This window comes from Psammomys obesus, unplaced genomic scaffold (genome assembly GCF_907164565.1).
Source record: "Psammomys obesus unplaced genomic scaffold, mPsaObe1.curated_primary_1811, whole genome shotgun sequence".
Taxonomy (NCBI): domain Eukaryota; kingdom Metazoa; phylum Chordata; class Mammalia; order Rodentia; family Muridae; genus Psammomys; species Psammomys obesus.
This window is the reverse complement of record NW_026585894.1, coordinates 11,219,660-11,291,748: the sequence shown is the minus strand read 5'-3', so window position 1 is coordinate 11,291,748 and position 72,089 is coordinate 11,219,660. Positions and strand designations below refer to the sequence as shown.

Genomic DNA, 72,089 nt, shown 5'->3' with positions numbered 1-72,089 from the left:
TTTCTTGAAGGCATAAATGAAAAAAAAAACCAACAACAAATGAATCCCCTTTAACAGAGATGAGAATCTGAAACTAATCAATAAATGTATTGTTCCAAGCAATAAGAAATGTATGATCAAGGAGAAAGTTGAGTCTAGGATCTAGATGTGTTAAATTTTGTCTCTCATGATCTTTCCTTTACTTCTTTCCAGTTTTTGCATTTTATTTGTTTGTTGTTATTTTGATTTTGGTTTGTTGCTTTGGGTTTTTGGTGTTTTGTTTGTTTATTTGTTTTGTTTGTGTGTGTCTGTGTTAAGAATCAAGCCCAAGCCAGGTGCAGTGGTGCAGGCCTGTAATCCCAGCACTGTGGGAGGCAGAAGATGGTGGATCTATGTGAGTTGGAGGCCAGTCTGGTATACAAAGTGAGTCCAGAGCAGCTAGAGCTACACAGAGAAGCCCTGTCTCAAAAAACCAAAACCAACCAAAGAATCAAGCCCAGGACTCCTACACAGATGTAGCAGATGGGCAGCTCAGGTTTCATATGAGTATCCTAGTAAGGGGAGTAGGAGCTATCTCTGACATGGACTCTGTTGCCTGCTTTTTGATCACTTCCCCTTAGTGCCTCCCCAAGACACAGAGGGAGAGGATGAGCTCAGTCCTGATTCATCTGGGGTGAGTAGAGGGCTCCCTTTATCTGAAGAATAGTGGAGGGGGGATTGGGGAAGAGGGAGAAAGGGTAGGACTGGGAGGAGAAAAAGGAGGGGGCTATCATTGGGATGTAAAGTGAATTAATTATTTAAAAATTAAAAGAATAAAGCACAGAGCCTTGTACTTGCTAAGCAAGCAATGTAACACTGATGCATATTACTGGCTTCAACTTCTATGATTATTAATTTTGCAGTTACATGTGATTACAGACTTCCTGAAAAAGTATAGACATAAGCATTCTATAAATTGAGCCCAGTGTCACATTCATGCAAATCCTGCTTCCTAGGAGACGGAAAGCAGGAAAATCTTTTGAATCCTGGAGCTTAAGAATAACCTGAGCAACATAGCAGGATTCCATCTGCCTTAGGGTTTCTGTTGTTGTGATAAAACACCATGACTAAAAGAAACTGTGGGAGGAAAGGGTTTATTTCATCTTAGAGCTTGTAGTCCAACATCCAGGGGAACCAAAGCTGTAATTCATGGCAGGAACCTGAAATCAGGAACTAATGTAGAAACCATGTAGGAACATTGCTTACTGGCTTGCTCCCCATGACTTATTGAGTCTGCTTTCTTATAATGCCCATAACTAGAACCACCAGCCTATGGGTGATACCACCCACAGTGAGATGGACCCTACTACATCAATCATCAGTCAAATAACCCACTGTCAGGAAATGCCACTAGCAAAAAACACTAAGAGGAATCAGCTGAGGTCAGTCTGCATCCAGGCCTTAGGAAGCAGATGGCACAGAACATTCATTATTCAGCCTGCAGGTGCTCCCCTCCTGAAGTGCAAATATTTAACCAAGTACAATCTACAACTGACTAAGGAAAAAGAGAAAGAGTGGAAAAGAAAACAATGCCTAAGAATCAAGCCAAAATCACCTTGACATCTGTACTGAGATAGTAAAAGATACCTACTTTGCCCCAATTTTCCCTGATCCTTTCTGCCAATCGACATGTTCCCAGATAGCCACAATTCTGAGTTTTTCGGAGCATATGTCAATAACTTTTAAGGTATGGTTGTGGTCAATCTGAGAAACTAGTACATGTCTTGACCTGTGTGAATAACTTAATTATACACCCATTCATTCTTCACCTAGTCCTTTAAGAGCAAAGTAGGACAGCCACATTACCATCTAACCCATAGTAAACAGGAAGCTGAATGACTGGACCCAATACTAGCTAAATTAGAATTTAGATATTCAGATAAGGTATCCAAAATTCTAGAAGTTTGTTATACCCATGTCCTATCATTTATGTTAACCCATGTTCTAGCCATCTGTATTTGGTAAAAGGGTTGCCTCTTATCAAAATCCAGAGTGCGGAAATGTAGTCGATACTAGTTCTGTATTGAAAAATTTACTATAACTAAAGGAGGGGATAGGGAGAAAGAGGGAAGGAGGGAGGTTTTGGGAGGAGACTAGGGAGGGGGCTACAATCAAAATATAATGTGAATAAATTATATATAACAAAAATGACTATAAAACTATGAAGGTGGAGAGATGGTTCAGTGGTTAATAATATGTACTGTTCTTCCATTACTGTCTAGAGGTCTTTGATGACTATTTAAAGCATAGAATCTCAGATAAGGAATATTGTCAAGAACTTGAGAATGTATAAGTACTTTGGATTATCCTCAGATGCAGCTGAGTTTGGAAACTAGTCATTTAGATGTCATTCAGGGCAGTGGTGATTGCTTATGTCAGTAAGCAATGATGAAGAAGCAGAGGCTAGACTGGGCTACACCTTTTGGGGTTGAGGATTTAGCTCCAAAAATAAAGAAATAAGAATCTAGGCAACTAGATGGCATTCAGAAAAACCCTAAGACATTCTGTGGAGTGAGGCAAGTCTAACTGTCACCAGGAAAGTAAGCATGCATGACACTATCTCAATTTTATTCTCAGTTTTCCATCCACAAAGCCATTAATCCAACCAGTCATGTAAGTAGAAACTGATTTTTAGAGTATGCTAGGATGAGGAGGAGTTCTGTTTTAGGGGAATGAGGAAAGAAATTGATCTTCAAGAGGAATGTGATATTATTAGGTTTGTTTAATTACCTTCATGTCTTCAACTGCCCCAAACTTTAGCTTCTTCTTCTTCTTTTTTTTTTTTTTTTGAGTATTCTCAAGATGGTAATGCTGTTCCTCTTTATTCATTAAGTATGTGTATATACATCTATCCATCTGGAATGCATTAATTGAGCACTTATTATATGTCAGACATTTTGCTATTCCTGGTTCTTTCTCCATTCTTTGCTGGCTATTCTGTGTGACCTATTATTCCTATGCAAGCCTGAGATAGGACTCAATGTCCACAGCAGAATTTCAGAAGTAGAAGTTAGCTCTGGTTTCTACAATATTGAAGTTGGGGTTAAAAAAAAGATAGAGGCAAGAGTAGAAAGCAGCCTCTTCTCACACATGTGGTGAAAGCATTTTTAAGTTGGTATGGTTTGTCTGATAGAGATTCATAGTTGTTACCCAGCATTTCCTTACTATGTCTATAACATAAAACTGAGAAGAGTACATGAGCACCCAAATAGCCATATTTCTGGCCACCATTACAAAGTCAGGCTTGATCCTAAAATTAACTTTATTCTAGTGCAATGTTAGCAGATGTGTGTAGTATCTATGTGGTATGTGAATTGTTGGCGTAAATAACAAAGATACTTCTTCTACCTTTTTTTTCAACTCCTTACTGCACGCCATTGTGATTCATCTTTGATTATATAGCCATGATAATATCTGAGGTATGACATCATGAATGAAAGAAGAAATCTAGGTTTTTAGATTATTTACTGCATAGTGTTTCTATACTAGCTTTAGACTATTTCAAAAAGAAATAATTCAACTTGTATCTTGTTTAAGCAACCCTTATCTGATATTTCTGTTGTAGCCACAGAACCCATGTGCAAGCTAATACTGTATGTAGTAAGAAAAGCCCTTAGTGACCTGGTGATAAGAAGAAGGGTGTGAGCATAAAAATATGACAGTGAGTTGAATAAAGAAGTAAGGAAGTAGAGATAGTTGTGATTTTCCTACTCTGAAGAAACAGAACATTTAGAGAACTCTTTTAGAAAGGACATCTGTGAGAGGAGAGATAGAGTGATAAGTTGAGTAAATATTGAGTCAGGAGCAGGATTTGTTTGTAATAAAGTGGTAAGAGAAATCTGATCATGTTTCCAAGATGCAGTGAATGTTACAATGAGGATTTTGAAATTGAAGTACAGAAATGTTGAAGGGTCTGGGATGAGTCATTCTCCTTGTTGTCAGAAAGCCAACATTCACTTTACAAAAAGGATTTTTTTTTTGAGAGAGAGATGACAAGGAAAAGATGAGTGTAGAAACAAGGGAGCAGAAGCTACCCAACTATCTAGAGGGTTTTTCTGCAAGCCAGGATACATAGTCATCTGCTAAGCATAGGGCCTGGTGGTTCATCAGGAGATTTTGTATTGGAATGGTGATTTGGGTGAGATGAAAGATTGACTAAAGAGAATGGGATGCCAGGTTGTGATTGCAGACCCAGGAGAATTTACAATTTCAATTTAAATAGTTGAATAAAATATATAAACAATGAAAAAGTTGATGGATTTGGGAAGATAGCTCAGTCAGTACGGTGCATGCCAAACAAGCATGAGGGCCTGAGAACCTGAGTTTTTTTTTTTTCTCCAGAACCCATGTGCAAAACCAGATTTAGCAGCATTTGTGCATAATTCCAGTTCTGGAGGCAGGACAGAGACAGGGGGATAAACTCTACCTCACTGACCTGCCAACTTGTTGGAACTGGTGGGCCTCAAGTTCAGTGAAGGACATTATCCACAAAAATACAAAAGTGAAGAGTGATCAAGGAAAAGAACTCAATGTTAGTCTCTGACATCCATATACATGCACAGTGGACATGTACACACACCCACAGTAACAAGTACATCTATCACAAACATGCATCACCTGCAAAATACACTACCATATGCATGCACATGTATATATCTATACACACATACACAAATGTGGGAGGGTACAATCAAAAGTTCAAGGTCTTTTGCATACTGTTTCAACTACTATGAACTCATACATGCAACTGCTCTGCTGTTTCCAAAAAAAACCCCCATTGTTTTCTTGTAGACATTCACAGCCTAGAACTTTTACATTCTTTCCACCTCTATTTTTGCAAAGATCCTTGAGCCTTGGAAGTAGAGATATGATATAGATATTTCTTTTAGGGCTAAGCATTCTGAAATCTCCTATCCTTTGAACCTTGACCAGATGTGGGCCTCCATATAAATCACCATCTACTACAAAAAGAAGCTTTTCTGATGGATACTGTGAGATACACCAATCTATGGGTACAAGGATAAGTCATCAGGTGTTAGTTTAACACTGTGTCCTTTTAGCCCTCTCACCTAGGGCCTAGGGCCTGTCTAGCCATCTGTTCTTGGCATAGATAACAGGGCAAGGTATGTATCTTGTGAAGTGAGCCTTGAATTCAATAAGAATGTAATTGAAAACTTCTATGACATTCAGGCTACTATTGTTCCAGTAGGTATGACTTTCTAGGCTGGTCATGGATGTAACTCTCATGGTTCACAGCAGGGTAAGACTGGTGATTTGTTTTTTCCCCTGGTACTCCCCTGGAACAGTACCTTCCAGCACTATGTAAGCTTTGAAAAGCCTTTGGTTGAGTACCAGCTTGATTTCTCCATGTTCAAGTCAAGTGTACACTATCTTCAGCAACAGGTTCTTACCATCATGTTCTGGAAGGTAACCAAGAGCGTTGGCAATATATTGCCTGTAATAATTGACGACCTCACATGCAAACAATTCCAAAAGAAGTAATCCATTTCTGGCACTGGGCTTTCTATTTGTTATCCTCTAGTATCTAATAGAGACATTGTTTTCCCATTGTAGGGTAACTCCATTTAAACTATTATTCATATACATGTGTGTACATATTTTAGGAAACTTCTATAATAGTAGGTTTCCATATGACCTTTTTGAAATGTCCGTATTTAGTGTATTTAGTGTTCCTGTATTTCTCATCTATTTTGCCCTTCTATCTCCCTTCCAATTAAGACCTTCCTGTACCTTTATTCCCCTTTAATTCTTTATCCAACTTTACCTCTCTTCCCTTGATATCCATCCCTTCCTCTTACTAATTTCCTGACCTCTATGGAATTTCAAATGCAACACACATAGCTGAAAGTTCAGAGCTGCATCCACAAATAAGAGAAACAATTGTATTTATTTTTCTGGGTCTAGGTTACCTCACTCAGAATTGTTTCCAGCTCTGTCCATTTACCTGCAGATTTGATATTTTCATTTTTCTTAACAGTTCAATTATATTTCATTGTATAAATATACCACATTTTAAATTACACAGTCATCAGCTGATGATCATCTAGGCCTTTTTCATTTACTGGCTGTTGTGAATAAAAAAGTAATGAAAATAGATGAGCAGCTATCTCTATAGTAGAATACAGTGTCCTTTGGAAATATGACCAAGAATGATGTCATGTGGTATATCTATCTCATAGTTATTATAATCTTGATCTCACCCTTCACAATAGCCACTAATAACATAAAGTACCTTGGAGTGACTCTAACCAAGCAAGTGAAAGACCTGTATGAGAAAAACTTCAAGTCTTTGAAGAAAGAATTGAAGAAGATATCAGAAGATGGAAAGATCTCCCGTGCTCATGGATTGGTAGGACTAACATAGTGAAAATGGCTATTCTGCCAAAAGGAATCTACAGAGTCAATGCAATTCCCATCAAAACACCACCACAATTGTTCATAGATCTTGAGAGAAAAATTATCAACTTCATATGGAGAAAAAAAACCCAGAATTTCCAAAAGACCCTGTACAACAACAGATCATCTGAAGGCATCTCCATCCCTGATCTCAAGCTGTACTACAGAGCAATAGTATTAAAAATGGCATGGTATTAGCATAGAAATAGAATAGTGGATCAAGGGAACCGAATAGAAAACCCAAAATTAAACCCATATACCTATGGATATTTGATTTTTTAAAATTTTTTATTAATTACATTTTATTCATTTTGTATCCTCCCATAAGCCCCTCCCTCCTCCCCTCCTGATCCCACCCTCCCTCCCCTTTCTGCATGCATGCCACTCCCCAAGTCCACTGATAGGGGAGGTTCTTCTCTCCTTTCTGATCTTAGTCTATCAGTTCTCATCAAAAGTGGCTGCATTGATGAAGAGGCCAAAACCATTCAGTGGAAAAAAGACAGCATCTTCAACAAATGATGCTGTTCCAACTGGATGTCTACGTGCAGAAAAATGCAAATAAATCCATATTTATCACCCTGCACAAAACTAAAATCCAAGTGGATCAAAGATATCAACATAAAACCAGATACACTAAATCGGTTAAAAGAAAAAGTGGGTAAGACATTGGAACTCATTGGCACAGGAGACAACTTCTGAACAGAACTCCAACAGCACAGGATATAAGAGCAACAATCAATAAATGAGACCTCATGAAATTAAAAAGCTTCTGTAAAGCAAAAGACACTGTCATCAAAACAAAACTTCAGCCTACAGACTGGGAAAGGATCTTCACCAACCCTATATTTGACAGAGGGCTGATATCCAGAATATATAAAGAACTAAAGAAGTTAAACAGCAGCAAATCAAGCAATCCTATTAAAAATGGGGTACAGAGCTAAACAGAGACCTCTCAGTAGAGGAATACAGAATGGCAGAGAAACACTTAAAGAAATGCTCAATATCCTTAGCCATCAGAGAGATGCAAATCAAAATGACCCTGAGATTTCACCTGACACCCACCAGAATGGCTAAGATAAAAAACTCAAGTGACAACACATGCTGAAGAGGTTGTGGAGAAAGGGGAACCCTCTTCTATTGCTGGTGGGAATGCAAACTTGTACAACCACTTTGGAAATCAATCTGGCACTTTCTCAGACAATTAGGAATAGTGCTTCCTCAAGATCCAGCTATACTACTCCTAGGCATATATCCAAAAGAGGCTCAAGTACACAACAAGGACATTTGCTCAACCATGTTTGTAGCAGCTTTATTCGTAATAGCCAGAACCTGGAAACAACCCAGATGTCCCTCAGTTGAGGAATGGATACAGAAATTGTGGTACTTTTACACAATGGAATACTACTCAGCAATCAAAAAAGAGGAAATCATGAAATTTGCAGGCAAATGGTGGGACCTAGAAATGATCATCCTGAGTTAGGCATCTCAGAAGCAGAAAGACACACATGGTATATACTCACTTATATAGACCTATAACATAGGATAAATATACTGAAATCTATACACCTAAAGAAGATAAACAAGAAAGAGGACCCAGGGTATGATGATCAATCCTCACTCAGAAAGACAAATGGGATGGACATTGGATGTAGGAGCAAACAAGTAACAGGACAGGAACCTACTACAGAGGGCCTCTGAAAGACTCTACCTAGCAGTGTATCAAAGCAGATATTAAGACTCATAACCAAACCTCTGGCAGAATGCAGAGAATCAAAAACGGGGGGGGGGAGTTAATACGACCTGGAGAGGACAGAAGTTCCACAAGGACCAAATATATCTGGGCATAGGGGTCTTTTATGAGACTGTTGCTCCAAACAAGGACCATGTATGGATGCAACCTAGAGCCCCTGCTCATATGTAGCTCTTGGTAGCTCAGTATCCAAGTGGGTACCCTAATAAGGGGAACAGGGACTATTTCTGACATGAACTCGATGACGGGTTCTTTGACCTCCGCCCTTACCTCTCCCAGGGAGGAGCAGCCTTGCTAGGCCACAGAGGAAGATTTTGCAGCTAGTCCTGAAGACACCTGATATACCAGTACCAGATGTAAGGGGAGGAGGTTCTCCCTTATTAGTGGACTTGGAAAGGTGCAGGGAGGAGATGAGGGTGGGAGGGTGGGATTGGGAGGGAAAGAGGGAGTGGGATACAGCACAGATACAAAGTTAACAAACTGTAACTAATATTAAAAAAATAAAAATTAAAAAAAGTATAGGCTAATAATCCATGAACTTGAATGAATAAAAACTTTTGGAACAAATTTTTAATCAATGGAATAAAATGATATATTTAGGAGTAATATACCAGGACTCCTTGAAAAATTAGTTTAGTTTAAATTTCAATAATCAATTAACATGTTATACTATATAAATAAATACAATATATATAAGACATATTCACATATACAAAGCTATATGATATATGACTATTTCAATGGAAATACAAAACATATTTAACAAAAACTACTATCCATTCCTCTTAGTTGTAAAAGCCATTGGCAAACTGAGAAAAGAAATTCCTCATTCTGAGAAAAAACAGGTATGAAGAACTTACAATTGGAGGCTGGAACACTTGTTGCCCTTACAAAGGACCTGGATTCAGTAAAGCATCCACATGGTGACTCATAACCACTGGGAGCTCCAGTTTAGGGCATCTGATGCCCTTGTTTAACCTCTGCAGGTATCAGACATGTATGTGGTACACATACATACATTTAAAGAAAATATTTATTTTGTGCACATAAAAATGAATAAATCTGAAAAAGAAAAAGAAACCTTATAGCTAACATGATAATGGTGTACGACTGAATGTTTCTCCTTAAATCAGATAGGGATGGAGTTTCCAATCAATCATATCAGGTAAGAAGAGACAGCACAAAAAAAGGATGACTTACACTCTCTTCCACCCCAAATAGCACAAGGGAGTAGAGCCTGTATCTCTAATCAGTCTCAATGAGGTAGACTGCAGCAGTATACAGTGAGGTTGTGAGACAACTCAATCTCTCCCTCTCCACCTGGCTAGCAAGATCTTGAATTTCCATCCCCTTCCCCCAGTATCAGTAAGGTGAAGGGAGAGCACCCTGAGCTGCATTGCAGGGCTAGTTAGCTCTTAGCTTGAAGTCTTTCCTCCCCTGCAGAGAGCTGGGTTCCAATGCAGGAATGAGGTGCTGTCCCCTGAGCACTGCTCTCTCCCTGAATGTGTTAATTAATGGAGTCAAGAGAGGAAAGAAATTTACATCTGCAGCACTTTACTCTCTGCCTTGTTCAAATCAAGATGTTCTCCCTTGTGTGGCTGTGTCTCCATGTCCTTCTGTACTTTCAAAGACACTAGAGTCACTTATGTGATATGAAACACTTCACTGTGCTGGTTAACCGTTTTGCTATCTCTGTGCATATGCTAGTATCATATTATCAAACTTCATATATACACAGCAAAATGTATTTTTCATAAAAAAAGACACTAACCGTGAGCTGAGGCTGTAGCTTAGTCAGCAAAGTACTTGCGCAAAGTCCTGAGTTCCATTTTAGTCATAGCATAAGCCAGACCTAGCATTTCAGAGGTTGAAGAAGGAAGGTAAGACTATGTAGGAAGGACCAGTTCAGTTTCAAACCATCCAACCAACCAACAAACCACAATAAAAAGACACAAGCTATATTGAATTAGGTAAAGGCCCACCCAACTGTAGTGTTGTTGTACCCAGTTCACGAGACCCCAAAAGACCACTGACCACACCAGGAGTCAGAAATCGTCTGCAAAAACAAAGAACTTTTTTTAAGGGCTTAAGCTCAGACTCCCAGCATGAAATGACACAACAGTCAGAGACCAGGAGCCCCTAGCCTAGAAAGAAGCTAATTTTTATAGGGTTTTTAGCAAGGGGAAGGGGCGTCCAAACTTGGTGGTTACATGATTGGATGATATTTAGAAAGAGCAGGCTTGTTACATAGTGATTTGGCTAAAGGCAAGTTGGAATAACTATTTTGGCAATCACAAGGAAAACATAATTGTTTTAGCAACCACAAGAAAGATATATAATTGTTTCAGCAACCACAAGGAAAACTGTCATTTTGACCTGTTTTCTTGATTGACTGGTATCAGGGTGGGCACATTGTCTCTTCTGGAATGTTATGGTGTCCTGAAAGTACAAACACATTTTTCAGGTTCTGGTGTGAGAACTAGGTCAATTACAAGATGGAGGCTAGTACCAAAATGGCATCTGTTGTGCTCAGATTTGTCAGTATGACTTTGTCTTCACTTGTAATCTGCAACAATTTTATTTTCAAACAAGGTCATTTTCAGAGGTAATAAGAGATAGGACTTCAACATACCCTTTTTTTTAAAATGAATTTCATTCCTTTAGAAATATGATTAATGTTTGAAACAATTATAATGCCGTCATCCAAGGTAGTGTTCAAAGTAGGCAAAGAAAATAATTATGACATACTTTCAAAGCTGAAGTGTTAGAGTCTTAAATGGAAATATAGTTCCAAGAATTACTTGAAATTACTGCTTGTGGTTTACTTGAAACTTTTCAAGGATTCAGTCTTGGCTTTTTGTTTTGTTTTCTAACAAACCTCTTCATTTGTTTTTATTTTTTACATATCTATATAGTTTTCCCATAGTTCATGTTGGCATTACCATGTAAATGCATAAAATCAGAATCTAGTTGTTTTGATAGTTTCCTTTCTCTCCCAAAAACAACTTGAGGAAAGGGTTTATTTGGGTTACAGGTTCCAACCACTGCCAATTACTGAGATGGCTCAGTGGGGTTGTGTTACATGAGCATGAGGACTTGAGTTCAAGTTAGAGCTTTCTGTCCTACAACCTAGCTTCAACTTCAGTCTCAAAAGAATAAGGCAGAGAAAACTAGATAAGAACAATTAAACTCTTCCTCTGGCCTCTCTATGATATGTATATGTATCTGTCCATACCCATGTGAGTACAACACACACATACACATGTTTGCACACACATGTGAATACAAACACACATGCACACAGAGACAGAGAAAGGGAGAGAGGGAGAGATGAAAGGAAATAGGTGAGGCAAAGACAAAGGGGAAGTAGGGGATCCTTTCAGAGATTCTTCTCTGAAAAGTACTTCCATGAGTGTTTCACAAATCTAGAAAGAGAAACCAACCCAGCCCCTCTCAGACACATGATACAGTCCTGTGCAGCCTACACTATCCATTCATTTCTCTTTAGAGCTCATATAATTCCTCTAAATTTTAATCTAAGTTGAAAATCTGGGTATTAGCTCAATGTGTCTAGGACTCCAACATTATGGTGGTAAGTTAAGTTCAATGTGAAAAGAGTGTTCAGTATAGCTGTGAGAAGAATAAAGACCCGATGACAGGGAAAAATCAGATGAGTATACGTCTGGAAGTAATTTCTATAAGTACACAGGATGGGAAAATGAATCTCAGTGGTAGTCAGTGTCTCCTTCACTACCATTGTCCATATGAAGGACATACAAGACATAATGTACATACTCAGTGACTTGAATTAGTATTTTATTTTAATTTTAATGTTCTAAGTGACATTATATATTCCATAATTAGGCTAAATAACCTATGAGTATAATAGTGATTTATAATCTGTGCTACATCCCCCCCCCACACACACAAGATTTGTCCAAGCTATTTCTGTAGAAGCAACCAGATAGCAACGCTAGATGGCAGAAGGAAGACCTGTCAATGGAGTTGTATTCAACTAAACAACATGAAATTTAATGTGAGTCAACATTGTAATGTACCAGCACATGGAGTTCCATGGTGGTAAAATTTGCTCCCCAATGTGAAGCAGTGAATCCTGCCCTGTTCAGTGTTAGCCAAGTCCTTCACCAGGTGACAAGTGTTTCCTTTCTTGATGGTATATGGAGCTGAGGGATGGAGACATGTTGCAAAATTTTCTTAGGGAAGACATAGAAGGCACAACCAGTACTAGGAACTATCCAAATGAGGGACATGACTGGACCGGGGTAGTGCAAGCCTTTAATCTCAACACTTTGGAGGCAGAGTCAGATGGATCTCTGAGTTTGAAGCCAGCCTGTTCTACAAAGTTAGTACCAGGACAGCTAGGGTTACAAAGGAAAACTCTGTTTCAAAAATAAACCAACAACACAAAACAGAAAGGAAGGAAAAAGAAAAAAAAAAGAGTGAAGAATATGTTGAAGGTGGTGAAAATGACTGGGCTAGAAATGGGCAACCATAGAACATAGAGTTCTTCTGGGACAAAAACAGAATAATGTTACTTTCAACAAGGAAGAATTGGTAGAAGGTACTGTGAAGAATAATATGAGATTTCCAAATAAGAGATAGATTTCCCCAGTTAGTAGTGATCTGTCTATCCTTGTAGGCATCGATGCTGACCATCTACTTGGCTAGAACACTAAAATGGACATTCAGATTTTGCATGGCTGAGATCTGTAGTCGTGATCTGACTTCTCAATGTGTGAAAATACTGAAATATAGATTGCTCTTGATTCAGTAGAAGGTGAGTACTTCCTATTATATACATATTTTACCAGAAAAGATACAGCGACATACAATGACTCCTAGAGCAAAATAATGCAAGTAGAAAGCTGTGTGGTCCTTATTAAGATTAGACACTTTCTTTCTTTTTTTCTTTCTTTCTTAAGCAGGCACCCTCTTGGGAGTGACTTATCTCCCACTCTGTCATTCTCTTTCATACTTTAGGCCCTTTCCATCCTCCCCAAATTAACTGAGATTGAAGTGCATTGAAGTGCTGACAAGCTTGAAGAAAGTGATCAAAAGTATATTGAAACTTGGTGTTGACAAGAATGTTCATATGCGTGGCTGAGAGTTTAGACATCAAGAATTTCTTTGTGTATACAAGTTACAATCCCTTGGGACACTGTTTTTGTCCATAATTGTCATTGAGAAATGCCCATCAAAGACTTGTGTACTTCTGTGTCTTGCCCCATAAGCCAATACCTTCCAGACATATCTTGCCCACCAGTAAAAGCATTCCTTAAATGTAAGTAATGTTCTCTGCAGGTAATGTATGAACTCTTAATTTCTTAGGGCTTTTTTTGTAAGATTTTATTTTAAATTATATGATTTGTGTGTGTATGGATATGTGCATTTATGTGCAGGTACCCACAGAGCCCAGAGGTGTTCAAACCACTGGATCTAGAGTTACAGGCAGTTCTGAGATACCTGGTGTCAGTGCTGGGAACATAATTCAGGCCCTCTGCAATAGCAGTGCATGCTTTAACTGCTGAGTCACCGCTCTAACCTCTCTGTAAGGAGATTCTTTAAACAATTATTTTCCTGACTATATTATGTTTCTTGCCCTTCTCTTACTGTTTTATTTTTAAACCCAGAAGAATGTTTTGAAGTGGACAAGTCTATATGATAAAAACAGAGGAAAGTAGAAAAACAGAAAAATTGAGAGTCTTCCAGACTGGGAGATTCATGTCCGACTGTGGGCAAGTTATATGAACAACAGCTGGTCTATTGGAATTTGGTCTAGAGCTCGTCTTTTCCATTGTCGTTTCTCCATTCGTTTTACTCTGTTGCTTTAAAGCTCACTTTAAGAGACAGGTGACATGGGATGTAACTATATCTGGCACATGGCAGAAAAAGGGGCTGAAAAAGAAAGCCAGTGTTCCTCTATTCTTCAGCAATACCATTAATTAGCCAACCACTGTGGCTTTCTCACACTGTTGGAACTGCAGGGAGTCTCACAAAACATTTCCCCATCATCACCATCTTACACTGGAGGCCCACAGGAGAACTAAGCTAAGTTCAGCAAGGCTAATGAAGGGCAGACCTCAGGTTGCTCAGTGGCCCATTAACTCTTCTCTTTCCATTACATCTTAAATCCCAGTGATACAAGGAAACCACGGATTTGCAACAGAGCAGATGACTGTCTCTATCAAGACATGGTTTAAATAATAAGTTACTGTTTATTATTAAGTACTTTATGAATGTTTGCTCACTTACTGGGTCTAAGCAGGTAAAACGTAGTCTGCTTCTAGTTCTAACTTGTTGTATGATAGTATATTTTAGGGTTCCATGCTCTCCTTTCTTGTTTTCTACATTTGGCCAAGCTAATGAGAATAATTCAGGATTTCCTTCTCTTCTGCAATTCGGATTTGAAACACACAACCTCTAGAACACATCTGAGAGCTAGCATCTTGGTTCTTCCAAATCAAAATGAAACCCCTATATCCTCTTCTTTTGTTCTCTCACAGCTGTTTTTGATCAATTTGAGAAGACAGATTTTCCTTTTTTCAGAAAAGGCCTACTATTTAATAATAATAACAGCAACAATAATAATACCATTTGTGTGTGTGTCACTATTAGTCATGACATTAAAACTATTTTAAAATTAGATTTAATTTTATTTGTGTGAGCATTTTGCCTGCATGTATGTATGTGCATTATGTGTGTGCCTTGTGCCTGAAGCTGTCAGAAGAGGGCATTGGATCTCCTGAAACTGGAGTTAACAGTTTTGTAAATGACTCTGTGGATGCTCGGAATCAAACCCAGGTCCTCTGGAAGAGAAACTGATGGTCTTAATTACTGAGCTAATTTTCTAACTTCCTAAAAACATTTTTAAGTAGATGGTCAAAATCCATGTTAGTCTGGTATGTGCTGTTTTAATATCAGCATGTTACATGTGAGGAAACAGGGAGAGAGAGGTCAGAGTACTTCCAGGGACTTTACAGAGCATATAAAGTTATAGAAACCACTTAAGAAAATAAAGAATGCTAAGTGTGATACATTATGTGGCTGCTGAGTGCTACTGAAATCTAAACAAAGGATCTTAGGTAAATCTCTACTCAAAGTTGAAATCCTTGCCCCAGATTACATAGCTAATCATACAACAATGAGGCTGAGACTGACACTATGGAATGGGAGCTCTGAAGTGGTACTCTGAACATTTCACAATGAGATCTGACTGCAAGGCTTGTGCCATTTCTTTTACAGAAGAAAGTAAACTTGGATTATATGGGTCTGTACTAAGGCTATTATAGAATAACAATACTGTATGCCAGCCTTTATTTAATCATTACTACAATTCTGCAAAGTTGATACCATTATTCTTCTCATTTTGAAGTAAGGAAATTGAACATGCACAAAAGGTTAAGAAGTATGACCAAGGTCATACAGTTAGTATTCAAAGAAACTAAAATGAGAAGCTCCACGGCTTGATCTGTTAAAGATAAAAAGTTTAATGTTCACTTGGAATGTGCTTATTTTGGATTCTCCTAAACCTATATAACCAGTTTTTGCTTTGTTTCTCAAGGCTAAACTTAGACTTCACTATGTAGCTGAAGATAGGCTTAAACATATGATCCTCCTGCCTTAATCTCTGGAGAGCTGGGATTGCAGGCCTACTCTACCACACCAGACTCCATAAAGATAATATTTGTTCTGTGTTGAATGTTAAGTCATTTACACATATTATCCTATTTAAACTCAGAGCAGTACTCTGAAGGCAGTTCCATGATTGTTCCAGTTTATAGAAGAGAAACTTGAGTCTCAGAGACATTAACAAAACACGATCAAGGAAAGCCATCTTGTGTGTAGTCTCTGAGAAGATCTGGAGTTTGAAGACTGTTTGATTTGAACAGCCTTTGAATGCCCGACTATGGAAAGCATGTAGTTTGAGCCCTAATCCTTCCCTCTCCCCACTGAAAGTGCACAGCTTGTGGCAAAGGTCTGGCCATATCTTTAGGGTTTAGAGCACAGGCAGCTGCCCTGTCACAGCCCACCCCCACCCTACCCCCACCCCCATTGGCAGCACCTCTTGAGCTGCTACAGCAGAATCCTCCTCAGCACCTCCTGTCAGATTCCTCTTTCTCAATGATCTCAGAGACTGGACTGTCACTGCAGTTGCCATTGCTGCTGTAGCTACTCAGGCAGCACATGCTGCAAGCCCTTCTTATCTCCAGGACAGCTCTTTTTGGTATGTTAAGGATTTATTCTCTAGAAAAGGAAGAGACAGAAAAGGAGAACCTCCTGCTGCTCTTGTATGCCTCTCTGTGAGACTGCTGGGGATCAAAGCCCTGAAAATGGAAATCCACATGCATGGTCAGAAAGGAAAAGTACTCAGTGAACATACAGAAAACAGCATAAAGTTGTACAGGCAGAGGCTTATGAGTGGTATCTGGGATCATCAGCTTCTTCAAACAAATTCAGCCTACCACAAAAACTGAAAACTGGATGCACCTCCTTCAGGTTCTTTTACTCAAAACTAGAAAGTGGAATTGTAGAGATAGCTCAATTGGTGAAGTGTTTGCAACACAATGTGACGGCCTTAGTTCAGTCCCCCAAACCCTTGTAAAAAGAAAAAAAAAGCTGGGAGCTTGGGGTGCATTCTTTTCTTTCCAGCACTGGGGAGTAGGAAAAAGCCAATCCCTGGAGCCCCCTGTCCAGCCAGCCTATCTTACTAGGCAAGTTCTAGGCCAGTGAAAAAACTTGTCTCAAGAATGCAAAGTGAATGGATCTTGGGGACCAATATCCATAGTTGTTCTGTAGCCTCCACAAACAGATGCTCACACATGGATAGAAAATTGCGCTTGCACAAGTATGTGCACCCATATACAAAAATATACACGCTTGTGAGCACACACACACACACACACACACACACACACACACACACACACACGAGGAAGAGAAACAGAGAGACAGAGACAGATACAAATAAACCCAGAGATTGCAATTCTCTTTCATCTCATATAGGAAATTCAGTCATACCAGCTGAAGATTATACAGGGCTTCAGATGGAGATAAACAGGAAGAGGCAAACATGATCTGAAGGCTTCTCTTCGAATTTCAGAGATTCTTAGAATTCAAAGGGTAGCAGGATGTCCATCATGACAGCACATGGGTAATAACCAAAAGAGCCATTTGAGTCTATGCAAGAAGGCCTGCTAAGGCTAGGAAGTTATTTTCTGCTCTGCCACGGAATAGCAAGCTTAGACACATGTTCTCCTTTCTATACTAAGACCATTGAGGGTCTGCTTCATTTAAACTTCAGTGATTTGTAATTTTCTTTATTTTGATTTGAATTAATAAAATGGCTAACTGAGTCTGGCAAGATGGCATATACCGGCAATGCCAGTACTCAAGAGACTGGGGCAGGAGGACTCCAGGCTGTCCTTAGCTACAGAGTGAGACCCTAGAAACCCTGTGCCCCAAAGGAAAAAAAGAGCAAGAAATAAAAATAAAAAGAAAGAACATGGTAAAGCTCCACCAAGTATCTCATAGATGGTGTACCCCAGGTACAAATTTCTCTAAGTCATATTTTGGATGACTTAGCACTGGCTTTTGATAATCATTTTCCTTTCATCAAACAAAGATTTTTCATCAAACATGCAACTTTATTTCCTAAATGCCCAGGCTTCAGCTGATACCCTCTGCACAAGTATTATTTGTAGATGCTGCAAAAGATGGGGAGGATGCCCTGGTTTCTGGAGACACTGCACAAACTTTTACTCACTCAGCTGCTCCTGTATAGCAGATGTAATTACAAATGATTAGCATCACTGTAAAGTTACCTTCAATCTCTCAAATTCTATTCTGATTCACAATACACAGTGCTGGCAGAGCAGCTTCTGGAAACAACATGGATCCCTTCATCAGGCACCTCTATTCTTGGTCTACTACAATTAATTCAACAGGGATTGTGAGAATGACAGAATCCAGTTTATTTTGACCATATTGGGTCACATTCTAATCTTCCAGGACCTTTATTTGACGGTAAATACAAAGGCAGATTTCCTTTTAACACTGTCTCTATCCCTAGGAACTAACAAGGAAGCACAAGAATCTTATGTCTTTTCTGGTTAATGGTGGCTCATGACTGTAATCAAGCACTCAAGGAGGCAGAGGCAGGTGAATCTCTGTAAGTTTGACTCCAGCCTGGTTTACAGAGTGAGTTCCAGAGGCACCCTGTCTCAAAAAAAAATAATCTCATGTGTTCAAATAGAACTATGTCTTAAATGCTCAGGGAGTATGGAGGCAGAATGAGAGCAAGCATTTCAGAAGCACTGTCAAGAAGCTGTACATGAAAGAAGAAGATCCAAATGGAACACACAAAGTTCACTTCCTTTGAACATATGGAAGGGCCTACAACTTGTCTTATTTCAAGGGGTCTGAATATCATGGAGGAGCCTGTTATACTGTACGAGATGAGTGCATGGTGATAGAAAAGAGGCTAGAGATCAAACAAAACAAAAACACATAGGACTAGATTACAGAGCACTTTGAATGAAACATCAAGAAATTTGTGGAGGAAGGGAGGGATTGGGATGGGAGGAGGGAGGGAACCATGGGGAGGGGGGATACAAAGTGAGCAAAGTGTAATTAATAAAGAAAAAAATGAAAAAAAAAAAGAAATTTGGACTTTGTATTTATAGGCAATACTAATTGCCAACAAACTTCTTTTAACAATGGAGCCTCTCAATCATGTTATTTTTGTAGGGCCATTGTTGAGACCTTAATGCAATGACCTTTAAAGAGAAGCCTCTGGAAACTTAGAGACCAGGTAAGATGGATACACCCTGTTTCAATAAAAGTCAAGGTTCCTCCCAGTAGATAGACTCTAGGGTAACCTCCAGCCATCTCTTAGTCCTGATATTCATACATTAGTTTGTACCTCTCCCCTTAAGTGTGGGCTAGACCAGTTGCCTCACTTTGAAGAACAGAGCACAGTAAAGGAGAAAGGTTGACGCATCTGAAGTTACAGACAACTAGCTTCAAAAAAAATGTTGTGAGCAGCTGTATGAAGAGGTTCAGATAGTAAGTAATGATGCTTCTGGACAAAAGCTAGCTTAGAACCAGACACGCAACTACCAGCCACTTGAATCTGAGAGGAATTGCATCTTCTGAGGCAGACCAACAGCCACATCAGTGTGGAAGGAGAAGCCTTCTAAGGGAAGCCTTGAGATAACTGTACACCCAATTCACACGTTGACTGCAGCCTTCTGTGAGACCGTGAGCCAGTGAAGCCTAGTTTCCTAACCCATAAAAATTAGGGGTATTTATAAAACCTGCTGTATTATACTGCTAAAATTTCTGATAATTTTTGCACAATAGTTAATACAAGTAATAGATTGGGAATGAAGAACTAAAGGAATTGGGAAATGTCAAGAAATTGGGTTGAGATAAGAAAAGAAAGGAAAAGGCTAGGTAAGACATTGATCTATTTAATTGAGGCGGCAAATAGAATAAGAGTAGTTATTTGAGAAATACGGTGGTCAAATTTTAAAGGCTGGAGGAAAATTCAACCAAATATACTCAGACGGCAGTTGGATTAAAAATTCTGAGGCACAGGAGAAATATATGGAGAAGACATTTGATAATACCCAAACTAGAGGTTGCTCAGAAAATTAGAGGGGAGAGAGGGACACAAGGCAGAAACTCTGGAGATCGTCAACAGTTAAGATGATCTCTTCATCATGTGTGTGTGTGCGCGTGTATGTGTGTTACTAATATATATTGTACATAAGTATACATTCTTAAGCCACTATCTACTATTATAAATACTTTTTCTTCGGATTTGAGTCTATAATTAGGTTATAGACTCAAATATATACCTTACTGAAGACTTCAACCATTACTAAATCCTCAGAGTCTGCAGTAGATTTAGCTAGGCTCTCTCCAAATGGGATACATTTTCATTGATAGAATCCTGAGTAAATTCATCACCCTGCTTGTAATTACTAGCAACATCACTAGAGCTCATATTGTTTACACACTCAACCTAATTTAGCCCTTGCATTGAAATCATATTACATGACATAGCAAGAGAACTTGTTAGCCGAAGAAATGCAGGACATGAGAGTCCAGAGATGTTAGTGACCTGGAGCTATTTTTCGGGGTTTGTCAGTGGTGAGTGTGTGCCTAGCTAACCTGCAGAATGTAAAACAGAGCCTGCAGACAGACTGAAAGACAGCTCTATCAATTCTGCTGGAGGTGTTGACACTATTATCCTACTCAGGGTGTGAGCACAGATGCTTGTTACTATTCCAATTTGGCTGAGCTGCTTGGAGCTTTTGACATTACAGATATCCTGTTTCTACACATAGCGACTCAAAGAGGAATCTTAAATTTAGGGCCTTTTTAGAATGGAGTAAACAGTCAATGTTCCAAACTATGTATTTGCAAATAAATGACATTTTAATTAAGTAATTAAAAAACAAGCAGAATCTGTTTTGATTGAGACTACAGTGGATGGATTTAGTTTGCAGGAACTTATCAAGTCACATTAAGTTTGAAGGAGCAACAACCCCTATTTAGAAGTATACCAAGATAAAGTCATATATCCAAATTCACTCCTTTCACTTTAAAAGCTTAAGCAGTTAGATTTCTTTTTTTTTTTTTGTCTTATCTCCTTGAATGCCACCTCCATCCCTCCATCCCTGTACCCCCTCCCCTTATCCCTTTTACCTTTTCCAGACTCTCCACCCCTGACCAAGGAAAGGCAAAGACTCACAACTCTTGGTGTTTCCACTTCCCTATTCTTACTGCTACTGTCCTCAGTCGAGCCTTTCTATCCTGCCTAGTCCCAAATCAAACAGCCTCTTGTCTAATCTTCCCGTCTCCAGTCTCTTGCCGCTCCAATTTGTCTTTCACACTACAGTCAGCTTGATCTTTACAAAGCACTGACCAAAATCATTTCATACTTCCTACTGAGGACAGGATCGAACCGCAACTCCTTAGCATGGTGCTTGTGGGTCTTCCCACTCTATTGAGCTTCATTTCCCATAATAGCTTCTCTTCTTCTCTTTCACCTTAAGAAGTTCCTAAGCTTCAAGATATGTAACTATCTTTCAAGTAATTATCTGCCTGCTTAGGGTGTCTTCAACTTATTCTTCGATATAAGAGATCTGCCCAGAGTACAAGGCTCAGTCTAAATGGCCTCTTATTTAAGATGAACCTTGTTTACCCCACCAAGAATGGAGTATTATGAAATGATTTGTGATTTATTCTGTCTTAAGACCAAGTCACCTGTTGACTTTGTCTAAACCCACATTCGGTGTCCCACAGCTTCCTATTGTTCTTGGGTCCTTGCACATTTCTTGCTACAGAGGATATATTAGTAAGCTTTATGGGGCTTTTTTCTCTCAGCTCACTAGTCCACTACTCCTCTCAGGAGTGCTTTCCCTTTCTTAATAAACTATCTCTATTTCTAATTCCAAAACAAATAAAGAATAAAAACATTATGGAATAAATAAGTCACATACTTAAGATTACCCTTTAAACATACTTCCAAAGTCCGGAGCCTATGGCTCAGAGGGAAGCACTTGCCTTGCATGTATGAAGTCCAAGTTTATACTTGCAGGATCGTAAAAATATTGATAATTTCATACCTGAATAAATATTAAAATTCATCAAATGTTTTGAATACTGATTAGTAAGCATTATACATATTTATTTTTGCTCATTAGGATTTATAAGGTCCACATATAAAAAAAAGTATATTGCGAGCATGCTACTACTGAGCTACATCCTCATCATTACTTTCCCTCCAACAGCATCTTGATTTTTCAGATGAGAATTTTCTTTAATGCAAGTGCACTCACTTTTAAAATGCATTTCAAGCAGCGTTGCCATCACAAGAATCAAATTGGATAGAATTCTAGGCTTTTAGTAATACTCTGGAAACAGCCTTCTCTTTTCCATCTATTTTCCAACTGAGAAGTTGCTCATGGTGAAAGTGGTAGAGTGTGAAAGTTCTAGGTCATTTGCTCTGGCATTAACAAGCTATGCCACTTTGGTTTCCTTGTTTGATCCTGGTCTTCAGATGCCTTCTATGCCAATTAAAGATGCAAGACTCGATTTCTTCTAGCTCTAGACTAGCAGTAATTCATTCTGTCTCTAAAGATTATGCTAATTCTAGACTGTCCTCTAAATGAAGTCATACAAAACTAAGTGTAATGGCTCATGCCTTTGGTCCTAGCACTTGGAAATCTGAGGAAAGAAGGTTTTCATGGTCTGGAGGCTTCCTGGGGCAATATAGTGACTTCCAGCCCCGCCTAGGCTACTGAGTGAGATCTTGTCAAAATATACATACATATGGCATATATCATTTTGTGGCTCTTTCACTTAGCATAGTGCTCGTTATATATATATATATATATATATATATATATATATATATATATATATATATATATATATATATATATATATATCTCAGAGATTTCATTTCTGTTCTATTTAAAAAATTTACTTTGCTTCTTAGAACAGTTTTGGATTTATTTGAAAACTGGGGAGATTGGGTGAAGAGTTGTCATATTTGAACATTTCCTTATAATCATCATCTTTGTTAGCATATTACATTTTTCATCTATCTATCTATCTATCTATCTATCTATCTATCTATCTATCTATCTATCTTTTTCTTTCTTTGGGACATGATCTCATGTATTATAAGATAGTTTGAAACTCACTCTATGTGGTTGAAAATGACCTTGAACTTTTGTGATCCTCCTATCTAAGCTCTGGAGTGCTGGGTTTACAGGTCCATTCCACCATGCCTTGTTTTTCAGTACTGGGACAGAACTCAGGAATTTGTTCCAGCTAAGAAAGCACCCTAGCAACTGACCTATATCCCCATCCCTCATTTGTTATAATTAATGAACCAATGTTAACATATCATTACTTACAATATTGATACTTTATACATTTAGTAGTAGTCTTATTTCCTTAAGTAGGTCTTTTATTTATTTATTTATCTATTTATCTATTTATCTATCTATCTATCTATCTATCTATCTATCTATCTATCTATCTATTTTTTATTGTAAGTGGTGCTGGACCAAGACTTCTAGAGTCTGGACCAGATCATTTTACTTTAACCATATTTAAGCACAGTACAATTTTGGAAAAAAAATATTCAGATAACAATCAGCTCGGTCCCAAGTGCACAACAATTCAAGGAGTGCTCACACTAAGATTCTTATAAAGTACATCTGGGTTCTTTCACAAGAATGGGTACTGTTGACTCAGAGATAGTGCCTAACCAAGACTTAGGGTCTAGGGAGATTGTCTGAGGGTGTCAGGATTGTCCTGGGCTAAGATAACATAGACGTCATCTAGGTCATTGTAAAGCTCAAGTGACATCACTCATAAGGATGCATTTATGGTCTAAAAGCAATACTCAAGGTTTTAAGGGGGAAATGTCTGCAATAAATAAAAACCAAAATTCTGGACAATATGGGCAAAGCTTGTCTCATAAGACAATGTAGTATCACCAGGCTGTAAAACTACATCATTCCTGGCATTCCAGGAAGAGCAGCCAAGCACCACATTCCATGGAAGAGGTAAACTGCAGGGTTAACTTTCCTGGCTTCTTCAGTGGTTATATGTGTGTACAAGGCCTTTTGGCCGTTTACATCTTCCCATTTTTAAGTTTTTAATGACAAAGTAGCAGGAATAATAAATACCATGGTTGCATGGATTCATTGCTTCTCTGGTTAGTCTAATTAATATAGGCAAGCACAGAGAATTAAAAGAAAAGATAACAGGCCCAAGGAAAGGGGAAAATGATCTTAGCCATGAGAGCTATTCCAAGGTCACTTGAGAAATTCTCTCTCTTTGTAGAAATCATTAATTTGACCATCAACAGAATGAGAAAAATCTGTCATATTAAAGAAACACATTCCAGGAAATTGTTGACAACCAAGATTATGACAACAAATAATCTATAGTAGCTCTATTCTGTAAAACCGTGTTCCTCCACCCAAATCTTGGTTGATTTCTGTTAATATTTCTGCTGTCATATTAGTAGTTTTCCTAACCATACAGACCGTTTTTGAGACTTCTCTTTGTATTCCAGTTACTATTCCTGAAATAGGCACCAAAAGCATAAAAAAACAAAAACAAAAAAACCTTAGCACCGCAAAACAATGTCATACTGTCTCCAGTCACAGGTGTATCTTCTGTCCTCCCCTTGACAAATGGCATTTGGATTCTGCATCAACACACTGAGAGTTAATGTGCAATACAGCCAGTAAATGTAACAGCATAATTTTTTTTGGTCAGTCATATAGTGTCTTTGTTTCTCCAAAGTCAGCTCAATGAGGTAGAGTCTTGATGTTTCCCTAGATCATCAGTTTGCTCTTTCTCTTGGGAGTTCTTCTTTCCAAGGATTTATTGTCTGCCTCTAGGTGCTTCATTGGTCCAGTAATCTCTAGATGTCCTGGTTGGATGCTTCAGGTCAGAAGGCATCTGAGACTTTCTTTCTTTCTTTCTTTCTTTCTTTCTTTCTTTCTTTCTTTCTTTCTTTCTTTCTTTCTTTCTTTCTTTCTTTCTTTCTTTCTTTATGTGTTCTTTATCAGACCTTTTCACTCTATTATTGGAGTCCTTTCTCCAGGCCTAAATGATTCCTTCTCCATATTAACCCACTGTGGAGTCCTCTTTCTTTCTCTCTTCCTGTCTGTCTGTCCTCTGTGATTCTTGTGATTCTCCCCTTTAAGTAAATCTTAAATGTAATGGTTCATTTACCTATTTTTTATTATTTTGACAGATTAAAAGAATATTGACCAAGCACTTTATACAATAGCCTCTAATTAAGATCTGATGTTTTAGCTGGGCATAGTGGGGTATGCCTTTAATCTCAGCAGTTTGGAGGCAGAGTATCTCTGTGAGTTCAAGGCCAACTTGGCTTACATAGTGAGCTTCTGGACAGCTAGAGTTATCTAGTGAGACCCTGTTTCAGAAAGAAAACAACAACAAAAGATTGAAGTTTTACCCAGGATTAGCCTGAAGAAGACAGCAGAAGTACAGCTCTGAATTCTCAGTGTATTGCATGAAGAACATATATTATCTGTCAATAACTGATATCGACTTTGATAATATGGTGGTTAGTTTGTTAGAATTTTTTTTACTACTGTGTTACACATCTTCCTTTCCCTTACTCTGTTCTTTGAAAAGCAGTCAGATCATGATACCGAATTTAAGAGGTAAGGAGTAATGCTTCACCTCCCTGAAGCCAGACTAGGGATATATATTATTTGGAATTCTTCTGCACTGACTATTCTCTTCTCCTTGCCTGTTTATTGACGTATTTTAATTTCTATCAGTATGGGCACATGGAAATGTTTATAATTTGGGTTATAGTTCAGTATTATTTTAATCATTTATTGCTGAAACGGTTCCATATTTGATCATTGGATCTGCTTTAATTGATTTCTGTGTTCCTGACTCTGACACTCCATTTGTTGTTTTCCATTCTCTCCCCTCTCTCCTTTCCTCCCTTTGTCCCTCCCTCTCACCTTCTTTTCTCTTTCTCAATAACAATACTGGATTAATCTTCTAATCCGCAAAGAAATATGTAGGTTGCTTACCCCATTGGTGTAATATGAACAATACTGATAGAATACTGTTATATACATTTTATATGGACGTATGTGTTCCTTTTTCCTCACTTTTCCTAGGTGTGGAATTGCTGACTGCTATGTAAGGTTTAGTTTAGCCCCTGGAACTGCCAGACTGTTTACACAGTTTTATTTTCTACTTTCAGCAGTACTATATAAGGATTATAACTTCTCCACATCCTCAGCAAGACTTGTATTGTCTATTCTTAAACTATTTTTATAACCATTGTAGTGCATGTGAAGTGGTATCTCATCATTTTGCATTTTCTTACTTATGGTGCTGAACATCTTTCCCAGTATTAGTGTCCATTTGTATACTCTCTTTTGGGGAAAAAAAGCATATTCAAGTTCCTTTGTCTGTTTAAAAGTAGTTGTCTCATTATTGTTGAAGTTTAGGAGTCTTTACATGCATCACTTGCACATACTTTCTTCCATTCTGTGGGTTGTCTTTCTTTGCACTACTTGATAGTTTCTTTTGAAACAATGCTAATCAGTCAAAACAAACAAAACACCTATTTTTATTTTGATAAAGTCTAATTTATCTTCTATAAAAATATTTATTTATAGCCAGGCACAATGGTACATGCCTGTAATCCCAGAGTTCGAAGAGGCAGAAGCTGGTGGATTGCTTTGAGTTTGAGACCAGCCTGGTCTACAGAGTGAGTTTCAGGACAGTCAGAGCTACAAGTAGTAACCCTGTCTCAAAAAATTATGTATTTTGTGTACATGTGTGTGGTGGAGTGCCTGCATGCCCTCATGCATGTGCAGAGGTCAGAGGACAAATTTTGGAGTCAGTTCTCTTCTCGTACAATATGAGTCAGGTTTTAATTCAGGTTACTAGGCTTGGAGGTAAGCACCTTTACCCACTGAGCCATCTTGCCAGCCCTAATTTATAATTTCTTTAATCTTATGTTTAACATGTTTTTTGTGCCATGTATGAATTTGCTCCCCCTTTCCATTTAGTGTGAAGTTTTATTTTTTATCTTCTCATGTCAATCACAGGCCTCAGCAACAAGAAGCTTCACTACTAACTTTTCAAAGTATGGGATCTGGCCTGGCATTGGTGGTGAACGCTATTAATCCCAGGTCTCAGGAGGCACCGGCAGGAGGAAATCTCTGAGTTTGAGGCCAGGCTGGTCTACAGAGCAAGTTCCAGGACAGCCAAAGCTACACAGAGAAACCCTGTCTTAAAGCAAAAACAAAACAAACAAAACAAGCAAGGACTGTAATCCTAGAACTCAGGGAGCCAGAGGTAGGCAGATCTCTGTAAATTTGAGGCCTGCCTGCTCTACAAAGTGAGTCCAGGACATCCAAGGCTACACAGAGAAACACTGTCTCTAAAAAACAAACAAATAAACAAGTATGGGATTTGACTGCTGGCACACGCCTTTAATCCCTATATTCAGAAAGAAAAGGCAATTGAGTCTCTTTGACTTTGGGGCCAGTCTGGTCTTCATAGCACATCCCAAGACAGCCAGAGCTACATAATAGAGGGACCTTGTCTTAAACAAACAAACAAACAAACAATATATGTATTATATATCTATTATAACAATGTACAAATATTTATTTATATATTGTATATATATTTTAACAATAATAAATATACATAGTGATCTGACCAGCTCCTTTCAGAAATGTCAGCAGACATTACTGAGAAATTCAGTAACAGCTAACATACAAAGCACAGTGTCTGTGTGCCTTGTACTGTTCAGTCCTGAAAGCTTTGATCCATTGAACCTTCACAAGCCAGAAATGTTATTTCCACTTGACACCTGTAGAAATTGAATATTAGAAGAAGTGATGTCCTTAAAAGCTCACTTTCTCTCCTTCCATCCTCCCCTATTTTTTCTCTTTCCTTTTTTTCTTTTTTATTTATTTATAGATTTGATTTTTTTTTTCAGACAGGGTTTCTCTTTGTCCTGGAACTCACTCTGTAGACCCATAGAACTGCTATTTCTTAAATATACAGTAAACACTTCATATACATTCTTGAAAGCCTATGATAGGAAAGGCATCATGCTGTGTATTGATTGCTGTGCAAACTAAACTGTTTTTGCCCTCATGGAACTTACACATTTGGATGGAGACAGTGGACAGAATCACACAAATAAATGTACAATGACAACACACACATTTGTGCTTTGGAGGGGCACTAAGATCTGTGAGAGCTTATAAGAAGGAGCTGGGGCATATTTAAGATGAAGGTATCATGCAAAGCTTACAGAACAGGTGATACTTGAACGGAGACCTCTTTTCTAAAGAATGCTAGACAGTCTGCGGGAGAGCTTGAGAAAGAATTTTCCAAGCAAGCTTAAAAGCCCTGGGGTAAAGGGAATATATATGTTTGGTAGTAGGCTTTAATAACTATAAAGAAATCTGTGCTTCATGTGACACGGGAAGGACATCAGACCAAGGCGAAATGTAATGTACATAAAACAGAGTAAAATAGAAGGACTTAAGCTCAGAAAGATGGAGAGAAACTAGATCTTGCAAAAGTTTGGAGGAGTTAGAATTTTTTTCCCTTAAGAGCTCTCCAATGAGAGAAAAAGAACTTTCCACTGGAAACCGACAGAAAGTTGTTTGTGAAAGGAAATACTATAATGGGATTTATGTGCACATTTTAAGGATCTAGTCTGTGGCAGAGGGAGCAGAACAGAGAACCAGAGAACAGGTAGGACGCTCTGCAGTGATGGTGATGGGATGGATGAAGATGGTGACTACAAGAAGAAAAGACACAGCATATTCCGTTCAGTTGCTACCTGCTGCTTACCTAGTCTCTTCTCCCCCTAACCAGTATCCCATTCTCCGACTTGCTCTCTGCCCCTCCCAAAAAAGCAGCAAGAGCTGCAGGAGCAGCAGTGATCATGGATCTTGGGGTATCTTGGTGGCCCCTGCTCCTTGCACTTCAAGGCTGTTAGCACGACTCCAAAGGAGGTCTTTTTATCCAGTGAGTGAGTCTGAAGAATCATCAGCCAATCACTAATCTGCTCCTGCTTTCTGAGGAGGGGACATAGCAGGGGGTTGCTCTAGTGTGCTCCTCTGGCCTCTGTTAACTGCAGCCTCCACCAGGAGAAAAGCTAGGGGATTACTGCTCCTGGGTTCCCGGCAGGCATCCTAACCCCCCCCCCCCCAAAAAAAAAAAAAAAAAAAAAAAAAACAGCTGAAGGAAAGGCTTGAACTTTCTTTCACAAAGAGACCCATTTCAGTAGTCAGGATGGGGGAAGTCATAGATTTTAAATCCTCCTTTTCTGCTGATAATAGTGACACAACCATATAAGAGAAATTAGAAAGTATAAAGAAGGCTTGCCAGTATTCATACTATTACCGTGCACTTTTTGCATGTTTCCCTGTGATATATACTTATTTTTAAGTAGATAAGGTCATACATGTTAAATAAAAGTTCTGGCATATTGGTCTCTTCACTTGGTATTAAGATGGTTTCCTTGAATTATTTAAGTCACTTCGTAAATGATTTTGATAGCTACACAGCAGCCATTTTTTAAAAATCGTATTTATTCTTTCCTGTTTCCTGGACACTTGATGTGGTTATAACATATGAGCAGCATAAGAGCAGCTAAGATAGACAAGGTTGCTTATCAGTCTATGTCTGCTCTTTGGGGACTTCTAGGAGGGGAAATACTAAGAAAAATTATATAGTCAGGACAGGAAAGCAAATCTCTAACGGGAAAATTTCCACCAAAAGTAGCTGTGATCTTGGCAGGGAAACTAAAAGACATTGGACTCCTGTCTTTTCTGTTTGTAAGGACCTGTGTTTCCCTACTATTTGTCACTGCACAAGCAATGCCTACTAAGTGTTTCCATGTTAGGAGTTATCTCTTTTCTCCAGAGGTCTGCTGGATTTTGGCTGTAGAGGCAGCTGGGACTGAGTTCCTTTGCTTCTATCTAGTGTGCAGGCAGAGCAAAGAGAACCCTTCCCAGGGTCTGAGAATCTGGTTCTACTGAACTGTATTTAGAACCAGCTAAGCAACCGTGAGCACTGTCATTTCCCCTTTTGGTGACAAAACCAGCCAGAGAAGGCAGGAAGGATTGGAGTCTGAGCAAATTTAGATTTTGTTACTGTTTTAACAGCAGAGTCCTCACTTTGAATTAAGCCTTATCAGAACCTCCACTCTATAAAAACAGATGAAGCACCGGTCGACCAGTGTAGAGGACAGGCTCTTGTGCGAAAATTCTGAGTTAGAGAATGAAAGCTTCATTCCAGTTCAGTCTAGTTCTTGTCCCTATTGCTGAAGTTTAAAAACACTATCGTTCATCTGTATTTAAATCCTCCAAATGTGCTGATTGCTGAAATCTTTTCTCTTCTTGAAGGCAATTTGGAAATCAGACAAAGTGGAGCATAAAAGCCATGGATATTTAAAGAGTGTGCAGTATGTGCAACACGCTGAAAGGGTGCCTTCTAAGAAGGCAGCAGCGCAATGAGTTCTTCCCAAAGAAGCCCTGTCAGAGTTTATTCCCTCTCGGCCACCGCCCCCTCAGTGGGGAGTATTGCTTGTTTGTACCCCACCCTTTACTGGAGTCATTTCAGAGCAAAATGTAGAGTAACTTCAGGCAAATGGTTTATTTCAGGCCAAAGACTGAAAGATTGGACTATGGTGGTAAGTGTGACAAGTTTCCTAGTGGGACTGTGGAGGTGGAAGGAGGCTCAACCACCATGCAGCCCGGGGCTTTGCCCCAATCACTGCAGGAAAGGGTGGAAACTCCCACCGGTCAAGAGGGACTTGAGGTCTATAGCTTTAGGGTGAGGAAAGGAGGTAAGAGGCCCAGCAGGTCCAGGAAGAGCCCTGCGAAGAGGGCAATGGGACTGCATCTGTAAATCAACCCTGGTCTTTTCCCTCCCCATGCTGGACAGTGGGGGATGGGATGCAAGGGGTGGGGGTAGCTGTGCAAATGTCTTCCCAGGGAGACCCGACCTTTCTTGGAGAGGCGGGGTGGCTTTAGTCTCCAGGATCTGCAGTGATGTGTAAAAAAGCGGGCACGACCCCCGAAGCCTCAGAAACCCCCGCCCCTCCCCCTGGGGCCCTACCAAACCCGCAGGTGAATGGCTGGTCCACACAAAGGAAGCCGGCTGGAAACGTGGAATTCGGACCAATTTACGGAGGACTCAGTCGCCTAGGGTCCCAACAGACCTCAAGCAAAGAAACTTGTGGTCAGGAGTGGATGAGGATAAAAACAGTGCACCAGGCCAGGCTTATTGGAAAAGCCGAGTTTAGTTATTCTGGGATAGCGAGGTAACAGGATTAAAGGGATTAAGGAAATCACCTCAAACAGCTGAGGAGGGGGTAAAAAAACACGGGTTCTATTTGTTTTCTTCCTAGGCCCCAAACATACGCAGGGGCTCCAAGCGAAACTCAGGACCCTTGGGGGAGTACAATGGAATGGTCAGTGTTTACCAGCTGAAGGGAAGTAGTGGGAAGGGGAATAAAAACAAGCTCTAGGCTCAAGATGAGAGGAAGCCTCTTTTTAGAAAACAAATAAGTAAACTGCTTTGACAAGATAAAAGCAAGCCTTGGGAGGAGCTCTACAACTCTCGCACTTCTATGGTGTAACTTTTAAAACAAAAATCTTCCAGTGATGAACACTCACTGTTCTGCTCCAGCTACCATGGTAGAAATATTTATTTCCCGATGGGGACGCTTGTAACCGTGTATTTAAAATACGATCGCTGAAATATCTGAACGGCTTTCGTTTTGTAATTATTTCAACTCAGCTCAAGTAACTTGCTGCCCCAGTGAAGAGAGGTAAGAGTGCCCCGCTTTTGCTAAGTTTTCACGACCTCAGGTGTCTGCCTTCCGCCCCGCATGGCCACGGAAGCAGACCCTCAATCGCGGACATTCACCACCGCAATCACCAGTGGACGGCTGAGTGGCTCAGGTGCGTGGGCAGCCTTCGGGTAGGCGCTCCCAGAAAACAAACCGTTTTCTCCATTTGAGACCAGTTCTCATTTGAGTGTACTGGGAGCTGTAGCTTGGATCTCCAGTAGTTTAAAAGAAATAATTTTAGGTAATGCTTGCCCACGTAAAGCAATACTTAGTCCAAGGTCTGCAAACTCAGCTATAAAACTAGGAGTTGGTCCCCTTCCCAACCCGCACTTAAAATTTCGCAAAATTATCAGGACTTCAGAATGTTGGCTATAAAATTTATTGATCTCTCATTACGAATTAAGAGTAAAATCTTGAAAAAAACCTGAAACAAAACCCTTCCCCACCTCCCAAACGAAATTCGAACACATTAGCATGACGAAATAGCAAACCGATCACTGTAGATATCACAAATTCAACAGCCTAAAGGCGCACTGGACAGAAGCTGTCCGGAGGCCAGGGGCGGCGAGGCGGGAAACACACGCACACCTGGCTATAAATTAACACTGGTTTAGCTGTCGCTCCACTTGGTGCGGACAGCCCCCCAAACCCCAAAAGAGGAAAACAGAAGCAATACGAACAGGGGTGGAGGCATTGCAGTTCTTAAGTCAATCTCACTTCCTCCTCAATTAATAGCAAACTAACAAGACAACATTTTCAAATGCAACAGAAGAACCTAGGAACCCGGGAAGAAGTGAAAGGGGCTGCGTTTTCTTTGCAAACACCACAGCGATTCCCAGTCTACAAAGGGGAGAGGGAAGGGCAGCGGTCAGCAGCCGGCGGCTCTAGAAAGTCCCGTTTACACTGCTTCTGACTTCTTTACGCTTTTGTACAAAACCCGACAGCTACAGCAAAACTTTCGGTCCTCCTCATCTTCGGTACAAGGCAACAGTCCCAGGCAAGCAAAGCTAAACAACAAGGCGTTCCAACGTGGGGGTGTGGGGCAGGGTGGGGTGAAGAGCTAGGGGCGCAGGCGGGAGCTCAGATGTGGGTCAGCGGCACGGTTCCATTGACTGCAGTCCCGGCGCCCTGGTAGTGCTGGTGCACGCCATGCAGTCGGCCGCCTGGGAGCGGAGAGGCGGCGTCAGCTGCATCCCCGCCAGGTGGCAGGTACATGCTGATCATGTCGCGCAGGTCGCCGAGGCACGCGCGCTGCGAGTGCGAAGCGATGGCGGGAGGCGGAGAGCTGGGCTCCGACTTCACGGAGCCCATGGGGCCCAAGCTCATGGCGGCGGCTGCAGCGGCCGCAGCGGCGGCGGTGGCGGGCTGTTGCCCGTAGGCGGCGGCTGCCGCGGCCGCCGCGGAGGACGCCATGCCCCCATAGCCCGAGGCGGCGGCGGCCGCGGCCGCGGCGTTCATGTAGCTCTGGGCGCCCGGTGGCATCATGGGGCTGTATTGCAGGCCGCCCATGTCGTAGCGGTGCATCTGCGGTAGCGCGGGAGGCGCCGGCGGGCTGCTCATGCTCGGGGGCTGCGAGTAGCCTAGCTGCTCCTGCACAAGCGAGTACGCGCCGTTGGCCCAGCCGTTCACGTGCGTGTACGTTTCCAGGCGCTGGCCCACGCCCACCGGGCTGCTGGCGGCGGCGGCGGCGGCAGCGGCGGCGGCGGCGGCGGCAGCGCCCGGGGGCAGGAGGCCGCCGGGCAGAGAGTACTTATCCTTCTTGAGCAGCGTCTTGGTTTTGCGACGCGGCCGGTACTTGTAGTCAGGGTACTCCTTCATGTGCACTGCACGCAGACGTTTCGCCTCGTCGATGAAGGGTCGCTTCTCAGCGTCAGTGAGCAGTTTCCAGTCGGCGCCCAAACGCTTGCTGATTTCGGAGTTGTGCATCTTGGGGTTCTCCAGGGCCATCTTGCGCCGCTGCCCGCGGGACCATACCATGAAAGCGTTCATGGGCCGCTTTACACGGTCCTGGTCGCTGCTCCCGCCTCCGCTGTTCGCGCCGCCACTGCCGCCGCCGCTGCCTGCGTTTGCGCCGCTGGCTGGGTTCGTGCTACTCTTGCCCGCAGCGCCTGGAGCGGCGGGGCCGCTGGTGCCCGCTGCTGGGGTGGGCGGCCCTATAGGGTTCTTGAGTTCAGTCTCCAGCAGGCTGTACATTGCCGGGGCGGGAAGTAGGTGCGCCAGCGTGGGGGGAGGAGAAGGCGCTCCAGGGGCTGGAGCGGCCACGGTGAAAAGGCCAGGTGACTCCGTTGGAGTGGCTCTAGGGGCCCGGCGGGCCAGCGGGTCGCGCGGGAAGGGCAGGCTTGCAGAAGTCCCCCACTCGAAGTCGGCGGGAAGGCGCGGGCTTCTCTCACCTGATGCGTTCTCTCGACCTGGTCGCATTCGCAGCTTGCTGGGGAAGGCTGCCCGTCCTCTTTATATACCTGCTCAGATCCGGGCGGGTTGGGGCTCGGTCCGCCCCTCACCACCCATAGGCCCGGTGATTGACAGGCTCGCCCTGATGAGCACTGACCAATCAACAGCGAGCCCCCTATGGCCCACCTTGAAAAAAAAAAGTTCGGGGAGCCCTTCGTACTCCTCTCGGCTCGAGTGACGTGATGAAAGTTATTCAGGAGGCGGGAGTCCTTGCGACCCGCTCCAAGACCACCAATTAGGGTCTCAAAAAGTTTGAAAGAACGAAACCCGAGGAGGTGAGGGAGGAGGGAAAAGAGGGCGCACGAGCAAGGCTCGGAGTGGGGGGAGGGGCCGAGGAGCAGAGCGCAAGAGGGGTTCAGAAAATAACTTTGTAGCCTTGACAAGGCAGACCAATGCCGCATCCCGGGGCCAACCTAGAAAGCTCCCTGGTGTTTGCACCGAGGACCTCCAACCGCTGAGGTTGCGAGCGCTAAGGACACTGAGGACCGCCAGCCCTCCAGGCATGCTTGGGACTTTCAGTGCATAACGGTGGTGCGCTAGGCTGAGCCTCAGAGAAATCCTCCTTGGAATTAATTGATAGCTGGCTGCCTGAACCCTCCACCCTTGCCAGTGCGTCCACGAAAAGGGCTGGGGCCCGGGTTGCTAGCGCACCTGGCAGTGAGGCTTGCGGTTTTTTTTTTTTTTTTTTTTTTTTTTGTGTTCCAGTGGTGAGTGGGCCTCTGTCTGGGCCTGGGGGAGGCGCTCTCACGCGGTGGCGTGGGGAGCGTGTGTGGGACAGAAAGGGCGAACGAGCCTTCACTTTCTCGCTCCGGGGCCCCTGCTTAGAGGCCCCTTTTTGTCTCTGCTGTCTGGCCATTTCGGGTTTTCCAGTCCGATGCTCCTGAGGGGGAGGGTCGGGCCCCTTGGAAAATCCGTTTTCATGGCAACACGGAGCCTCTCGCTGTAAAAGAAAAGTTGGAGGGGGGCGGTGGCCGAAGCTGAGCCGAGGCCTTACTCTGGGTTGACTGCCCCCCCCCCCACCGCGCACCTGCCACGACCGCTGTGAGATGCTCTAGGAGAGCAGTCGCACCACCCCCACCCTTCCTTACCACCCCCACCTCTCCGCCCCCTCAGACTCCGTGTTAACAGACTTTGTTTTTTTTATTTATTTTTTTTATTTTTTTATTTTACAGCCTTTCTGACCCAAGCACGGGGAAGCAGAGTGAGACCTTCAGGCACTCTGTCGGGTTATCTGCCAAAGAGTAACTGCTAGAAAAACCCCAGCTGCCAGGAGAGGGAACCTGGACATTCTCCGCGGCTAGCTCAAGCAAGTGGCATGGAGTTCGAAACTCTCAGCGTGCTCTGAGGCGGCTGGAGAAGCCATCTGGGGAGATGAGTCAGATACCGAAATAAGGTGTTCGCGTATTATTGGATTCCCGCCTCCTCCTTTAGCTTAGTGGAAAGGTGTAGAACCTAAAGGAAAGCATAAACCTTAAGTATGTGTATATATATGTATGGGAGGGGTTGGGGTGGATTCCACGTTTCTAGTTTTTGAGCGATAACGCTTAACTCGGCGATTTCGGATGCCTGCACACCTGGCTTGTCTCTCTTTTTCTCTTTCACTTATTAAAAAGTAAGCCGCCAATGTTCGCAGGGCTCAAACCAGTTCTGCACTTTCGTGGCCAGAGGACCCGCTGGCACCAAAATCTCACTTTACAGCTGGCACCATTTTCAGGAAGTTTGTGGTCCTGATTCCTTCCATTTAAAATTGTAGTCTCTACCTGGTTTGAATCCTTCCCGCCAAGGGTATTAGTAAATTAGGTGTGTACAGGGGGTTTAAAGTCTCTAGAAAGATTCTGTGTGGGAATATATGATAGCGTGTGTGTATGCATGCACGGGCACAGCTGTGCTGGAAAGCATGTCTCAGAATGATTCAGCAAGCCCCACCTGCACTTGCTTTCTTGGTCAACTGGCTGACAGACTCAACATTTTATCAGGCACACCCACAGCCCCCTAAAGAAGCCAGTGTGCACTAGCCCTTGCCCTCCCACCACTCTCTTCATGCCCTCTCTCGGTTTTTTTACGCCCCTGAAGCTGTTTCTGCCTGAAGAATGGTTTAGAACATTACCCAACAAACTAGCAGTCTGGCGTCCAGTAGCCTGACAGATGTCAGGATTCTTTCCAAAATTTAGGACCCAAGTAAGCCATTATGGTGACAGTGCCTGGGCTGCATATTTCCCAAGACAGAGGCTGTGAGGCTGGTCCCCTGCTTCTCCCAGAAACAGAATAGCTGTTTGTCATTTGATCACACTTTGTCCTGCTTTACTTGAGATTATTTCCACATTACATCCTCCTGCTAGATTTACTGAAGTCTTTTGGTAGGATCAAGCACTTTCTCTCACCCTCTTGACTTCTCTGCGGTAGTGGCTCAGAATTGGTTTGGACAGCTCGAAATAAGTGCTTCTCCGAATTCCCTTCAAAACAGTTAGTAAAAAACGTATTACAAATTATAATTTCACTAGACCAGTGACATTACAATTGTGGACCTGGGGAGACTGGAGGCGGAAAAGGGAACTAGGTGTTCAGGCCTTTCCAGCAATGAAGACTAAGACAACAGTTGAGCCAACCCACTTATACTGAGGGTCGGCAGAAGTGTCTGAGTGGGTATAACTTCAGTCCCCTCAGAGACTTTCTGGATGGCAAGGTGTTGAACTGCAGAGTCTTCAAACTATATTTTCTGTATCTGTTAACAACAACGAAGACAAAAAGCAAAATACAGCGAGACATAGGAGAAAAGAGTGTGCTTGGCAGCACTTTTAGCCTTAGGGGCCTCTGTGATCCCGTGGGCTACATGAAGTGCTCTGGATCCCAGACTAGGAACCCTGCCAAGCGCCTCCTCCCCATCCCCCAAGACTCCCAGGAGCGTTTTGGCTCTGTGGGATTGGGGTCGAGCCAGGGGCTCCTAGGACCCATGGCGGGACAATAGCGCCGTTTGTTGGCTTCAGTTGGAAACTTCACCCAGAGGAGCCCCTTCTCGCCCTCAGGGTATTCCAGGTCACACCAACCCTGGCTGGCTTGGCTGCAGGACAGAGCAGGACCTATCTTTGGGGAGCTATTGTAGAACTCTGGTGATCTGGATTCTAGCCGGCCTAGCCCAACGAACTCCAGGTAAACAGTTGATCCTCTATCGTCCTTCCTCCTGTTACTGAGGAAGAAGCAGGTACACATATCTACAAAGAGAACTTTTAGTATTGTGCTTTACATAGCAGGTGAAGGTGTGTTGAGTGATACTCTTGAGGGACATTTTTTTTCGGGGTGCTGGCAGATTAGTACACAGCGTTTTGGGAGGGATGTCTTGTGCATTCTGGATAGGGTGGGTTAGATTTGAGTGGGTGTATGCTGTCACATAGAGAGGACTGCAAAATTTGAAGTTTGTTTAAGCTAGTTCAGGCCTGACAGTAGTGCCTTCCAAGGTAGCTGGTTTATCGTGGGCTACCGTTTTTTCAAGTGTATTTGTTGAATAGAGCTAAATACTGGTTTGAGGTAATGAAAACAACTTACTTTAGAGACCTTATCTGGTAGACAAAAGCCTTACAATTTCTAAAGTCTGTCTCCTCTTTGAGAGCATGTCTGGACCATTTACTCTTGTACATCCAAGACTGTATTTAGGCTACAAAGAGAGGGCCTTGATTTTAGAACCATCCTTTGTAAAAGGTTGGAAAGGTCACTCCAACTGGTATAAGAGACATAACTTTCCAGGCCTTGGAGCATTATGTGGGACCTTTTGTACCTACCACACCCAATATAGCAGAGTAGGGTAGAGGGGCCTGAGGAGACAGCTTTCCTGTCTTTAAGGTCAGAGTAAGTTTGTGGATACAGGCTTTAAACAACCTAGTGGATGCTTTCTTAGGAAACACTTCCAGGAGCCTTGAGACATAGGATGACATCCTTGTGGTGACAAATTGTGTGTGATGACACAACTGTATTCTATTCCATTTTGATCATAGACTTTTGGGGGTGGGCAGTTTTGAAATGAGTCTCTGAATTCAGTTCACTTACTTAACTGAGTGATGCTTGGTAGTGATACTGTAGTCTCTTTGACCCCATACCCCCAGGCTCTCACTTGTAAATATGACTTTTATGGACAAGAGTGTTAAGGTATTAATCACCCACTCTCTTTTCCATAGGTGTGCAGCACCTCTGAGGAATTTGACAGATTTTGTCTTCAGAGCCCTCTTGTCAACCTCACAGCCTGTATATATTGCCTTCTCCCTAGAGGGCGGTCCCATTTCAGAGGTCCCATTTCAGAGGACTCCAAAAGCAGCCTTCCTGGCCCTGATGTCTCCTCCTCATCTCCACCCACTCCCACAACTCTGCAAGTGCTCAGTAATTCTGACTGACCACCAAAACTCACAACCCCCCTCCCCCATGCTGAGAAACCCCTGGAAACCAGGATCTGGGGTCAATGGGCCTGCCTTTCCAATGTGTGTGTGTGTGTGTGTGTGTGTGTGTGTGTGTGTGTGTGTGTCTGGAAATGGGGTCCACTTCCTTTGGGGCTGTAAAAGCATGACCCTCACTTAAGCAGAAGCCAGATGATCGGTAAGATTATGGGATCAGGGAAGTGATCATAAAATCTTTATCTGCACAAATTTAGAGTTCGGCTGGGATAGGGAATGGGTACTTGCCCACTAGACCTGACCATGCTTGCCTGAAAAAACCAATGCAGACCAGGCATCTCCAGCTGGATGAATCTGAATAGATTCATCCACTCCTACAGCTGGCGGTGCCTGTTACCTTTGTGAGCGTTTGGGGAGAGCTTTGCAGGGAAAATAAATCTCTAGGCAGCATCCAGCTGTTTCTCGCCGGTCCCCCTTATGTTTTCTTTCTCTCGTTTTACTGAACCTTTTCATTTTCTAAAAAAGCGGAGATCCATGGAATTCGATGCACAGAATTTCTATTTTCTCTTTCTTCTTGGCCCGGCATTTCCTTTCGTTATATTAAATTTCTGTCCTACACTTATTATGTGCTAAGTTGTGTGTTTAGTATGAAACAGCGAGACTTGCCCTTTTCATTCTGCATTGCAAAGTGGAATCAGTCTGGGAGAGGACTTGAGACTGAGCGAATGGAATTTCACTTACCGCTTTCCCCAAACTCCTAGCAGATCCACAGAGAAATCGGCTTCGTGGGAAGAGGAAGGTCGTTTGCAAGGATCTGGCCTTATGTGGAGTGGTATGTCCCGGGGCCCTCAGTGACCATGCTTATCCCTGTGGGCTCCCGCATTCCCACACCGGCTTTCTTTCTGTGGGAGAGCGTGAGCCCAGCAAACACCTCGCACACCCCAGTGCCACTGTCTCAGAGAATTGCTTGCAGAATTCCCGGACGCTGCTGTGGCGGTGGAGAGGGAACGGTTAGTGTGCTGCCCATCCGGGGGTGGGGGTCGACTTGCTTCCCATCATACTGGGGCCAGACCTCGCGACAAAGCCCGTTCTGTGGGGAGGTTTGTCCACACTGTCGTTTTGGCTTCTAGGACGCTGTCACCCCAAATCTATTTCTCCAGAAAGCGTTGACAGGTTAGGGGACTTTGAAGCTTTGCTAATGTGATGTTAGTGTAATTAACACCATCTCCCCTTGTTTCTGAACATATTTCCTCTGCCAGCACAGCCTAGCTTTCATTTGAAAATGCATTGCAAGGAACATCCCAATATACCCTTTCTAATAGGAAAAAAACTACCCCTTTTGTGAAATGGTTTCTTTACAAAGTCAACAACCAACCTTATTTTCTAGTTCCAGCGACTATCCTTTTATGAGTTATATTATTAAAGAAATCTGACACTAATTGTGCTGATTTAACTTGTTAATTAGTTGCAAATAAACTATTCTTTAGTGGTAAAATAAAATAAAACCCTTGTGCCTAGATATCATTCCACATTCACATATTGTAGTGTCTGCATAGCATAGGCATACCAAATTAAGTTCCTAAAAGGTTCCTCCTGAGGATAAATAATTAAAATATATTCTACTTTAATTGACATTATAGAGGACATAAATGAACTTTTCCTTTTAGAAAGAAATAGCCATTTCTAAATAAAGCTTGCAGTCTGGAGAATGGAGGCTTCAGCCAAATGAATAGTCATTACTACCTTTTCAACGACGTGGGCCTTTTGATCAGAAAAGAAATTAGCTCTAAAAAACAGACAATGGAAGCCTGCCCTGCAATAGGAAGAAAATTAGACGGCCAAGGCTCTTCACAACACCTATTTCTATGAACCATAGAGCTCCTTGCTTTTCAATTACAGCTGTTCATTTCATATAAGGAAAGGGGAAAAACAGGCCTCTAATGTAAACTCGCTTTCACCATAAAGCCTTGCTCCTGGCTCTTAGCCAGGCTCCCTACTTACCATTGTTTTTAGTCCTCTCATCAATTAGCTAATACTATATATTTTAAGTGACTCTAGGGGTATTCACAGTCTCCTCCCTACTTCCCCACCCAGACAAAACCCAAGCTGGACCCCCATGAAAGGGCTACCATTTGGTACAGAGATACTTCAATGTATAAAGTTTAATGTTTTTATTGTTTCTCAAAGAAAAACCATATTGAAAACCCTGTCCCCCTTTATTTCTTAGTCCATCATTGAAAGACCCAGACGAGGTGATAACAGACAGGAAAGAGACATAAATGAGCAGCTTTCAGTATTTTTTTCTAATTGTTCACAGAGCTCACTCCAGCTCTACATTATTTTGCAGTTGCCTTTAGACCACAATTTAGTTTATACAACTTCGTGTTTTAAAAATATAAATCTTGAAATTTTCTAGTCCTATTGGTTACATGTCATTAGATATAATTTCATTTAAAAACATTGCCTTCACCATTTTGGTGAAGTTATCTAGCATGAAAGAAAAAAAATCTTGTTTGTATGGTGTGTTGTAAAATCAAAACCATCAACACATAAAAAGCAATAATGAAGGAGATATTCAGTAAAAATGCCCACAAGTCTTAGAAATCATGTAAACCTATGTTCTATAAACATTAAACTAGAGTTATAGGCTCAGAATGCTTTTCTTCTTTTGAAAATGAATACCTATCTATTTGATCGTTCTAAATTGCTATGGAAACCTCCTGAAGTACTGAAACTGCAGCAGTGGTAACCAGAGTTTGTGAACATGTTTACAGTGGTGCTCAGAAAATGCTTTCAGGTCATTCTTAAATACAATGAAAAATAACCAATTTATTCACAAAATAAGGACATATTTTTACATAACTGTAAAGTCATTTAAATAAGATAACACAATAGCTCTGTGCTTCTTATTGGCTGAGTCCATTCCCTTTGTCTTTCAAAATAACTTTTAAAGAGAGATTGCTAAGCAATCTCAATTTGAGAGGCAGGGAGTAGAGCCAGTAGGATTGCTGGTCAACATATTTCCAAAAGAACAACCTCAGAAATTGCCACCTTAATGATTCCTGTTTTCAGGAATGATTCTATTTTCAGCATGCATCCCTCCCTGAAGAAGGATGCTTCCATTTGATGGCTCCCCACCATATCTTTTCATACCAAGTATATTGTTGTGTTTACCTTTTGCTTTTGAGTATTAACTTCTTTGTTGCTTTGTTCAAAAGGATGTCAGAACACAGCTGCTAAAAGCATTTTTTTTTCCAAAGAGAAAAGAGCATATCTGATTTATTTGGCAGCTGGATGAAAGGATTCTTCCTTCACAATCAAATCACTTTACTTTCCTTCTGTACCTTGGGTTCCTATAATACAGGAAGTATGTAATGGGGATACTGTTGGTATTAATGTTCTTGTGGAATGTACCCTTGTTCATTCACATGCTGATTTCTCTACCCCAATATCTGGTTTCAATCCGGACATTGCATTCTGATGCTTCTTCTAAGCATCATCTATCTCAAGTTTGTGTAAACATGCCACCATTCGTTCTCTGTATTGTCAATAAAATAACCAATGCTGAGTAATGGAGAGAGTTGGGTGAGACATCCTGGTCCAGAGGGGAGGAGAAGGAAACCAGCGAGCGAGTGAGAGTAGGAGAACAGAGATCAGCAAGACAGGACTTGGAACCATGAGGAGAGATGAACAAGACCTAAGATATTAACTGTTGTTTAACTAAAAGATAAATCAAAAATAAATTTTAATAACCAACAACAAATGGTATCCAACTAATCTAAGTATTCACACCCTTTAAATCATAATTTAGCATAATTTGGTGGGGGAAGTAAGCTCCCAGTGATACAACCCAAACTTAGAACGTAAAAATTTCCAGGTTAATTACTGTCTCTTTTACAGAGACTCTTAAACAGGTCCAGGAGCAAAAGACAGCCTACTGTGGCATACCTGAGACTTAACATAACAAAATGGCTGCCACTCCTGTCTAACAGGAGGTGTACACAAGCATGGCTTCCTTATACCTTGGCTGGCTCAGCTCAGTTCAGAGAAACAACAGCAGCCATGGCTGGAAAGAAAAGAACTGGAGACACAGACCTCTAGACAGAGCTTGGCCTAGGACTGCATCTAAAATTAAAAAAAAAATGCCATGGCAGAAGGTATTTTAGTCCCTTTTGGCTTTGTTTTGGTTGTCATAGTCATGGATCTGGTTGCAATATGTTTAATGGTGTTGGCTCTTCATGCCTTCTCTGAGAAAGTTCAAGGAGAAAATGGGGGAAAAGCCAAGGAATGGAATACTAAGTTACAGATAACAGAAAGGACACTCTTCTTAATAAAAATTGAATTAATATCCGCTAAAATTCAAAGCTCTTTGACTGCAAGATACTTGTCAGCTCTTTCTGGTAAGGGTCTGCCAATGCACTGTAACAACAACTAAATTCCAAAATATAACCAACTGGGCTTTGCTTGTTACAACCTAAATTGGCACAACTGATCCAAAACTTATAATTTTCTTGTTTTTTTTACTTGATTTTCATTTAAAGGCTTTGAGTTAAAAATTTGAGAAAAAAAAATATTTGAACAAGTTGGTGAAGGCACATGCCTTTAATCCCAACACAAAGTAAAAAGAAATAGGGAGATCTCTGAGTTCTGGATCAGCCTAATTTACATAATAAAAGCCAGAGTGGCAACTCCTGCTGTTTAGCCACTTGCAAAGATAGTCTAAGATTCAAAATGACAAAATTTTCCTTAAGGTTACGGTGTCAGTGCTTTCTTCTTAAAAATAGATGTTATGTCCTCACTGTTCTAAAGATTGGATTCACATCAGTTTTAGGTTTCTGCAAGGAGAGATGATGTCACACTGCTCTAAAAGACCAGCTAATCTCAAAAACTGGTACTTCCACAAAACTGATACGAAAGGACATTTTGGCTTAAGAAATATGTTCTGTTGGTGAATACAAGGACTCAAAATTAGGCTGCGAGACAAACATGCAAACTGCATGCCTCCCACATCAAAAAAACTTTTAAATGCTAACAAGATAAGTTACACTGTCCTGGAAGTTGGCTTATCCTTTCGAACATGAGACATTTTCACGGGGGACAAATGTTGATCATGCCTGATGATAAAAAGACACAGGAGGCTTACAGATGGAAAAGTACATGCCAGCCTAGTTTAACGCTTAAAAACTCAAAAATTATAATTCATATGTTTAAAAGGCAGAACTGTCCATCCCATATTTAAAAAGGGGGCAAGCCAAAGATAGCCAAAACAAATGTAAAAATCCAGGTACAAGATGCCTAGGGTATGCTTAAATGCTAAAAGTAAAAAAAAAAAAAAAAAGTTTATATAAAATTTGGCTATAAAGGCTTAACTGCCCATTCTGTATAAAAAAAAAAAAAAAGGTCAAGCCAAAACAAAAACAAAAACAAAAACAAAACAAAACAAAAAAAACAGCCACAACCAATGTAAAAACCCAGGTACAAGTTGCCTAGGGTATGCTAAAAGGCTAAAGGTGAAAGGGAGTTTATATAAAGTTTTGCTATAAAGTCATAACAGCCTATTCTGTATAAAAAAAAGGGGGGATAGGATAAAAATAGCTACAACATACATAAGAACCTAGGCCTAAACGTCTAAGCAGGTACAAGATGCCTAAGGTATGCTTAAATTCTAAATTAAAAAGGAGTTTATATAAAGTTCACCTTAAAATGCCTTTTCTATTGCTAAAGGCAACCAGCTTGTCTTTCTAATTGGAGGCCTTGTCTCAGAAGATAAGTAATAGCTTGGCCTACTACAACAGGCTCCCAAGAGCCCAAAAAAGATATTTTGATCTATACAACCTTGTTTTGATTTCAACATGATAATGATTGTATGTTCAATAATAATAGTAACTTATATTGCTGATCCTTTTACATGGGAACCACTCTGAAACTTACTGAGACTTAAAAATGTCTCTAGCCAGAACTCCAACAATACATGACCAATAAATCCTTGGCTATAATAACCTCAACATTTATTATACCATTCTTTTAATTGACATAGATAAAATTGGTCTACAGTTTAGTTTCATCCTGCACATCTCACACATTTATAATTTTAGAACTATATAATGCTGGTGAGAAGTTATATGTTTGCAGAACAAAAGGACTGGACACTAGAGACGCTGGATCAAACCTGACAGAAATCATCCTTCCAACATGACATATCTGTTCCAGTATCTTGCATATTCCAACATTCTGCTTGTTCCTGCCTCAAATTGCTGTTTCTCATCAAAGCCTGCTCCCAAGAGAGCTTTAAAGAAAGCTACTAATCTCAATTGGTCCAGCATTTTAGACTGTTTCAAACAGGACTTCTATTAAGCCTGAAATTTCTCAACATTCAAAGACTGGACCAGAAATGTTAATGCTTGCTTAATTAACCATTTTTTCCCAATTTTCTTTGGGCCCCCTAACAGAATTTCTGCATGTCCAAAATGTCAGCTAGAAGAAATCCATAAGAACGATTTCCAGTTTTCCTTAAGGGGGTTGGGTAGGTTTTTGGTTGTTTTCTATGGCTATGAATGTTTATTGTCATTGGGAAATGGTTATAAATTATTAATGGTTTTATTCAGAGAGAAAACAAGGATTCCTCTTTTTTCCTTTTTCTTTTCTCCATATTTCTTTCTTAGATAAGTAGAAAAGTGATTGAAAAGAAATAAAGTGGAATATAGGGATATCTTATAGGAATAAGACAATAGGTAGATTATTGAATCTACTCAAGACTTTATTTGTTATTCTCAAATAAGGTTGTTTTAAACTCTGGTATAGGATCTTGTGTATTGATGCAAAAATAAGTCTATTTTTAATACATTGGTAAATTTTAGCAAATTGATACAAATTCAAAGTTACTTTCAATACTTTTAAACTGCTGCTACAAACTGTTTAGGGTATTAGGTAATGCAAGTTAATTGCTAGTTAATCAACTCATAGTCATGTCAGACACTAGTCTAATTTATCACAGGAGTATGCATCCTAAGTTTAACAGATAGATAGGATGTTGTCGACAGATCAATTACATAAAGATAGGTAGTCTTCAAAAACTTCAGAGACCTACAGAATATGGCATTTTAAAATGTCTAATATTTTAAAGATTCTTTAACAATGAGACAGATCATCTCCTGACAGTATCTTGCCTACCTCAAAGAAGATGATGAGCATCAAAGAACCTCTATATGAAAATGGCTTCAAGTGTGTCAAATTCAAATAGTGTAAAAAGAAAATGTCCTCTTTCACAACACAGATTTCTGCCAAAAATGGGCAAGCTTAAATGCAGGAGAAGTCAACTGCTGAACTCTGCCAAGACAGGGTAAGTAAATCCTAAATAGTTACTACTTCACATATATGTCTGTCAAGTATTCTGAGCCAAAAGGCTAAAGATGATGCTCCAGCGTTATAGAGAGTTATGGGTGACTGTTCAGGCAGCAAACTGTTCTTGTCAATTTTTTTATTTTTTTGGAAGCTGCTAACATGCACTTCCTATTTACTCCAGTAACTAATTTTATTTCTTCCCCAGTCCCTGGTGAGGTTGAAGACCAAATATTTACAGTTCCACAATTAAGCTTAAGTTGTTTACAATTTAAAAGAAAGTATTTTCATATAGGTAATACCAATAAGGATTAAAGCTATTTTAGGTATAGAACTCTAAACTTGTCAAGATAGATTAATTAATTACTTTCTCCTAAGTTGCTAAATACACATGGACTGGATATTGCACACGTAAATATTACCTAATAGTTTTCATTATTTTATAATTATTATTGTATTGAAATAAAAGGAGCCTTTTATTGGACTTAAAAGGGAAAATGTTTGAGTAATATTCTTGTAGAATGTTTCCTTGTTCATTCAAATGCTGATTTGTCTACCCCAATATCTGGTTTCAATCCAGACATTGCATTCTGATGCTTCTTCTAAGCATCATCTGTCTCAAGTTTGTGTAACATGCCACCATTTGTTCTCTGTATTGTCAATAAAACAACCAGCCCCAATCCTGAGTAATGGAGAGAATTGGGTGGGTCATCCTGGTCCAGAGTGGAAGGGAAGGAAGCAAGGAGGAGGAAGAGAGCAGAGTTTGGCATGAGAGAACTTGGAACCATGAAGAGAGATGAACAGGACCTAAGATATGACTAAAAGCAAGTATAATGAGTGAAATCTGAATGGTAAGAAACTATATGGGGTTGGAGATTTAGGATGGAGTAACTATTGCCCAGCATTGTGCTGTAGGTCAATTAAATAAATCCTAGTTTCTGTGTGGTGATTTGGATATACAGCTGGATTAGGAATAACCTCTGTTTAACTCCAGCTAAATCAATAATATATATTAATAACCCAGAGCAGGAGACCATTCATCTTACTATTGCATATGAGAGTGAATGTTTTCTTAGAGTTGTATGGATATTGGCTGCAAGTGTACTTGTTACCTTCTCTAGAAGAGGTGTAGTAACAGGATTTAGCAATGTGTAGTTTCTTATCAGAGCCTAAAAGCTGTCAGACTACACACTCTTCAAGTATTTTCATGAGTCTGGTATGTGTATTATGACAGTTACACTTATTTTGGAAGGGTGAATTGTGGGCAACTAAATTGGAGTTTGGAAAAGTACCAGACCCCATGGCAAACATGCCTGGGCTTTGCAACAGCTTAACAAAGGGACAGCATATTCAAGGGGTGGATAGAAAGCTACTTCTCTTCCTATTTGACAGAAATAGAACCGGAGTATTTCCATGTTTTAAAAAAGAAAAAGATGAAGTGTTCCTAATGTCTGAGAAGAAATGTCCCAGGGCAAAACTGTTGTGCAGAAGATTTCCATTGCACTTATAAGATCTTTTTTACATGATAATAAGAACATGAGTTCTGATGATAAAAGTATAAGCTCTAGGACCACATGAACATAGATGAGGTCATTATGTAGTTGACACATCTTTATTGTGCATCTATTATCGGCTAGCAAATTTAACTCCACTAGTTACCACAGTGAATTAAACAAAGTCTTAATAATCATGGCTCTTGCATATTAATGGGGGACAGGAATAACAGTGACCAGTGAATAAGTGAATCATTGAGTGTCTGGAAGTCAAAACAGATTAGGGAGTAGAGAGTGATGGGGGTTGATGTTTTGGAGTGCTCAAGAGAAGCTTCTCAGAGGTGATGCTGAAGTAGAAATCTACAGTACACTCATCATCATCATCATCATCATCATCATCATCCTTGCTTGGGTTTTGTTTAGGATGATTCAGCAGGGGTTTTTTCACGACCCTGGTAATGTGTTTCCTTTCATGTTGTGTCCTAGGTACCTCCTCTGCCTTACCCTCGTCCTGGACTGGCATTTAATTAGCTTCTTGTAAATCTCAAGGAATTCATTACTAACTATTAACTTGGTTACCATTCATAATTTCCTCTCCTCCTTCCCTCCTTCCTTCCCTCCTTCTTCAAGGTCTTTTGTATCCTAGGCTTGTCCTAAACTTGCTATGTAGTTGAAAATGAACTTGAAATTCTGAGCCTCTAGTCTCCACTTCATATAATGCTAGGATTACAGGCATGCACAGATGAGCCTAGCTTGCTTTATTTATTTATTTGGTGCTGGAAAAGAAACTTGGGGCTTTCTAAACCCTAGTCAAGCACTCTACCAACTAAGCTATATCCCTGGTGCTTGATTATCATTTTTAATTTTTTTGTTTCTTTGTAGGGGGGCAAACAAATAAGTGCTATTGGGGTTACTTAACAGGAATATGGATGAGTGGTTACTTACAGGAGCAGAAATTAATAAAAGAAAGCTGCATCACCAAAGCCCACCATAGCATGGGTGACAGCTCACAAAGCTGTAAGCATACTACACAGCCTGTAGACAGCCCAACAGGTTGGAGTGTCCTTTCCATGGTGCCTCAGATGGTCTTGGTCTTAACCTCTTCCAGGCAGTTAAACTGGTTTCTGCTTCTTGCAGGCAGCTGGTCTGGTCTCAGTGTCTTCTTTAAGGTTTGGTTCTGCTTATTCTGTCAGAGAGGAGCCTGGGACTCTAGCCAGGTTCAGGGACTTCATAAAACTGTTTTGAGTTTGTTTACTTTCAGTTGTGTTATGATAAGAGAAGCAAATCTAGAGATGTACTAAACCTGGGACTGTTCTTAAGTATGAACAATTGCTATATGTATGAATTGAACCAGTTTATTAATCTCATTGAAAGTCAGATTTGTCATTGCTGAGGTCAATTCCCAGTGCCCGATATCTGCTTAACACATCAGGCTCAGTTAAGAGCGATCTTATTTCATACATAGGACATCTTATGCACCAACTAGGATTGAACATTCTTTTTAATATAGGGAAGAGAGGTGTGTCTCACTTGCCTTAGCCTTTGTAGTGCTCTGTGCAGATGTTTGTGGAATTGTAGCATTTGAGTAACTGTAGTATTTGAAGTCCTCTTTGAAAGGAATTTTAAAGAATTGAACTGATCATGTATGACGCTCTTTGTTTGGCACAGTTGCTTGAGATTGTTTCTGTCAAGGCTCTCTGGAGCACTCCCTGAATGTGGTTTGAGTTTGTGACAAGCAGACTTCTGCTGTTTAATTCTGGCATAAAATAACTCTATGAAAGAGAAATGTCTGCTGCTAAATACATACAACTAAGGACATGTAGATCTTACAGCCTTTAGTTTTGCTTAAAATGTAAGCTTGAATTTTTTTTCTTTCAGAGCCTATTAGAAAATAACCTTGTTCTGTAGATTTTATCAGGGGTCCTGTTGAATTAGGCAAGAAGTCTTGTTCAAATTTAAGAGCTTTTAATGCTTTCTCCAACACCTTAGAAATAGGCACAACTGACCAAGTGGAATGAAAAAAAGTAGTACTAATCATGAGGACAGATTAAAGCCTTATCATTTCTCACAGTGGCTTTTAAAAAGACTTGGAATACTATAAAATCATTTTAATAAGCAAGAGAGACTTTAGTTCACATTAAAAATAGTTCTATGGCCTGTCTGTGCTGTTGTATTTGAAGCACAAAGTCTAGCATGAATTGATGACTCTGTTAAAGTTCTTGAAGGTATAAGTAGGGCTCAGTGGGTAAAAATTAAACTCAGAGAAATGGTCAACAGCCTAAAATGGCTTGGTTACCAGCCCTGGTTTTAGTAGGTAATACTTCTCTGAGCTTTATCCTGTATCTATGAAGAAGTGATTTGAGAGCTGAGTGTGGTGGTACACATCAATCATAGCTATTTGAGAGAGATACTGAAGTAGGAGGCTATTGAGTTTGAGGCCGGCTTGGGCTACATAGAGAGACTCTATCTCAAAACAAAGAAAACAATTGGATTATGTGATTTCTTTTTAAAGGGGACATGAAGTTGGTAGAGGTTGAGGAGATGAGGTGGATCTGGGAAAAATTAGGGAGAGGAATAGGGAGTGACTGTGATCAAAACACATTGTATGAAATTCTCAAAGAATATGTGTGTATATATATATATATATATATATATATATATATATACATATCTCCATATATATATATATGGAGATAACCTAGAACCCCTGCACAGATGTAGCCCATGGCAGCTCAATCTCCAAGTGGGTTCCCTAGAAATGGGAACAGGGACTGTCTCTGACATGAACTCAGTGGCTGGCTCTTTGATCACCTCCCCTGAGGGGAGATCAGCCTTATCAGGCCATAGAGGAAGACAATGCAGCCAGTCCTGATGAGACCTGATAGGCTAGGGAGAGAAGGGGAGGGGGACCTCCCCTATCAGTGGACCTGGGTAGGGACAAGGGAGAGGATGAGGGAGGGAGGGTAGGGTTGGGAGGAATGAGGGAGGGTGCTACAGCTGGGATACAAATTGAATAAACTGTAATTAATAATAAATAAAGTTTAAAAAGAATAAAATATTAAAAAACAGAAAAGAACATAGAAGATAGAGATTACTGGTATTCATAACTTGACTGTGGCACATAAAGATTATGTAAGTAAACTACTAAACTTAGTATGGGAATATTAGTCCTACAACAACAAATATTTGAATACTGATACAATCATCACCATAGCAATCTTATGAACTTTGTAGCATATGAGGGGTCAAACTTATTTTATATTTTAACAGGTAAAGAAAAAGGCTCAAAAGAATTAGGTGACTTGTCTAATCAAAGAAGAAGGATCTTTCTCGACTTTTTGCCTTGCATGTTTCCATCAAACTGCAGTTAGCTTACATGTTTCTAAGTAATACATTTATTATTAGATCATTTATCCTACATCACTGTAGGCACTGAAATGGATATCATTGAACCACATAGTGTTTGCATCCCTCGCCTCAAGTTTTTAGCTTGGTAAGAAGAAACTGGTCTTTATAGGGTGTAGTTCTAGAATTGCCTATGGCATGTGAAGAATGAATGCCAAGCAAGGAGACATACTCAGAGACATAGGGGTCTAGTATTGGCTTGGTCATGGATGTCCTGCTCATATTTCCTCTTGTACCTTATGCTGATTTTCTGACCATCATACTGATTTCATCTGTGGAGGTAGTGGAGGGGAAGGGCACATGGCCATAAATGAGTGCACATTCTCCTAGCTGTGTACGCTGATATAATCCTTTATTTCTGTGGAGGAATGGTTCATTTATTTTATTAAAAAGGTCTCCAGTTACAAAGCCATCTATATTAAGGGACTAAATAGGCTCCTAAAGGTGTGCCATCTTGTACTTTGAACAGAGTTCTATCTGATTGTTGGCGTCAATGATTTTGTTCTCAGATTAAGCAAAATTGGTCTCCAAATGACCAAGTATATTAGGACTTCTTAAAACTTAGGTCTTCATTTTGTGTGTACTTTCATACTTGCTGTCCTAATAAAGCAGAGAAGTGAGAATCTAGAGGACAAGCCTGCATTCTTTACTAGTAAGGGAAAGGATGCTGAAACTGAAGCTTGAAACTATGAAGAGTTTCCATAGTAATATCCAGAGTCTAAATAATTTCTGTCCCCTGACTTCATATTATTACTAGGTGTTAAGATGAAGCATTGATAAAATTGCACTAAGAGTTCCACTTAACCGATCTTCAGCTTGTATGAATCTGTACAATGATCTGTAAAATGCAGCTGCTTAGATAATGTGGTGTCATGGTAATTCAATGCCCCAGTTTTCCAGTATAGAGGATTATTCACACAACACTGAGTTTCTGTAGATTGTGTTGAACAAGAGCTTTATAATTTGTTCGAGCCTTCTGATCAATCCTGAGAGTCTTTAAATGCTTGTTATTGTTAACTATAATTGGCTTTTTTAGGAAGCCCCTTAAGCCATCTTCATAACCTCAAAGGGTTGTAAGATAGAGTGAGAGATATGGTCAGATTCAGGGATTGGAATGTTTGGCTGTTGAGTATATCTCCCAGGAGGAGTGTTTGAATATTCAATAACATATGTGAAAATTCTTGACAAATGATTGGTACTTAAAAGATGCTCAGTGTTTGATTCAGGCAGAGAGAGAGAGAGAGAGAGAGAGAGAGAGAGAGAGAGAGAGAGAGACTGGACCTGGCATAGGCTTTTGAAACTTAAAAACCCACCCACAGTGACACACTTCCTTCAATAATGCCACACCTTATAGTCTTTCTCAAATAATGCCACCTGATTGGGGATCATTATTCAAACCATCACACCAGCATGAGGCCACATTGCTTTAGCCCAAGTACTTGGGAGGCAGGGGCAGGGGAATCTGTGTGAAGCTGAGTCTAGCCTCACATACTAGTGAGTTCTAGGACAATCAGGGCTATGTAGAGAGATGCTATCTCACCTCCCACCTCCCCAAAAGCAAAGGAACAGGATTATGTTATGTAGCTCTAGGAAGCCTAAACATTTATTTTTTAGGCCAGGCTGGATTCAAAGTTCCATAAATATTCCTGTTTCTTAAGTTCTGAAGTTACAGGTGTATGCCACCACACTTGGTCAACTTAGCTGCTTTACTTCCCAGCTCAGAGGAACCATTTTTCACCTCTCAATTCTTCAACTATAGAAATATAGATGATCTTTATGTTTACATAGTTCCTTCATTTGCTCTTTATGGCTGGTTGTTTCTTCTTTCTTATCTCACACATAATTGGGTTTCCACTCTAGTTGGTTTTCCAAGGGTTTACTATTTTTCATCAGAAACAATACCCATTTGATTTTGGAGACGAGATTCAGTGCACTATTTTAAATATATGGTAGTATTCTCTGAAAATATGTAATTATACTGGGTGATATCCAGGAAGAGCTTGGTGAGAAAGGAGACCCCATTTTAACAGGCTGTTGTGGGTTTCATTTCTGTTTTATATGTGCATGCATAGGAGTGAGCATGTTTTTATAAACATGTTTGTGAGTGCACGTGCATGCAGGCGCTTGAGGTTACCATTGGGTATCTTGTTGGCAGTTCTCTATCTTATACATGAGGCAAGGTATCTTATTTGAATCCATAGATCACAGCTCCAGCTAGTCTAGCAAGCCAGCTTACTATGTGGATAACTTTTCTCTGCCTCCTGAGCACTAGGATTACAGATGTGTCATATGGGTGCTGGGATTTTAAACGCTGTTCTTCATGCTTGTGGCAAGTGTTTCACACACTAAGTCATCACCCCAGCCCTTGATTCCACCCCCTCCCTCATTTTGTTCAGTTACTCTTTACTTTTTAGGATCACAGGGCCTTCACAAGAGGCCTTGACAAAAGAGGACATAGTCCATATTCTGTACCACCAAAATTAATATACAGAATTAATTCAGTACCTATCAAAATTCCCATGTCATACTTCACAGGCTTAGAAAATATAATACAGGAATTCAAAGGGAATCATGAATAGCCACAACAATCCTAAGAATTATTCAAACCATCACACCAGTAAGAATAATTCTAGACCTTAAGTTATGATACCGGACTTTATGATACTGAACCTTCAGTTATACTGTAGTGCTATGGTGGTAAAGACAGCCTATATTGGCATAAAAATAGACAAAAGATTAACAGAATAGAATAGAGAACCTGGAGATAAAATGACAAAGCTATGTCCACTTAATTTTTGACAAAGAAAGCAAAAGCGTATTTTGGGGGGGAAATATAGCCTAGTCAACAAATGGTGCTGGCAAAACTGGATTTCTACCAGCAGAAGAATGAAATGAAATTAGATTTATACCTTTCATCTCATTAAAAAAGTAATAAATTAAAAATGGAACAAAGAGGGGCCAAGCCCACTGTGCCATCCCTGAGCAGGTGATCCTGGGTTGCATTAAAAAGAAAGCTGAGCAAGTCATGAGAAGCAAACCAGTAAGCAGCATTCTTCCATGGCCTCTCCTCCAGTTCTTCCCTTCAGTTTCCTGACTTGAGTTCCTGTCTGACTTCATTCTATGATGGATTGCAAGCTGTAAGATGAAATAAATAAACCCTCCCCTTCCAAGATAGTTTGGTCAGTGTTTACCTTTGTTCATTCAAATGCTGATTTCTCGACCCCACTATCTGGTTTCAATCCGGACATTGCATTCTGATGTTTATTCTAAGCATCATCTGTCTCAAGCTTGTGTAAACATGCTACCATTTGTTCTCTGTATTATCAATAAAACAACCAGCCCCAATACTGAGCAATGGAGAGAATTGATGGGACAACCTGGTCCAGAGGGGAGGAGAAAGAAGGGAATGGGAGTAGGAGAGCAGAGATTGGCAAGACTGGACTTGGAACCATGAGGAGAGATGAACAGGACCTAAGATATGACTAGAAGCAAGTATAATGGGTAACATCTGAATGGTAGGAGACTATGCAGGCTTGGAGATTAAGATGGAATAACTATTGCCCAGCATTGTGCTGTAGGTTAATTAAATAAATCCTAGTTTCTTTGGTAATTTGGGTATATAGCTGGTTTAGGATTTATTTATTATATATACAGTGTTCCTCCTGCATGCCAGAAGAGGGCACCAGATCTCACTATGGATGGTTATGAGCCACCATGTGGTTGCTAGGAATTGAACTCAAGACTTTTGGAAGAATAGCCAGTGTTCTTTACCTTTGAGCCATCTCTCCAGCTCCTCCCTGTCATTTCTTTATGAGAAGTTTTCAGTGGATTCCAGATGTGGCTTTAGTAAAGTACTTTTACCAGATGGTGAGGTAGGCACACTGGTGTGGGTGGTGGAGTAAGTCAAGGTTCCTTGTGGAACCCTGTATTAAAATCAAGTTTGTAAGGTGGCACCCTGTGCCCCTTCATTACAGAGAAACCAACAGCTTTCTTCCATTATAACCATGGATTAGATAATAAGTATAATATAGGTAGGTTGGAAACATTAGGATAAGAAGACCCTGACCTTCACAATGGTAGTTAAGAGAAAAAGGAGGGGAGGTGGGAAATTAGAATTTTAGCTATGAAGAAAGGCAGATGAAAGGCCCTGGACATCCTTCCAGGCAAGGCTGGCTTCTGATCAATTAGCTGGTAGAACTAATTTACCTGTTATTTAGCCCCTTTCTTTCCCCTTTCCCCTTCTTTCCCTATGTCCTTCTGTTCTCCTTTACTCCTCCTTCTACTCTTCTGGTGCTTTCTCCTTCACTTCTTCCTCATTTCATCCTCTTCTATTCCTTTTCTTCAGCTCTTCAGTTCATTGAATATTTGTCTTTTGCCAACATGAAGCCTCATGCAGAACTGATGCTTTGCTTCCTGTTGGAGAGATGAATGATAATCAGAGGTGATCAATCAAATCCTCACTCATTTATAGTTCTTCTGGCCATTGTTGTTTATTTTTTTCCCCAAAGACATTGTCTCATCATCTTTGGTTATGAAAATAATTGGTTTATGAAAATAATTTCTTAAATTCTAAGCTTTCTAGTATCTAACCTTTCTGCTTACCTTTCTAGAATTATTCATTGACTCTCCACTTATACATATGTATGTATACTAGGCTTGTCTCAAACTTACTATGTAGCCAAGGATCACCTTGTCTTTCTGATCCTCCTGCCTCTACCTCCCAGATGCTTGGATTATAAGCATATGCCACTGTGTTCCACTTAGTGCTGGGAATCAAATCCAGGCATTCATACATGTTAAGCAAGCAATTTGTGAACTGAACTACATCCTCAACCAAAGATTAGCTTTTGGAAGTAACATATAAATGCTGCTGTTATTTGTCTGTGGCCTATGTTGCCTTTTTTTACTCTCAGTTAAGCTAAAGGACTTTGATGTTTTAGCTCTGGTGTTGTTTGCCAAGCAGCCTTCCCTGCTGCCCTCGTATGATTTGTGTTCTCACTTATGTTGGCTTTTTGTAAATGCTTCTTTAATTACAGAGGGTCCTAGTTATTTTTTTGTTTCTCCCTATTTCTGCACCAGGCTTTTAGTTACTCAAGAGCAGCCTCATTTATTTTGTATCCCAAATAATCTGTTCCTTCAATCACCACATGGGGTGAGTCAGTTATTCTTCTTATGTCAATTGACACATCCAGCCTCTTTCTGGTATAACTCATTTTTCTTTCCCATCTCTCACATTGCTTTTGAATTTAGTTCAGTCTAGCTTAAGCCATTGATTAGTTAGTGTGCTAGTTTCAGAAAAGAAGAATATAAGGAAGATGTAGTTGCTGTTTTGTGGGTCTCAAGGTGTAATGGGAAGAAATTCCTCAGCATAGTCTATGGAGACTTCAGAATCGTCAGAAAGGCCTTTGGAAATCTTTACTAGGGGCATCTCTGAATCTGTCCTTTATTCTTGGATTTTTTGTAGAGGCTTTTGTTTTGGTGTTGGGGTAAAGGGATTCCACTCAGAAACCCAATTGTTTGGATATCAATGTTTCAATGTATGACACTGCTTTTAGCTCTAGGAATATATTCTAAACAAAAGAGACACCTTGCCTTGGTTTTAGCAGAAGCCTTCTTTGCTAAGCATTCTGTTTACATGTTCAGGGAACTGGGATGGAGCTTGGTGTATGCCCTTCCTTCCTTTGTGTTCTCACTTATGTTGGCTTTTTGTAAATGCTTCTTTAATTACAGAGGGTCCTAGTTATTTGTTCTACCTGTTTCTCACCATCTCCTACTTGCTCTCTCACACTTTGCTGCTGCCAATGTCCCTTTACCTTATTACTTTTGAGGTCTTCAATCTGTGGGAAGGCAACATCTTTAGGTATTTCAGGGCACAGGAAGAGATGTGGTAGTATGTCTCTTCTTTAGGGGCAGGGCTGCTGGCTATCTCTTTTGTGCAAGCAGAGCCTCCTGTACTGATCTCTTTGTCAGCCCTGGGCACTGTGTAATGCCATGACCTGCTTCCTGGTGAAAAGAATGTGAGCTTCTTCATGTCAGAGCCTTTGTGTCCTCAGCACCTAGAGGTGGGTCTTGCAGAAAACAGTTGCTTTTTCAGATTAGAGGAAAAAGGGGATGGTGTGGGGGAGGAAAGGGAGAGAGTGGAGTGGGAAATTTTGACCAGCTGTTCCCCAACAAAATGCCTGAGAGGTCACCTGGACATGAAGAGTTGTTGGCTTTAGCAGGGAAACAGTTTCCACTTCCTAGAATCCAACCTTTTCTATTTCTTGGTCTGAGCTGAGAAGGAGCAGCCTGTATTTTGAAAGGAATCCAGAAGCTAATAAGGAGTCACAATATTTCTGTTCCTAGGAAGTTTGTCATGTGACTCAAAGTGTTCCAGGCAGGTGCTTTACTGGAAAATCACAAGTAGTCTTGGGGAAATGGACATCTCTTGAGTACATGCTCTGTCCAAGGTCTGTTTCCTTGGGAGATTATTTATTGCTTTTCAGGCCAGTTCCCTGCTCTCCACATCCTACTTCTTCAAGGGAGCACTTTCTTAACTGTCCAAGAAGCAGGACTCATGTCTGGAACTGCAGACTGCACTTTAATGCCACCAGGCTGGAAAATATTCTGTAGTATGTTTTTTGAATTCTGATGGATTGATTATTTTTATTTTAAATTATTTTATTTTTTTCATTTTGTTTTTTATTTTTTAAATTTATTACAATTTATTCATTTTGTATCACAGCTGTAGCTCCCTCCCTCGTCCCTTACTAATCCCTTCCTCCCTTTCTCTCTCCTTCTTCTCCTCCCATACCCCTCCTCCAATCCACTGATAGAGGAGGTCCTCCTCCTCTTCCATCTGACCCTAGCCTATCAGGTCTCATCAGGACTGGCTGCATTGTCTTCCTCTATGGCCTGGTAAGTAAGGCTGCTTCCCCCTTAGGGGTAGGTGACCAAAGAGACAGCCACTGAGTTCATGTCAGAGATAGCCCCTGTTACCCTTACTAGGGAACCCACCTGGAGATTAGGCTGCCATGGTCTCCATCTATACAGGGGTTCTAGGTTATCTCCATGCATGGGCCTTGGTTGGAGTAACAGAACTAGAAAAGATCATCCTGAGTGAGGTATCCCAGAAACAGAAAGACACACATGGTATATACTCACTTATAAGTGGGTATTAGACATACAATATGGGATAAACATACTAAAATCTGTACACCTGAAGAAACTAAAGAAGAAGGAGGACCCTGGGTAAGATGACCAATCCTCATCCAGAAAGGCAAATGGGATAGACATAGTTAGAGGGAGAAAACAAGGAACAGGACAGAAGCCTACCAGAGAGGGCCTCTGAAAGCCACTACCCAGCAGGGCATCAAAGCAGATGCTGAGACTCATAGCCAAACTTTGAGTAGAGTGCAAGGAAGCTTATAAAAGAAAGGGGAGATAAAAGACCTGGAGGAGACAGGAACTTCATAAGGACAGCAGCAGAAACCAACCAACCAAACAAACAAACAAATAAAAAACAAAAAACTGGGCACAAGGGTCTTTTCTAGACTGGTGGATTGATATTGATACATGCCGTGTGTCTGTATTTTTTTTTTAATGATCTGCAGTAATTACAACAGGCAATTGAATGTTTGAGTGTGGGTAACGCTCAAGCATGGCAAATTCTGCCAAACTAAGTACTTCTGCAGAAAGGAAAATGCCATTCTGCCTAGTTTTCACAATATGTTGTACAACCAAATCTGGATGATTATATTAATCTTCTGCATATCCACAGAGGTACAGGAAAAATTACAAAGGACATAACTTTAGAAATCTGTGTAATACTCATAAGCTCCTCTCCCTTTCTAGTCAGTATACAACATGCATGTTGAGACCAAAAAATATTTTTGACATATTTTTAGGATATTTCTGTTATTATCATTTTACATATTTTCAAAATTGGGCAAAGCATACTTCAGAAGTTGGAACATTTGGGCATCAGGCTGTTTGTCGTGTTGACCCCTGTATCCACTCACTGTTGTAGCTATGGGGCAGGAGAAACTGTCATTAGTTCAGAAATTGACTTATCTCAGAAGCTGTCATTAGGTCAGAAGTTGACTTATCTCAGCAACACAGTTTCTTTTTGCTTTTGTTGTCTTGAAATTAAACTTCTCTGATCTGACTGTTCAATTAGTTTTAAATGTTTGATTTAAACATTAGGTGGATTGTCGTTATCGCCCAACATCTAAGTTATTACATATCATCAGCCTTTGCACTGCTTGCAGCTAAACCCGTTTTCATTTCTCAAGCAATTAGAGAATTGTGCCAGATGCCAGGAAAGTTAGAACCTTTACTTTGATCTTGTGGTCTGGTGTCAATTCTCTGTGAGAAAGAAATGGAGACTCCACAGAGGTTGACACACACTAAAGACTGCATGAAAAGGAAGCAAAAGCTTAAAATACATTTTGAGGTAGATAAATGCTCTAATGAAGTTACTTCAGAACATCCCAGTTTAGCCCATGTCTCGTGTCTGCTTCCCTCAGACAGAGGCAAGGGAAAACTTCTGTCATCCTTAGTAGAGATCCCAGTTGTTGAGATTAGAGAAATTAATGTATTCTCTTGAGCCCAAACACCTGTTCATCCTGTATCCCCTACCACGAATAATCAGTTCTTCTCATGATTATGATAGGCCTGTTGAGAAAATTGCCCATCTTCTTATTATAATTTTTATGCATACTCAAAATGAATATTTAAACTGTGATTTGTCAAGAGCCATGTCCAGTTGTCAGTATTGCGCAGCCATATATGAGCAGGGCCTGGGCAAATGTGGGTTTTAATATAAAAATAAAATGCTTGGGATTTTTCAGTCTCATCCTTATAAAATACCACAAACCATATCTGCCTCGTCTCCCCCCACCAACATTTCTGGTCACAAATGTGTACTCAAAAGAAAGATAATTACCATAAAACGTCTATATGATTAAGATTACTTGATTGTAAATCCTCCATCTTTGGCAAAATGGCTTGATTGATTTTGGAATTTGAGCCTCTTTGTGATACACTGCTTAGAAGTGACCATTTCTGAGAAGGCAAAGCGGGACTTAGGCACACTCAGAAAAGAGTGCTGCATAAATAAGGGGAATCACACTGAATTGCCAGAGATTATTTTAATGGCCTGAACTCCTTCCCGTTACAATAATTACAGGACCATCTTTAAACTCTTCTCTGAACAAGTTGTGAATTGAAATAGAAAATGTTTTAATGAATTTAAATTTTTTAAAAATTTGGATTCAAAATTTAAGGATGAATGCTTTCCGTATTCTCTTCCCCTGTTTATTAAGCCTAAGAAGTTGTTAATGAATTCTCCTGGTATCTGCACACTACTTATATACTTGCATATGGCATTGTATCTCATAGAAGTATACTTCTCTAGAATGACTGTACTTTTAAGAAAATATAAGTAAGTCAGTTCTTGAAAAAACCAAAAAGCCTCACCTTAGAGGAACAGTGTTTTTTTTTTTTTTTTTTGTTTTGTTTTTTTGTTTTTTTGTTTTATAGCTTGATTGTGATTTCTGCTTCATGTTTAGTATGTGACAAATGTCAGGATAGTTTGTAAATGCTAGGATGGTGGTGATACTACAGTCTTCTAATTCTCAAAGCCCTGGAAGCCACTGCAGTGGAAGTGAAGATTCCTTCCCATCACCTGCCTAAAACGGAAGTCCTTTGGACAGACTGTGTTTGACCTCTCATTAAATCAGCTTGCAGGGGACTAACCAGCAGATGCTGCTGACTTGAACCCAGATGTAATCTCTTTAACCTTGTCCTGTAAGGCGTGCACAAGTCATGACCAGGGAATTCAAAGTAAATTAGGTTTTCCATGAAAGTCTATCTAAATTCAGTTTGATTAAAATGATGCCTGATTTGTATCTGTCATGACATACTGGCTGCAATTATTCAAACTTTTTTTAAAATTCATACACCAGAGCCTTCTTTTCTATACCTTCTTCTGTCTGATTTTTATGCTAGATGATGAGTTTTTCTATTATGACCATGTGTCTACATTTATGAAATAGAGAAAATGTACGCAAAAAAACTATCATTTGTTTAGTAAAGCAATAGATCAAAATGGTAGACATACCTGCTTTGAGAAATTCATGTGTCAAAATAGAATTTATTTTTTGTTTTAGGAAATACTTTATATTAAATATCAGGATATTATAATTTAAAAAAAATAGAGTCTCTTGTTGGGAGGTCCAGTTTAGCTTGAACTTGCCATCCTCGTGCCCTAAACCCTAGGGTAGGAGTTATGCTTATGTACTACCAAAAGTGGCTAGAATGTTTTTATTACATGCAAATTTATCCTGCATCTATTTTGTTAATTCAAATGTATTGCTGTCAGTAAATAGTTTCTTGTAAAAATTGTGTGAGTGATAACAAATGTCATAAATCACTACCAGATTTATCCTGGTGTATTTTTACACCTCTTATTCATTTTCTAAACTTCCTATTTTCAAGTACATAGCTCTGTTTTCAAAGGCTAATCACCAGAGAGATGAAAGCATTTAGGTTTCAGCTATGTTCTGTCAGTTACTTCTTAGAAGTCTGCATTTAGGCTACTGTAATGGATAATGGACATATTTTAAAACATTTGCTAATTGGGGGCTGAGGATGCAATTCAGTGTAGAATGCTTACCCAGCATGAGTAAGATATTGACTTTGATCCTGAGCACAGCAAAACAAACTTATTAAAATTAAAAAGCAAATTATTGAGATAAAAATCTGCATTCAGTGAGCTCCCTAGAACTTAAGTATAGATCAATTTTTGTTTTGTCTTGTTTTTTGAAGAAGGGTTTTATATATACCAGGCTGGTATTGAACTAGTTGTTTTATTTCTTTTTAGACAGGGTCTGTCTGCGTAATTCAGGCTTTTTTTAAAATTTTTTTTATTGTTTGTTATTATTATTTACATTTTATCAACTCTGCATCCCAGCTGCATCCCGCTCCCCCATTCCCTCCCAATCCCACTCTCCCTCCCTCAGCTTCTCCCTGCCCCTTTCGAAATCCACGGATTGGGGAGGCCCTCCTCCCCTTTCATCTGGCCCTGTTTTATCAGGTATCTTCAGGGCTGGCTGCAAATTCCTCCTCTGTGGCCTAGCAGAACTGCTCCTCCCTTGGGGGGTGGGGATTCAAAGAGCCTGCCATTGAGTCCCTGTCAGAGATAGTCCCTGTAGCAAACTTGCAATTCTTTTGCTTAGCCTCTCAAGTGATGGGGTTACAGATTTGTTCTGCTTCTCTGGAATTTTTATTTAGATTGCTCTGATCTCAAAACCAATTAACACAGCTCCAAAACTCCAGAATATTGGCTCTGTTTTATAGGATGTTATGCTTTCTTTCTACCCATCTTTGCTTCTATCTTTTTCTCTGTTTCTGTCTCTGTCTCTCTTTGAGTGTGTGTATGTATGTGTGTTGGGGGGGGTGTAGGTAAGTCTGTATTTTTGTGTGTCTGTGTGTGTACATGTGTGTGTGTGTGTGTGTGTGTGTGTGTGTGTGTGTGTGTGTATGTGTTTGTCCCATAGAAGAGTGGCTTATAAGAGTTCATGTTTCTTGACTTTTCCATTTCTACCTCCCATGGCATAATAGTTTTGTCAGTTCTTGGACCAGTGAGAAATGGGAGTATCAACATATATAAAGATTATCTCTTAGAGACTTACTCCAGAGCTGCTGGAAAGAGAAGTAGTATGAATTGGGAAAGGTGTCCAAATAAACTAATAGAGTGTGAGCTTAGGATTTGGAGGCTAGTCCCCAGATAGATATTACTCAGAAAAGAGAGTCATCTAACGGTTTGCTGTGTATTCTGGACATTTTCTTCTTGTGTAAAGTGAAGGAGATGCACTGTTGAACATTACCTTTGTTCAATAAGGTAACCACTAGTTACATGTGAAGCTTTTTAAATTTGTTAATATTACTTTAAAATAAATAAAATTGAAAATTCAGTTTCTCTATGCTCATTTCAAGTGACCATTATTCCCTGATTGCCGTATACATTAGTGTGGAGTTATTCCCTTGACTGCAGAGAACTCTCTTGAACATTATAACAATGGCAGCCATTGTGCTTTATATTGGAAACTTTCTCTCAGCTAGGGAATCAGGATAGGTGTACTTCAGGTTTCCTGAAAACCCATGGTGGCTATGTACCCCTCTCCTTTTTATCTCTATTACTAATTTTCTCCCTTCTAAACTTTGACTTTTTTTGATAGTAGAAACAACCCTTTTTTTTTGAGAGAGAAACAGTACTCTGTTGCCCCAGTTGCTAAAATACAACTGGCTTTTGGGGATCTTGAAAGTGAGATGGGAGCATTATGGATTCCCACCTAAATTGTATTTTTCTATAGCATTCCTTTATCCACATTTATTGAACAATATAATTCTTTTCTTTCTTTCTATTTAGTTTTGGCACTGTGGGTTGACTCCAGAGCTATGGACAAGGTCCCAAATTCCAAGGTAAAACCACTAACCCCTTAGCATAAGACTGACAGCCTGCTTTCTCTTTTAATCAGGCTTTGAGTATTTGCAAGTTGAAGGTAGAAGTTTGTGAGGACATTGACAAGTTGGATCTCTGTAGCTTCTGAACCCCCTTGTGAATCACTTTAAGACGAGCCTTACATTTGCTACCAGCGCCAATAGGAATTTTAGTATTTGGATTGCCTTGTTAATGTTAGAAGCTGAAGCCTCTTATTAAAGGTGGGACATCTTAAGACAATCACTAGTCATTCCTAAAATAAAGAACTGCTCATTATTTTTCATATCTAGAAGATTGAACCTTTCACCATGATTAATAATGGATAGTTGTTATCTGCTTTGGTCACAAAAATTCATGTACAAAAGAAACACTTTGGCAAATTAAAAGTAAAATGGTGGTATGAGCACTTGTATCTGCACTGCTAATTAAAAGACTTAACTTATTAGGCCTTGAGGGGGAAGAAAAAAAGAGAAACAAACAAGTATAATTTGCCAGATTAATTTTATGGCCTATTCTATTTAATCAAACTATACCTTTTAGTGAAAATGACAAATCTGAGTTGTCAGAATTTGGTAGATAAGGAAGATAAAGCTCATATATTTTAATGTCACAGAAGGTCTTATTAAAGGAACCTTAATTATATTAGGTACCCATGGAACATTAATTAAATACTGTCTGAAATAATTAGGTTCAAGTTACTGATGGTTTAATTAAAGTCCATTTCTTATATTATAAGAAAACTAAAGGTCCAGTATCTCTGTTGGCAGAATAATTGATAATATGTCAAGAAGGCAAAATAGTAACCTTGACCAACTGCAGACACTGGTACTGTGGTTCTCCAGGCGTTTTATGCATTGACTCCCTTCTCTGTGGTGGCCTGTGTCACCAGTACCTTAGGTTGTGCATGCTGCTGTACATGCTCAGTTTCTAGGTAACAAAACATGACTGCCCTCCTCCAGGTGGTGACTATAATACTGCAAATCTATTGCCTTGGGCTATAAAAGTTTAGCTATGTGTGTGGGGAAACTAAATAATTCATATATCCACCTTTACCCTCTTGGTCATGCACCTTGCCCTTTTTTGCCTCTGCACATCATATTTTGGAAATGCTAGACACTCTTTCTGACCAATCTCCACTTATCCAGAGGGCACCGTGGCATTCAGAATCCTGGCCTAACTTCCATCTCTCTGAATATTTACTATCCGTGAATCTCAATATTCATTCTCATCTTCAGCTGGGTATGTGTGCTATTGTCAGCATGGGCTTTGGAATCTCAGCTTTTCTACAGCTATGAGACCTTGGACAAATTACTTCTTTGAATTGATTTCCTCATCCATAAAATATTAGATGTAATAATAGCTACTTAACAGGGCTGTTATAAGGATAATGCTTAATGTATATAAGCACTTAGCACAAGCCAAAAATACATGGTGAACCCTGCAAAACTGATACAAATATGCTGTGGTCAATAGGGTCATGGAGATTTGGTGCATAGATTAGATAAGTAGGGAAATCCAAGTGAAAAGCAAATTTAGTGTAACTATAGTGTGAGAGGATTGTTTATTTTTCCTTGTTCGACATATGTCTGGGCTATGATGCATAGTGATTTTTTTTCTTCACAGCACTTTTACTAATTTCCTAGGGAAACTTGCATACATGTATCTTTTTATATGTGCTTACTTTTGATACTATATTTTAATTACAGCATTTCTTCCTTCCTATTTCTCCATTCAACCCCCCAATATACTCCTCTGCACTCTCCTTCAAATTCATGCCCTCTTATTTTTATTCAATTTTTATTAATATGAATATGTGTATTTGTGTATACATATGTGTATATTCTCAAATAAAACCTGCTGAGTCTGTATAATGTTGCTTGTATGTATGTTTTCAGGGCTGACTATATGGCACTGGACAACCAATTGTGGTTTTCTGTAGTGGTCTGTCTCTGATACAAAGAGAAGTTTCTTTGATGAGAGGTGAAAACTACAATTAGCTGTGGGTATAAGGACAGATATATATAGACTGTTGTTATCAATTGTGCTGGTTTTGTAAATTAATGGCTATAGATTCTCCTCCAATAACCATGATTTCATTAGCACCGAGCAGTTAGTTAGATTTCAAATACCAAGCATGATATCTGTCTAGTTACCACCATGGTAACCCATAGGGTTATCAATCCATGTTGTCATTGACATGATTCATAGGTATCATAGCTGGCTAGGTTGCCTCCATCCTTTGAAAGCTTGCATGATGTCTTCTGATACAAAGAGTGCTAGTCATCAGAAAAGGGTCATTCAGGTGAGTTATAGCTCAAGAACTAAACTAGGAGGAAAAAAGAAAAAAAGAAAAATTTGAAAGCCGCCAGACTGATTTCTATGTATTCATTCTTTCATCTGTCTACCTGTAGTAATTAATTTCCATTTTGTCTTCTTTCTCCACTCACAACTTTGTTTATCTCTCAGCAATATGCTGGAGGAAGAGCCTGAGGAATAGAAAAAGTCCTCAGCTTTCCAGCATGATCATAAGGCATGTGTCATCAATGAGCTCTAAGCAACAGTTTAGAAAGTATTTCATCTGAAGTAGTTTTCCCCAAGAATGATTTGATTCTAGCATTCAGAAAGTGGAAGACAGAGGATCACAGTTCAATGTCATATTGTGGTAGCTAGCACACTCAAAGCAAATCTGAAATGCATGAACGCTAGTTTCAAAAATGGAAAAAATACAACTTTTTTTTTGTTTCCTCCCTGATTCGGACATTGTCTCCACCTCTAAATAAATCTTTCTTGTCTTCCTTTAAAAAACTGAAAAGACAAAAAAGTTTAGTTCTGTATTTGACTTTTTAATTTTTATATTTTTGATGCTGGACAGTGTGTGCTCTATCACTGGGGAACAGCTTCAATTTACTGTTGAATTTCTGTTGCCATAATTTAAAGCTTTGTATATTGCATATCCCTTAAAATTATTGTCATTTATCTTTTTTATACTATTATCATTTTGGTTTTAGATTAAAGATACTAGATTTTTATTTGACAATGTACTTACTTTTACCAATGAATTTTATACTTTGAAATATTTTGTGTTACATATTATATCATCATCATCATCATACTCCCTTTTTCTATCTTCAACTACTTTTAAATTTCTTGTGAGGCAGATCTGATCATGAGAAATTCTTTCTGTTTTTGTGGTTGGGAAACTATCTCCTTCATTTCTGAACTCCAGCTTTGCTAGGCACAACCTTCTTTCTTGACACTACTTTTCTTTTAGTATGTTGTGCTGGCTAGGTTTACGTCAACTTGACACATGCTAGAGTCGTCAGAGAGGAGGGAATTTCAATTAAGAAAAATGCCTCCATAAGATCCTGCTATAATCAAGCCTGTAGGGCATTTTCTTAGTGATTGACGAGGGAGATTCTAGCCCACTGTGGGTCGTCCATCCCTGGATGGTGGTTGTGGTTTTATAAGAAAGCAGGCTGAACAAGATGTGGAGAGCAAGAGAGTAAGCAGTATCCTGTCATGGTCTCTGCCTCCAGGTTTCCTGACCTGTTTGAGTTCCTGTCCTGACTTCCTTCACTGATGAACATCAGTGTGGAAGTGCAAGCAAAATAAACCTTTTCCTTCACAAATTGCATGTATCATGGTGTTTCATCACAGCAGTAATTACCCTAAGACATAGCTAATGCATTTCTTTTCTTTTTCTGCCATGTAGGGTTTATGCTGAGAAGTATGCAACTGGGTATACAGGCACTTGCTTCTTTGTTATTGATGTCTGTGGTGGTTTGAATGAGAAAGTCCCAACAGGCTCATATATTTGAGTTTATGGTCCTCAGTTGGTGAACTGTTTAGGACTGATTAGGAGGTATGGCCTTGTTAGAAGAGGTACGTCACTAAGGGTGGGAATTGAGGTTTCAAAAGCCCAAGCTAGATCAGTCTTGTGCTCTGTCTTCCTCTTTCATGTGGTTCAGGATATATGCTTTCAGTTACTGCTCAAACACAATGCCTACATGCCTGCCTGCCTGCCTGCCGCCATGCTTCCCACCATGATGATCATGGACTAAACCTCTGAAAATATAAGCGAGCCCTCAGTTAAACACTTTTCTTTTATAAATTGCCTTGGTCAAAGTGTCTTATTTTTACAGCAATAGAATGGTAACTAATACAACCCCTTTTTCCTGTTGCTTTGAGGACATTGTTTTTGTCTTTGGTTTTTGATCATATGTTATGTGTTGTCTCATTTTGGTTGAATCTAACTGGAGACCTTATATTGTGTCATACTTGGATATTTCTTTTTTCCTCTGTGTTTAGAAAACATTCTGTTATTTTTTAAGTTTTTATTACATTTATTGTGTGTGTGTATGTATGCAGGGTATTATGACACATGTGTAGATGTCAGAGGATAACTTTCAGGAGTCAATTCTCTTCTATCATGTTGTCTCTTGAAATAAACTGGAGTTGTCAGGCTTAATGGCAAGTGCCTCTACCTGTTAAACTCACCCAACCTATTTTTTCTTTAGATAAGCTTTCTCCCCCTTTAATTTTCTGTACTACTGTTTCACTATCAATAACCTATACATTTGTCCCATAAATTGGGTATGCTTTCTTCATCTATTTACATTCTATTTTCTCCTTTGACTGTAAATTTTCAAATAGTCTCTCTCCAAGTTCACAGATTCTTTTTTTCTATTTGGCCAAGACTGCTTTTAGTGTTCTTTGGTGAATTTTTCTTTCACTCACTGTATTTCTCAACTACAGAATTTATGAATAATAAAAAGTTCATTTCAATTTCTATAAGATTTCTTAGATAAATTGCCCAAATTTTCTGGACTTTTTTTCCTTAAAATTCCTATTTTAATTTTTTTTTTATCAAGCATGTATTTGTATATCATGTCACACACCTAGAACTTATTTTATCCATTTGATGTCATAGTTCCATGAACCGTTTTGATCTTTATACTTATGTGCCATGTATTTGTACTGCAATAATTACTGTTCCAATATTTGTATTCTAGCTTTTTCTGGGAATACTAATAGTAAAATTGTCTTAGGTTCCTGGGAAGCATTTCTAATATGTCTGAGAAGCTCATGGCTGTGGAAGCCATTGTTTTTCTGTGAGATACCTTCAGCTATGGTTGAAAACATCTAAGCCACAGTCCTATGACTTCCAGGGCTAGATCAACACCATCATGGAACTCCACTGCTGCTGAAGTTGATGTAGTGATGAAGTCTATGAAGTACACAGCTTCCATGGCATGCCAGGTATTACAGTTTGTCAGAGACTGAAGTTCATTGCAACTGGCTAGCAATGGTGTGGACAGAGAGCATGGTCTATACGGAGTTTTCTTTTTCCTGATTCTATAATGTGTACATTTAGAAGGTAACTTGACAGGTACCACTTGCCTAGAGCCAGGACACTTGGGTACATGCCCGATGCTGTGTTTGCCCAAAGACCTCGAATTACAGAACAAGTCACAGGACTATATTCTCATCTCTTTCTTCCTTTTGGATGACACATCTTTTCATTGTGCACTGCTGGCTGTTGAGAGAAAATTGACACGGGTAAAGCCAAATCATTCTTTCTGTATGCTTCAGTGAGTTCCTGTCCCTTACTCTCTTTCCTTTCTCTTCATTTCATTTTTCTGGAGATATGATTTTGCTTGTCTGGAACTCTTTGTGTAGTTCAGGATGATCTAGAACTCACAATTTTCCTGCCTCAGTCTCCTCAGTGCTTCATCTCACTTTCCAGTGACTCTTTTCTTATATTATGCTCCTTTTTACTTGCTTTCCTTAGCTCTTGTGAGGATATTTTTGAGTGTACACAGTTGCTGAATTTAGCATTTCTATGGCACATGATCACAAAGAGTTCATTTTTTTTTTGCTTTTGCTTTCTCAGTTTCTAATCTCAGAAATTTTAAGTGAAACTTACCTGAATCTGACATCCTGAGCCCATTTTAAAACCTTTATTTATATAAGGCCATAATAAAAAAAAAAGAAAACAAAAACAAAAACAAAAACAAAAACAAAACCCGTGAACCCTCTGCACATGAAGTAATCTATATAATGGCAGCTCCTACAGTCCTCTTGAGGGGAGTACATACCAAGAAGAAAACCATTTCTAAGTCAGCATACAACATTTTCACCTTTAATGCAAGGTAGGTAGATTGATAAAATGTCACTGCATATTGTTGGAAAACATCCTCTCTTAACCAGCTACTAAAAAGTGGAGCTGTGGACCTGGCTGAAACATCCAGAAACCCATATCATAATGACAAGGTACCGAGAACACAACCCTTAATGATCCTATGTCTTGCTGGAGAGCCCTACAAGGCACTTACTTTCCCCCTAAAAGCACTTACCTGCTGTCCTGCCCACTTTCCCATAAATATCTTTCTTACAATGAGAGTAGCCAATGACTTATGAAACCAGAATGTAATAACAGAGGTAGAAATGTGTCCTGTTATCAGTCACAGACATTCAAGCCCAGCCTGGGCCAGCACAGAAGAGGGGACTATAAGCTCTAGGATTTTCTCATTCAAAAAAGATTGTTTTATATAAAAGTTGACAATGCCTGCCTGAGAGCCTTTGTTGATATTCAACATTTTTTGAAAATAACTGAACAGACTAGACAAAAAGGCATGACAGAAAACTTGGACAGGAAGCTGGCTTGGACTTTGGCTTTAAAAAGGAGCATGCTGTTAAAAGTGGGCAACCAACACAAATTTCTTGGTGTTTAATTTATTTGAAAATAATAATCAACTTTATTACTCATTATTTTCACTCTCTAAGGCAACAAAGGCAAGCAGAATTTAATGTCATTTGCTTGTTAAGGTATCTCTGGAGTTTTTCTCTTTTTACCCTGAAATGCTCATACGCAGTAAGTGCATGGATCTCCCTCTTATGAGGCAGGGAGAAGATGACACGAAGGGCCTTTCATTCAGGGACTGTTGTGCCAAAAGGTGTCTCAGAGACAGCACACAATCATTCATTTCTTCTTACTTTTGGCTAATATGCTGATTATCTACATTGTTCTGTAGGGATTTGGTAGTGAACAGTCTGTGTCCTTGCTACTTGGGTCCCCTTGCAGCTTAGATTGCCCGATACTATCCTATTTTTATCATTGGAAGTTTCCTGCTGTCTTTCACACTATACCCTTACATTCTTGGGAAAACTGGGAAGATTAGTTATCCTGTCTATTTCTGGAAGGATAATGCTTGAAAGATTCCCGAGAAAGGTGGGTGGGAACATCACAGCCACATGTATTCTAGTAGGCCTACTCTATCTGATGATCTGAGCAGATATTTTATTGAACTGCAATTTTGTAATTTATAAACAGGTAAATTATAGCTAGTTCAGTGGTTGTTTTAGGACTGAATGAAGTTATGCTTTTGTTGTTTTGAGTCTTTAAGGAAGTAGTGACTATTGCGGCATGATTGCAGCAAGCAATAAAAGTGGGAGATGCAGCTGTTGCTCTCTCATGAAATCTGCAAATATAAACAGCTGCTCTATGCTTTGGTAAATCAGGGTAAACCCAATACAAATCTGGTATGATGTGTTATTTTTGGTGCGTAGATCAGGTACTATCTCAGTTCTGCTGTGCTGGAAGAAGGGGCTAACTTGCAGAGAGAAGCCTAGCTGATGGACTCATCATTTTATCCACTTGTGGGAGCAAAGGGCATAGGTACTGCCTTCCTGGGATAATGAAAGGAAGCAGACATGACTGGTATCTATCTCTATCATCAGAACCAATAGTCTAATAACAGCTTTGAGTGTAAATAACCTCACACATGGGACTTTTGAAAGAGTTTTGTCTTTTCCCTCTGTTTAATGGCCTTTTCATTTACCACTTTTGCATTCTCACCCCTTGTGCCCTTGGAGTGGTGCTCTAAGTCCTTTAAGTTCTTTTCTTCCACCTTCTGCACCCCATTAATATTACCTTCTGTATCTCCAGTATATCCTGTCACCCCAAAGCATCAAGTATAATGGTTTTCTACAGGTTACATCTCAGACATGATGTAAACGTTAATGTTCATTATTCGACATTGATATTATTGGCAGTCTCATTATAAGACGATAATAATGTTATTTCCCAAGATTGTCAGGAAGATTTCTAGTCACCACTTTTCATAACCAGAGGCAGAGGGGGACATTTCCCAAGGTCAGCTCTTGCAAGCAAATAACTTCTCCTTAGTAAGCTAAAGAACTAGGCTCAAGCCAGGCATAGTGGCGCATGCCTGTAATTCTAGCACTTAGGGAGGCAGGTAGATCTCTGTGAGTTCGAAGCCAAAGTGAATTTAGGATAGCCAAGGGTACAAACAAACAAACAAACAAAAACTAAGCTCATTATAGTGAGTAAAGGCTTGAAGCACAGCCTTTTGTTTTTTAGAGACCCATAGGATTCATTTCAACTTATTTCTTGAATTACTGCTGTCTATGAGCCTCATGCAGAGGGACAATCAAGACAGGAAACACATCTTGAACACAGAATTGACCTTAATATTATTGTCAGAGATAAGATCTCATGATGCTTATTCTTGTCATTATTAAAGAAAAAATGCTCCCAGGCATGGTGGTACATGTTTTAAACCCAGCATTCTAATCTTTCGACAACAAACATTATATTGAAGTGGGAAGGGTCATACTGGGGACAGGAGGGTACAGATGGGGTGAGAGGTTAGCAAGGAGATAAGAAAGTGGAGTGAGGAAAGAGGAATGACCAAACCTAAGAATGTTAAGAGAACAATGTTACCAGAAAACCTCACTACAGGGAATATTAATTTAAAAAAAAAAAAGCCTGGAGGTGGTGTGCTGGCTCAGCAGGTAAAAGCACTGTTGTGCACCTGCTTTTCTCCAAGTTGAAACATTCCCCCCAAGAAAGACTGGGCCTGAGCCTAAGACTCAGCAAATA

The 72,089-nt window shown here is 40.0% G+C and overlaps 1 protein-coding gene across 1 annotated transcript; it reads right to left on the bottom strand.

Moving 5' to 3' along the window:
- Nucleotides 1–32,007: 32,007 nt before the first annotated feature.
- Sox3 (SRY-box transcription factor 3) lies at nucleotides 32,008–34,055 on the bottom strand. Its single transcript, XM_055599609.1, has one exon. The coding sequence runs from the start codon at nucleotides 34,053–34,055 to the stop codon at nucleotides 32,718–32,720; it is 1,338 nt and encodes a 445-aa protein (XP_055455584.1). The 3' UTR covers nucleotides 32,008–32,717.
- Nucleotides 34,056–72,089: the final 38,034 nt, after the last annotated feature.

Bases quoted from the DNA above. Each gene is read 5' to 3' on its own strand.
- Sox3 (XM_055599609.1), bottom strand. From the start codon at position 34,055: ATGCGACCAGGTCGAGAGAACGCATCAGGTGAGAGAAGCCCGCGCCTT.